This window comes from Lagenorhynchus albirostris, chromosome 4 (assembly GCF_949774975.1).
Source record: "Lagenorhynchus albirostris chromosome 4, mLagAlb1.1, whole genome shotgun sequence".
Lineage (NCBI taxonomy): Eukaryota > Metazoa > Chordata > Mammalia > Artiodactyla > Delphinidae > Lagenorhynchus > Lagenorhynchus albirostris.
Genome location: NC_083098.1, coordinates 85,991,041 through 86,063,129, shown reverse-complemented (window position 1 = coordinate 86,063,129; position 72,089 = coordinate 85,991,041). Strand labels below are relative to the sequence as shown.

Here is a 72,089-nt window from a genome sequence, read left to right as displayed (position 1 = left end):
TTCCTTAGGGTATACTTCCAAAATAGAATTAGTGGGTTAAAGGGTATGAAGTTTTGTTGGGTTTTTTTTTCGGTACGCGGGCCTCTCACCGCTGTGGCCTCTCCCGCCGCGGAGCACAGGCTCCGGACGCGCAGGCTCAGCGGCCACGGCTCACGGGCCCAGCCGCTCCGCGGCATGTGGGATCCTCCCGGACCGGGGCACAAACCCGAGTCCTCTGCATCGGCAGGCGGACTCTCAACCACTGCGCCACCAGGGAAGCCCAAGGGTATGAAGTTTTTAAAGAGCTTGCTATATATTGGAAAATTATTCTCCAGAAGGATGTCCCTTCTGCAGTGAGAAAGCACATTCTGTTTTCCCATGATGACCGTGCAACCCTGACTCCATTGGTCATTATAATTTTTAATAATTTTTGCTACCTTATTTTATATTCCTTCTTTCTGTTGGCCCGTAGTCTCTTTCCATGAGACAGTGCACTATCTCTTGTACTGGATGATCTTTAATGGCTACTAAAGGAATTCTACCTGTTGACTTTTAATTATAGTCATATGCTTGCTATATTTGAATAGTAAAGCTTTTACCAGATGTCATCATTACATTTGTTTCCTCTATTCTACTAGTTTCTTTCAATATTCATTTTGATACATTGTGTATACACAAATTTTAGTTTGACCTCACAGATTTGATCATACACATTGCATCTCTGGTCATAGCCTACACTACTTAAGATTCAAAAATGTGTTTCTCCTCCACAGCTGGATTAAATTTGGCATTTCATTTTTCCAAGGATTTTTTTATTTAATAGATTGGTTTTAATATTTAATTCTTTGACCCATCTGAAGTTTACTGTGGTATATAATATGAAGTACAGATACAAGCTAATTTTTCTCCCTATTGTTCTGTTTGCCTGATAATATTCATTAAATGCTGATTTATACCTCACCCCCACCATCAGCATTTTTTAAACTCCTGACAATGATTTTCAATCCAATATTTTTCATTGTGTAGAGTAGTGACTTATTTTAAGAAGCTAGTGTAGATAATTCAGACCTGAAAACTCCCCTCTGAGAAGCTGGGATTTTTGGCTTCAAAAAACCACCTGAGGAGCACATGGAAACTTAGGGCTATGAGGAATTTTAGAACTATTTTGTCCAACCCCTTCCTCCTAATACAAATGAGGAAACAGAGACACCAATGAGTTAAATATGATACAAGGGGCTCTGCTAAGGACTGTGGGAAAATGTAGAAAATTAAGGCATGTAACTAGAAATTAAGAGATGAATTTAAGATGAAAATGCATATAAGCATTAAATAATAGCATTAATACAAATATACAGCTAATAATATACAAAAATACACAGGTAAGGAAATAATAATAAATATACAGCTAATAAAAATATACAACTAATAATAATGACAGCTACTATTAATTGATGATCTGTTGTGTTCCAAGCACTGTGCATCTCTTTTAAGCCCCATGACAACCCTATAGGGTATGTATTATTATTCCCATTTAGATACCTAGTAATTTCCCCAAAGTCTGCCACCAAGTGGGGAGAGCCAGCTCCCAGCTCTCTCTCTGACTTGAAAGCTTTTTCCCCCTACACAACACTGCCTCCCAACTACCCAGAGAGAGAAGACTAGGCATATCAAATGACCACTAAAGAAACTATTGCATTAAGATAAAAACCTTTTACTGGGGTGGGAGGGAGGCTCAAGAGGGAGGAGATGGGGGATATATGTATACATATAGCTGATTCACTTTGTTGTACAGCAGAAACTAACAACATTGTAAAGCAGTTATACTCTAATAAAGATGTATAAAAAAAAAAAAGAAGAGATTAGGACACAGACAGACACAGAGGGACCATACAAAGACACAGAAAAAACAGTCACCTACAAACCAAAGAGAGAGGCCTCAGAAGAAATCAACTCTGCAGACACCTTGATCTTGGATGTTGAGCTTCCAGAATTGAAAATAAATATCTGTTGTTTAAGCCAAAAAAAAAGAAAAAGAAAATATGGTACATATATACAATGGAGTACTACTCAGCCATAAAAAAGAATGAAATAATGCCATTTGCAGCAACACAGATGCAACTAGAGATTATCATACTAAGTGAAGTAAATCAGAAAGAGAAAGACAAATACCATATGATATCACTTATATGTGGAATCTAAAATATGGCACAAATGAACCTATGTATGAAACAGAAACAGACAGACATAGAGACCAGACTTGTGGTTGCCAAGGGGGAGCCGGGTTGGGGGAGGGATGGACTGGGAGTTTGGGGTTAGTAGATGCAAACGATTACATATAGAATGACTAAGCAACAAGGTCCTACTGTATAGCGCAGGGAACTATATTCAATATCCTGGGATAAGCCATAATGGCAAAGAGTTTAGAAAAGAATGTATATATGTGCATAACTGAATCACTTTGCTGTACAGCAGAAAGTAACACAACACTGTAAATCAACTATACTTCAATAAAAATAAATTTTAAAAACTAAAAAAAAAACAACCTTTTACTTAAGTTCATTTGCAACTGATTAAAAGAGTTGTTTCAATTACTAAAATTGTATGATTTGGGAAAAATCAAGTGACCACTTTAGAACTCAGTTTACTCAGCCCTCAGTGGACAGCAACAGACAAGATGATCTCTAAAATCTTTTCCAGTTTTAAAATTCTAGAATTCTAATCTCTGCTGTCCACTTTTCATTCTTCCATACAAATTAAAATGATACAATTTTTTTTAAAGAAATACAACCCATTTTTTACTCAACATGTTTTTCTCTAAAACAGTTTTAGGGCCAATAAAGCCTTTAATAGAAATTAAGTTTTGATAACCATGAAAGAAAAGGAAAATAAAAAATTAACAAATATTTTGTAATGTTTTAAAAACTAACAACTAAAAAAAGGAATTCTTTTGAAACTTTATTTTTAATACAATGATGGTATAAGATAATCTGGGAGAATAAATACTATGTTTAATGTTACAATAATAATAATATTTAATAAGTACCTGTTTAGTGAGTTAACAAAGGAACAAATTTTATTTAACTACATTGCAATGCCTGGGCCAAAAGAACAGATTTATTAATTCCACTGTATTTTTACCAATTGCTGAGTAAATGGTAATTTTTGTATAAATCATTTTCATAGACTGTACTATAATATACACATTAAATGAAGGCTTATGTTGAACATTTGGGTAAACCACAAGGTCTTAGATCTGGATAGAGTTTTTCTCTTTGAATAGAAATAGAATTCTGAAATACTTGCAAGAATATGTAAGTTATTGCCAATAACAAGAAACTAAGCCTTTCCCACCTATAGGTGTTAACACAGGGAGGCATCCCACGATAAGCATTTCTGTAATTGTACCTTAAACCTTCCAAGGAAGGAGTCAAAGGGATTTTATATATTGGTAATAAATAGAAATTAGGAAAGAAACAGGGATTTTTTTTTTTAACTAAGATAAGTCATTATTCAATTAAAATAGCAAAAATGCTTCCCTGGAGACTTCCAAAAATAAAATACTTTGTACTGGTTAAGGTTAGACATAAAACACCTCGCAAAGTGCCTCTTGGTCCTGTGATTCAATGAGGTGTTTTTTGTTTTGTTTTGTTTTGCGGTACGCGGGCCCCTCACTGTTGTGGCCCCTCCCGTTGCGGACAGAGCACAGGCTCCGGACGCGCTGGCTCAGCGGCCATGGCTCACGGGCCTAGCCGCTCCGCGGCATGTGGGACCTTCCCAGACCGGGGCACGAACTCGTGTCCCCTGCATCGGCAGGCGGACTCTCAACCACTGCGCCACCAGGGAAGCCCTGGTATAAATTTTTTATAAGCCCATATTTTCTATTTAAAATCTTTAACGACTTTGGACATATTGCCTGAAGAGGGCGCCCTTTCCTATAAAACTAAGATTCATTTGCTAAATCCCTAATATGTAAACAAATCTGTGAAATAAAGCACTATACCAACTTCAAATTTTCAGTAGCGATCCTTTTTAAAAATTAGTAAAATATACATTTATAAGTGTATATTATTTGTATATACACCTTAGGAAAAGGTACTCCTACACGCCCAGCATGGAAATTTAGGAAATGGGAAAATTCCAGTAACTTGGAAGCCCCGTTATGCTTCTCCCAATGTATCTCCATCTCTTCTCATTCCTAAGGGAAACATTTTCTTGGATTATGTGTTTATAATTTCCTTGCCTTTCTTTACAGTTTTATCACCTCTGTACTGTTTAATTCTGCTCTTTTTTTACCTTTATTATAACTGTTATGAATTCATACTGTATGAATTCTGTGACTTGCTTTTTTGATCAATATTAAGTGTTTGGAATCCATTCACACTGATGCATGTAACTGTAGCTCATGCATTTTCTGTGCTGTGCAGTGTTCCACCCTATGAGTATATCACAAACTATTACTTACTGTCTATGCTTTGGCAGTAGACTTTTTATTTTGTTGCAATTAAGAGTTACACTGCTGGTGTGCAACAGTTCCTCTAGGACAATCTGCTGCTTGTTTTTGTATGGCCCACTAACTGGGAATGATTTGTATATCTGAAATGGTTGAAGAAAAGAAAAAGAATATCTGTCACATGAGAATATTATATGAAATTCAAATTTCAGTGTCTACAAATAAAGTGTTATTGGAACATAAACACACCCGTTGAGTTCCATGTTGCCTATGCCTGCTTTCCAAGCACAGCAGCAAAGCTGAGGAGCTGTGCCAAAGATCTTCTGGCCCACAAAACCCCAAGTATTTACTATCTGGCCCTTTACAGAAAAATTTTACAGCTCAATCTTATACACCTGAGAGGGAAATGCTGAAGCTTAGAGTGTGTACATTTACTATTTCACTTGTTTTCCAAGGTGGCTCTACCCATACACACTCCCATCACCAGTGTGTGAGCATTCTCAAAGTCCTCATGAGAAATAGACGTGCTATAGAACTGCAAAATCTACCTTTGTGGGTACATGTGAGTTGTGGTGGTAATTTGCAACACTTTTGCTACAATTGTGATAAGCCAGTAATACTAATTTCATCTGTACCTTATATAACCTTCCCCAGGTTTAAGCTTGTCAGTAGACAAGGTCTTGGACCATTGATATTTTCTAAAATAAGTCTAGACCACATCCTCCCATGGTGGGAGGACCATGACCAAGACCATGCCCTGGAGTTCCCAGCTCCTCCACCTAGAGGGAGTTCATCTGGTTAAGACCATTCATGGGCCTCCTACAAAGCCAGGATGGAACAATGTGAACTGTATGCAATTGACATAACTGCCACATGCTCCTGGGTTTAATCCTGCAGCCTTCTGCTTCTGAGGTGTGTCTTCATGTAGCAAGGATGTTAACAGGTGGTCGCTGAGCACTTGGAATGAGGCTAGTCCGAATTGAAATGTAATGTCAGTGTACTAGACCCATCAGATTTCAAAGACTTATTATGATAAAAAGAATGTAAAATGTGTGTTGTTTTTAGCTACTCAACTCAGGTAATTTGTTATCCAGCAATAGAAAACGAATACAGTAGAAAAAAGAAGAAAATGTGATATTTCAAGATACTCATAAGTTATTTTATTAACATTCTCTTAATATTTATATTAATTTTATTAGTTTGGCCAACACTTAATTTTTTAGTAGATATTAAGCATGTAAAACTATCTTCAGACATTTAGAAAAGAGCTGTTTTAGTTCTGGAGATGGTGTACTGGTAGCCCAACAATGTGAATGTACTTAACACCACAGAACTGTGCACTTGAAAATGATTAAGGTGGCAAATAATGTTGTATATATTTTTAAAAAGAAGCTGTTTTTAAATAGTTATTTTTACTTTCAGAGAAGAGAATAGTATTACCAGGTTGCCTAATAGAAATAAATAACCATTAATACAAGAAAAATTATTACTTATTTTTACTGTTTCAGGAAGTCATTATGGATTAAAAGATGGCTGCAGGATTAATAACTGAATCAGAAATTTTACTGTTTGCTAAGTTGTTCTTTTCAAAAGCCATTGAAAGAGAAGTTTTGCTTGCTTGTCTCAATACCCATCTAATGCTGTTATTAAGAAGAAACAGTCTTCAATGTCTGAATGACAAGTGGGATAATGCATAAGAATAGACATTACGTGTTATAATATGAAACTCTAGAAGAAAAATCACAATCGAGGCACAGTCCATTTACTTTCTTTAAGGCAAAATGAATATATTAAAACAGAATGCTCAAAGCCTTGCTAGATATGAAGCCAGTATGAACGCAAGCTTCAATATGTGAATTATTGTTGAGGACAAAATATGTGACGTTACGCAAGCTTCAATATGTGAATTATTGTTGAGGACAAAATATGTGACGTTTGAGAAGGGGCAGGAATCGTAGGCGTGGACAATGCCCAGCTATCAGCTCCTGTTTTGGATAAAGTCTAGCCAGCCTAGCATTCCCCAACTCTTGCTGACCATCAGAATCAGAACTGTAATGTCTTGAGATGCAAATTCCAGGTCCCGCCCCATAAAACCCAATGATCTAACTCTAGCTCAGTTTTGAGCCGGTGTGTGTGTGTGCATGTGTGTGAAGGTATATGTATGTGAATGAGAGAGCTTTGTTTTAAGGGCTTCAGGTAATTTTGATTTGGGAATCACTAAACTAGGAGGCTAATGGCTTCTTTCTGAAGGCTGGAAATCTCAAGCAAATACCTGGCATTTGTGTAATCTTTATTCCAGTGATCATTTCTGAGTTTTCTTCTCAGCAGCATTTGAGAAAGCTGACCATTCCTCCTTGAAACACTTGCCTCACTGGCCTCCAGGACCTCCCATGCCCTGGGTCTCCTGCAACAGTTCTGGCTGTGCCTTCTCAGGTGTCCCTGAAGATTGGGGTGCCCCAGAGCTCAGTCCTTGAAAAGAAACCAGGTCAGCCCAATTTATGCTCAGCTGTTTGGCTTCACCTCAAAGCCTCTTTTTCCATACAGATTTTTTTTGTTTAATTTATTTTATATCTATCAAAGTTATACATGTTTATAGTTTTAAAGAGTTACATAATTCTACAAAGCTCGTTATGAAAAACAGCAGCCTCTGTAACCACCACCGTTTCACAGTAATGCAACTTCATTTAACTCTTTTAACTGGTTTTGTCTTTCCCTCTATAGTTCCAAATAACATGCTTATATAGATACACCTTGATTTTTTTTTTACTTTTAAACATAAGTTATTGATTTCTCACCACAGAAGATGATGGTTTACATTTTTTTAACCCACAGGCAGACAGACAGACACACACACACACACACACACACATACACATTCCTCTCAATATCCCACCCTCCCAATATGTTGTAAGTTTGGTGAGATCAATATTTAGAGTTTCCGTTTATGGCCATGTAGAACATAAACTCTGTTGACAGCCAATTTATGTCATATTAATTTTTTTTCCTGTACAATTTATTTCCCTAGAGCTTATAATTACCTTTCTTTAAATTTGCTTACATTCCTAAGAATTTGTCACTAATTTATTCCCAACTCTTCCTCCAGTTGAGTAAGTCTTCTTTCAGTACAATACATCAGGAGTTTTATCACTTTCAACTTTTTGAAGCCGTCTCTCCTGGTGCCTTCTGACCTGCTCTGGTCTGGATGGATTAATACCTGGGCCAGCTGCACAGAGGGCATTGGGATGGCTCCCTCGGTGTCATCCTAGCGATAACGTTCATCTTTCTCTTATGGGTCACCTGCTTCTTGGGTCCCATGTCTTCTTCTAAATGGATTCACTCCCTCATTTGGAGAGAACCTGCTGAAATTTCACTATGATGTGAAATGTGGGTCTTTTTAGATGTATTTTATTAGGAACTCAGTGGGCCCTTTCAATCTGGAAATTCATGTCTGGAAAATTGTCTTAAATTATTTCTTCAATGATTTCTTTCCCTCCATTTTCTTTTCTCTCCTTTCCTGGAATCCCTAAAATACTTTTTAATTTCTCACTTAATATTTTTTCCTCCTCTTTGTTTTTTTTCTACTTTTTGGGAGATTTCCTTAAGTTTTTCTTCCAACCATACTTTAGGATGTTTTTTCTCCTATTGTGTTTTTAATTTCCATATTTTCTGGTCTATAAATCTCTTTTTCTTAATAATCCTGTTATTACTTCATAAATGCATTTTTCCTTATTTTTATCAAGATATTAATCTCTGTTTTGTATAGTCTTTTTGGTTTGTTTTTTCTTGTTTACTTTGGCCTCTGTCTTTCATATTGGAGGATTGCTCAAAATCTGGTGATTCTGGGCTGACTTCTTATATTTAAGAGTAGGGCACGAATAACTAACTGGACGTTCTATGTGCTGCATGAGCTTCATCATAATGCCACTTAGCTACCGATTTCATTGGGGGAAACTCTCAATATCACTAGCTCTTATTCTTTCTTCTTGGGCTGGTTGTATTCTCCAGTAAGACTCTCACCATTCTGGAAAGACAGATTGGCAAGATGCCTGGGTCAATATCAATATTCAGTAAATAATTTTTTAAGTTGAGGTATAGTTGATTTACAACAGTGTGTTACTTTCACATGTACAGCAAAGTGATTCAGTTATATATATTTTCTCAGATTCTTTTCCAGTATAGGTTATTACAAGATACTGAATATAGTTCCCTGTGCTACACAGTAAATTCTTGTTGTTTATCTATTTTACATACAGTAGTGTGCATTTGTTAATCCCATACTCCTAATTTATTCCTCCCCCTCCTCTTTCCACTTTGGTAACCATAAGTTTGTTTTCTATGGCTGTGAGTCTGTTTCTGTTTTGTAAATAAATTCATTTGTATAATTTTTTTAGATTCCACATATAGGTGATATCATATAATATATATCTGTCTTTCTCTGTCTGACTTCATTTAGCATGATATTGTCTAGGTCCATCCATGTTGCTGCAAATGGCAATAATTCATCCTTTTTTATGGCTGGGTAATATTCCATTGTGTGTGTGTGTGTGTGTGTGTGTGTGTGTGTGTGTGTGTGTACCACATCTTCTTTTATCCACTCATCTGTTGATGGACACTTAGTTTGTTTTCATGTCTTGGCTATTGTAAATAGTGCTGCTATGAACATTGGGGTGCACATATCTTTTTGAATTGAGATGGAGCAGGACCCTAAGGTCCTTCCCCCCAGGTCCTCCACCTGCCTTTTGTCTGTGGAAAAACTTTAACCAAAGTAAGTGGAATCAGAGAAGTGAGAAAATGCAGAAGCAAAGGAAAACTGTCAAACAAGACCAAATAATAATAGTTTAGTCATTAAGCAAAGTCAAGGACCTTTAGTTCCTCCTCAAGGGCTATAGATAATATTCTGCATTCTAAATGCAGAAGCAAAGGAAAACTGTCAAACAAGACCAAATAATAATAGTTTAGTCATTAAGCAAAGTCAAGGACCTTTAGTTCCTCCTCAAGGGCTATAGATAATATTCTGCATTCTAAATGCAGAAGCAAAGGAAAACTGTCAAACAAGACCAAATAATAATAGTTTAGTCATTAAGCAAAGTCAAGGACCTTTAGTTCCTCCTCAAGGGCTATAGATAATATTCCGTATCCTGTGAGCTGTCTTGTAGGTACTGAAACCGCCACCAGGTGGAAGAAGTTAACTACATGATGACCAGGCTGTAACCACAACATAAGCTGCCACAATTCCAAGAACTCACCTCAAAGAAATGGGAACCAACTGCTCCGGAACTGAAGACTAACTGTAACTGTACTTAAAACAAGCAAGACAGTGCTGATCAGACCACTGCATGACCAATCTCAAGATGACTGTCAGAGCTGACTATGCTGTTTCTGCATGTAGCCCCCTCCCTCTGCCTATAAAAGCTCTTGCCCACTGACTGTCAGTGGTGGGGAGCTGGCCTTTGGACATGAGTCCACCCTCCCCCACGATTGCCGGCCTCTGAAGTAAAGCAAACTTTCCTTTCCACCAACCTTGCCTCTTTATTGGCTTTCGAGTGGTGAGCAGCCAGACCCCAACTTTTGGTATCAGAATTAGAGTTTTAGTCTTTTCCAGATATAGGGCCAGGAGTGGGATTGCTGGGTCATATGGTAGCTCTATTTTTAGTTGTTTAAGGAACCTCCATACTGTTTTGCATAGTGGCTGCACCAATTTACATTCCCACCAACAGTGTAGGAGGGTTCAATTTTCTCTACACCCTCTCCAGCATTTATTATTTGTAGACTTTTTGATGATGGCCATTCTGAGCAGTGTGAGGTGATACCTCATTGTAGTTTTGATTTGCATTTCTCTAATAATTAGTAATGTCGAGCATCTTGTCATGTGCCTGTTGGCCATCTGTAAATCTTCTTTGGAGCAATGTCTATTTAGGTCTTCTGCCTATTTATTGATTGGGTTTTTTGTTTTTTGACACTGAGTTACATGAGTTGTTTGTATATTTTGGAAATTAACCCCTTGTCGGTCTCATTGTTTGCAAATATTTTCTCCCAGTCTGTAGGTTGTCTTTTCATCTTGTTGCTGGTTTCCTTTGCTGTGCAAAAGCTTTTAAGTTTGACTAGGTTCCATTTGTTTAGTTTTGCTTTTATTTCTTTTTCCTTGGGAGACTGATCTAAGAAACTATTGCTACAATTTATGTCAGAGGATGTTTTGCCTACGTTCTCTTCTAGGAGTTTTATGGTGTCATGTCTTATGTTTATGTCTTTAAACCATTTTGAGTTTATTTTTGTATATGGTATGAGGGAATGTTCTAATTTCATTGATTTACATGAGGCTGTCCAGTAAGTAACTTTTTACTATTCGGCCTACCTTCACATTGGTATCCTGATCTTAACCCGTATCTGGGTTCCTCAGTCAAGAGACTTTAAACACCAGAAAATAAACCTTCAGCCCTCTGCTAGTATATGTGGCAAAGGGGCAACTGTCATTGGCATGGAGGGCAAGAAGTGTAAAGATCTAACTGCTTCTTAAACAGATTTTCAGCCAGTCTTCTCTGGTTTTAGCCCCATGTTTATTTTTACCTATAGAATTGTCTGGGTCTACCAATTCCCAAGTCTTTAGGGTTCTGCGTATGAACTGGATTATTCCTGGCTTTCTACACTAGTTTAGGACTCCTGTCCCTCCAGGCTGCTACATCAGCCATATTCTTCTACCTGCTTTCCAGCATCCAACCTGTGTTGCTGTTTCCCACCCCTCTTGATTCTCTTTGTCCTGGTAGATTTATATCCTCCTAAAGTGTCCCTTTATTTCTACCTTACTGTGGTTTTAGAAGGGGTGAAAGAAAAGTATGTGGCCAACCTGCTATTCTTGATGCAAAGCCTCAATCTAGGTCTTACCATTAACAAAACTAATGTTTTAATGTTTATCTGTCAGATTGAGTCTGTGATCTGAAGTTGTTTAGTTACCTTTCTGAGGCTTCTTTATTTTATTTTTCTTTTTCATTATAACATCCCCAGCATCTAGCTTTCCGTGTATTAGACATATTTCATCAATTTTCACTTCTTTAGCACTTCTTGTGAAAATTTCTTTCTCCATTACTAAAGTAAAATACATACATACATACACAGAAATGTAAATGAACATTAAGACATAAAACCAAGCAATGGGACATTTGATATACAGAAATGATAACATTCACTGAAAACCTTTAATTATTTAGATGTCCAGCTATATAATTATCTAGCCTTTAATTTGAAAAGGAGCCTGTCTAGAGCAAATTATAGTTGTCAAACCACATTTTAATGATTTCATCAAGTCAGACTATGACGCAATGTTTTTCAGAATGTGATAATTACCAGTATTCAAGAACTGTGGAAATTTTTTCCTTTGTACTTTTTGCAGAAGTATTTTTATCTTTCTGCTAGTCTGAGGGCATTTGAAAAGCAAAACATGAAAAATTTAATAGTCAAAATGTTTCAATTATTCAGGGTACATAGTGCTTGGAGTTTGTTGAGAAACATTGTGGTTTTGTTTTGTTTTGTTTTGTTTACCAGTAAGAGGAGGCTAAAAACCCTGACTGTCCCTCATCAAGCTGGTGACTTGGGGGAGATGTCAAATTGATTAGGGAACTTTCTCTGAATACTTTTATCATCATATGGTATGGGAAAAATTAGAAGGGCTAACTTTTAAAATCCAAACATTCTCTTATTCCAACCATCCTCAAAGCAGGTAAATCCACTCCAGGGTGGATTAGTCAGCTTTGCTGCAGTAGCAAATGACCCCGCAAATCCCAGTGGTTTGCAAATATTTATGTCTTGACCACATCACGTGTCAGGTGATGGGACAGGTGCTGCAACTCGCTGCTTGTGGCTTCTCATCCCCAGATGCAAACCAACAGAGCAGCACCACTTGGGACATCTGTTCAGTGGCAGAGGGAAAGAGAACTGTCTGAAAAATACGGTGCCTATTCAAATTTTTGTTCAGATTCGACCTATGTCTCATCTCCTCACAAAGCAGGTCACACGGCCACGCCCCACATTGATGGGGAGGGGAAGTTACTCCTCAAACAGGAAGTCCCTGCAGGTTGCAAAGTAAAGGGTGGATGTATGATCTTCCTATAAGGAAGGGGAGGCATGAGTCATCGAAAATGATAATCTAATCTCTACAGGTAGAAAAGGAGTGGGGCTAAAGTCATTGAAGAAAGAAAATGGGATTAGATCAAAACTGAGCAGTGATTAGAATGGGAAAGTTTACAAATTTAAAATCTTTTTTGTTCTGGAGTTAAACACAATAGTACTTTAAGTAATTTAAGGCTGGATTGCCCACCTTAAACTATGGTTTGTGTGTTATCTCTGCAATATAATTTTACTGGGGGCAAGTACTTTATTTTTAATTAATTAATTTTATTTTATTTATTTTTGGCTGTTTTGGGTCTTCGTTGCTGTGCAGGGGCTTTCTCTAGTTGCAGAGAAAGGTGAGCAAGGGCTACTCTTCGTTGTGGTGAGCAGGCTTCTCATTGCGGTGGCTTCTCTTGTTGCAGAGCACAGGCTCTAGGCTCACGGCTGCAGTAGTTGTGGCACATGGGCTCTGTAGCTGTGGCGCACGGGCTGTAGAGCGCAGGCTCAGTAGTTGTGGTGCACCGGCTTAGTTGCTCTGCGGCATGTGGGATCTTCCCAGACCAGGGCTCGAACCCCTGTCCCCGGCATTGGCAGGCGGATTCTTAACTACTGCGCCACCAGGGAAGCCCCAGAAAAGTACTTCTTTTAGCAATATACTCTTGGTCTCCTTTCTAATATCGTTTGCTTCAAGAAGTACAAACTAAATTCCATATTAATTCAGGGAGAATTAGAAATGACTGAGGTGAGAAGGCAGTAGATAAAAATAATCTTGATGAAAAAGGAAAATGCAGTGTATCTGCAGCTTCCTTTGGAGCACAGTAACTTACCTAGTGGCTACCCAAACAGAAACTGTGGCTTCTCTGGGTTCTGACTTAAAAAGGCTGAATAATTCAGTTGCCAAAGCGGTGGTGTTTCAGAAACATCAGGAATTACAGGATGCACGGGAGAAAAAACAACTTCTCCTTCCTCCTGAGTCTCTTAAATTCAACGCTTCCAAGAGATGCAGTTTTTAGTATAAGGCTTGGTCCTAAGTGGAATGAGTAAACTAACAGTTTAGAGGACAATGAAGTTTTCAAACAAGAATCTCTTAGGAGGATTTATCCTCACACACTCTGATGATGTGGTCAGGTGTCTCTTTCTCTGACTGAGGCAGAAACCAAGGCACATAGCACTTCAATGACGGTGCTTTCCTAAGTTCACCAGCTCATTAGTGCCTGGTCAAACATCCAAACACCTGAGGCAGAAGGACACAATGATGCTGAACTAGTCACCAAGCATCTAATGAAAATAATGACTCGTCCCGGAGATCTGGTTGTGACAAGTCAGGGGTGTGCAAGATGTGCTAGACAACTGGGCACCATGAAGAGGAAAAAGAGAAGTGGAAAGAGGATGCTGGGCTTCCTCTCTTAGGGAACACTAACCAGCCCTGGCGTTAAATGTTTAATGATCAGAGGCCTAGTGGGAGTTCAAGTGCAAAGAATCATTAAAATGAGTTATGGGGGCTTCCCTGGTGGCGCAGTGGTTGAGAGTCCGCCTGCCGACGCAGGGGACACGGGTTCGTGCCCCGGTCCGGGAAGATCCCACGTGCCGCGGAGCGGCTGGGCCCGTGAGCCATGGCCGCTGAGCCTGCGCGTCCGGAGCCTGTGCTCCGCAACGCAAGAGGCCACAACAGTGAGAGGCCCGCGTACCGCAAAAAAAAAAAAAAAAAAGAGTTATGGGAGGAATTTATTTAATGAAAATAGGCATAAATAAGAGATATTTTCATTTTTTCACTGAGAAAGACAAACTCCATCTGGTCTGCAGAAATGTTTGCTGTTGGTGTACTTTGGGTTTATGGCTAGTAATGAGTATACTGATAAAGTCTATTGGCACATGCCTGCTTTTCTCATCAGCCTTGAAATCGGGGTGCTAGAGAACAGTGGCAAGCAGTTCACTTTTCTTGGTTAAATTCAGAAACGTTAGTTTGTTTTAGAGAAAAAGTTTGTGTAGGTGCTATATCTGTATCTTATAATATTACTATACCCATCTTTCCTTTTTCTTCATAAGTGTAGGGAGACCCAGTGATTTATTCTTCAACAAACACTGAACATCTCTTATGACGTTCTAGGTGCTGGGGACTCAGTCGGAAAAAAAGAATTTACATTATAACACGGTCGACAGACACTGTTAAAAATCAAATTTATAATATCATGGCAGGTAGTGATAAACACTTTGGAGAATAATAAAGTAAGATGAGAGAGGGGTGCAGATCCCATTTTAGGAGAAGAAAGGTATGTCTTTGACAGCTTATACTGGTTCATGAGAGCTGACTAGCAAATTTTTAGGAATTTTGCTAGCCAGATGTTAAACACAGCCATTGTTAAAATTTAAATTTTATACACTTCCAGGTAAATACATTATAATTAAAAGAACGTAATAAATACTCAAAACTCACCATTTTCTATTTATTTTACTACTTGTTACTACTATCTATGCTCTTTAAGTTATTTATGCCTATTCTATCTGTGCACTGGAAACATTACATAATGATGTGCAACTCCACATCTCCTCTCAACTCTTTGTTCAGTGACATCATGTTGGTAGCTTGGAAACGGCCATGGTGAGCGTAATTACACAACAGAAATTGGCAAATACTACAAACCAGGGCTTTTTATCCCGGAAAGCTAGTTGTTAAACATTTACCAGCACTTTACAGAAGAGAGTTTCTAGTGAGGTGATAATTGAGCAGAAACCTGAATGAAATGTGGATATTTGTCATTGGGGAATCTGGGGGAAAGCAGTGCAGGCATAGGCTCGAGGTCAGCTCTTGTTTGACACGTTTTCAAGATCAGCACAGAGAACGGCATGGCTGATAGAAGTGAGTGAGAAAAGTGGCAGGAGATCAAGGCAGGGGGATAGATTACGTAGAGCTTGGAAGCCCCTGGTAAAAGATACAGTTTTAATTCTAAGTACATTATGAAGCTATGGGAGGATTGAAAACAGGAGAGGGATGTCATCTGATTCCTATTACAAAGAAAACTCACTCTACTGTATGGAGGAGAACAGACTGTTTTAGCAGGTGGCGGTTCTAAATTTCAACTGAGTAATAGCTAAGAATCACTCCTTGCTTGTTAGAAATACATCAGAATCATTGATATTTGCAACCGTCCTAACATTTAATCACAGGTAACACCGAGTGTGTGGTAGTGCCCACGAGCGTTCCTCCCTGTCCAACTTTCTCCTCGTTTCTGGGCACGTAGATAGTCTACACTTCCCAGTACTCCGGCACTTCAGTGGGTACATATGAGTTCTAGCTAATAACGTATGAGTAGGAGTGATACGTACCACTCCCAGGCAGAAGCATTTCAGAGCCACGAGTGATTCTCACACTAGTCCATGGTGACTGTGGAGGCCACATCTTGGGATGGAGGAGCCACAGGATGGAAACATTCTGATCCCTGAGTGACTATGTGGGGTATAGCGTCCCCTGACTCACCCTAAACATGAGCATGACCAAGAAACAAAAAGCTTTGTTTCACTAAGTCCTGAGGTTTAGGGATTCATTTATTACTTCTGTTTAGCCTAGGCTATCCTGACTGATGTAGATTGTCGAGCTAGTAAAATTTTCATGATAACAGCTAGCGTTTATTGAGTGCTTACTTCATGCCAGACACTAGGCTAAGCATTTTACCTGTAGTTCCTCACGTAAGCCCCACATCACCCCTATGAGCTGGATACTACGATTGCGTCCATTTTAGAAATAAGGAGACTGAGGCCAAGAGAGGTTAAGTGACTTGCCCAGGGCCCCCAGAGAACAAAGGGTAGAGCCAAGAGCCAGTCCCGACTCTAGAGCCTCCCCTTTTCCTTCATGAGCGAGGAATAAACAGCCTCCTGACTTCAGTCATTTCTTCACGCATTTACTGGGCACTTACAGTGCTAGGCTCTGGGCAGGCTAAGATAAACAAAACACCATTCCTGTCCTCAAGGAGACTAGTGAGGGAGAGACTATGAAGAGAAAATTATAATGTGATGCATTTACAAGCAATACAAGAGACAGAGGAACGTGTTAACAGACACCACAGAAACACAATCGGCAAAACCCAGACTGTTGGGAAACCCTATGGGACAAACAATCCAGTTTCTTCAACAAATAAATTACAAGGAAATTTAGTCAGAACCTATAGATTAAAGGAGATCTACAAGGTTTATTAACCAATAGCAAGATTATTTGGCTACTGATTCAAGCAAGCTATTAAAAAAAATTAAGACACTAGATGGTTGAAAATTTGAACACTCAATGGATATTTAGTTGTAGTAAGGAATTTTTAACTTTAAAATTTTTAGGTGAGATAATGATTTTGTGGTTATTTTTAATGTATCCTGATCTTCTAGAGACATACACTAAAAAATTTATAGTTGAAATTATATGATGTCTGGAATCTTCCTCAAAATATACAGGAGAGAGAAGTGGGTACACGAAACAAGATTGGCATGGGTGATCATAGTTGACCTGGGTGATATTTACATGGGGATCAATTTTAGTAAATATTTAAAGCTTCCCAAAGTAAAAAGTTTTAGAACTTTCTTTTATCCTGGGCTGGATACAAAAGAACTGGTAGAATTGCTGACAAGGTGTCTGGGGAAGTTGGGAAGGTTTCCAAGGAAAAATGGGGCATCCATGTGTGAAACAGTTCTCAGGCGGCAGGAGAGCATGCACAAACAAATTAAATTATTTTAAGCATCACCTAATGTTATCAATGCCAGAAATGGTTAATATTTGTTTTTCATCAAGACCCAGCCGCTATCAAATGGAAACAGGTTCCCAGAGTTCATGGAACTTCCTTCTATAGAAATGTGTAGAAATGGGCTGAGTGGAGCTGGGGATTGATTGAACACTGGATTAGAAAATCAGGAGAGCAGGCACAAGAATCCTGGCTTTGCCCGTGACCAGCTGTGTGTCTCGAAGAGGGGCTTGGAAATTTTCTGTCTCTGTTCCCTCATCTATTAAACGAGGTCCAAATTGTTCCCCAAGAACTCTTTCTGCTCCAACATTCTATTATTCTACATGGGCTTCTTCAGACATGAAATGTTAATTTGGGGATCATGTGTGAGAATCAACTGATTCAGGTCACTGTAGCATCATTGTGAGAACCGAAAAGACCTCCAGTTCAGGCATCTTAGTTACAGGAGACCCTGGGAAAGTCTCCTGGACATAGAGACCCCATGACACAACCTCAGAGGACTTTTTCTGCTTCCCACGGGAAGCAGAAGGGAGTAACAGAGTAAGGCCATTGTGCATTGTTTTTAGCACAGTACCTGAGCTCTTGGCGACCTTCATAAGTTAAGGGAGGAGGATTTACTTACAACTTCTCAACTTCCTTGTGAAAAGTTCTTCTAGGCTTGAAAAATCCTACCTGCTGGGCTTCCCTGGTGGCGCAGTGGTTAAGAATCCGCCTGCCAATGCAGGGGACAAGGGTTCGAGCCCGGGTCCAGGAAGATTCCCACATGCCACGGAGCAACTAAGCCCGTGTGTCACAACTACTGAGCCTGCGCTCTAGAGCCCACGTGCCACAACTACTGCAGCCATGAGCCTAGAGCCCGTGCTCTGCAACAAGAGAAGCCACCGCAATGAGAAGCCTGCACACCACAATGAAGAGTAGCCCCCGCTCGCCGCAACTAGAGAAAGCCCGCGTGCAGCAATGAAGACCCAATGCAGCCAAAAAAAAAAAAAAAAAAAATCCTACCTGCTTTCTTTCCTTGAATATTGAACACTGAGAAACCTGCCCCTTGGTGTCCCAAAAGGAAGTTAAATAGTTCTGACAGGATGTCTCCATGGGCCCATAATCTCTGTGCTGACGAATGTAATGAAAAGTGTCAGAAGATCCTCTGGCCTCCCCATTCCCCACAACTTTGGAACTGCAGCAGAGACTCAGCTGCAACCACCCCCACGGTGGAGGGCGTGATTGGAGCTCTGAGGCCGAGGACCCCCTCCCTCCCTCCCCCACCCCGCCCTACCGCCCTACCGTGGCAGAAGGCTGCAAGCTGCACAGCCCCACCTGGGAGAGCTCTGGTAGTTGGGAGGGAAGCAAGTGCAAGTGAGACCTGTGTGGAAAGGAAACGTTGCCTGCCATTCCAGTAAACAACAAATGTTGCCCACCATCAAGCCATTAGCCGTTGTCTCCCCCCAATCCCCCCGAAAGTGCACCCTGAGGGGCATGCAGAATGGAGAAAACCTGGAAACCCTCTGTGCTTTGAATACTGGCCCTAGATAGTTAAGATGCATATCTAAGGGATAATTTCAATGAGCTCAGACTTTTGCATCTTCCCACACAAGCGTTAAAATCATTACCTTGAGATGTCTGTTTTTTGTGATTAGCAGTAATCTTTTGACGTTCAACTACATGTTTTTTTTTCCAGCAAACTCCTACATATCCTGGTTCCCCCCCATTATCTAGTCGGAGCAGTTCCTCAGAGCTCTCTCAGAGTCTGTCTCCGGGCTACAGTCCTCAGTAAGGTCCCTGAATAAAACTTAACTCACAACTTTAGGTTGTGCGTTTTTCTTCAGTCGACACCTGTCTGGTCTCAGACTCTTTGTGTCCACAATTTCTGTCCTAGGATGTTGAAAAGAAGGTTGGTCTGGTGCAGAGAAAGGAGACAGCCCAAGTGTGGCAGACCTACAACAAGCTGAGAGATGGGGAGACTGAGGCTGCCTATCCTTCTTCTCTTCTACTTCCCTGTGCTCTGGTTTCTTGTAGCTTTCATTTGGGGGAAGCACCACATTTAGAGGGTCTCTATCTGGAAAGCATTTTCCAGGCTGCCTCCCCCCAACATTAACTGCATCCTTGCATCCTGTCTCCTCACAAGCTTCAAGTGCTGAGGGAAGCTTCCCCCACCAGGACAGCCCACTAACATGCACCCTCATGGAATCTCCTTGCTTTCCTTCCAGCATTCTTATCAGTTTGTAATTACATATTAACTGAAATGATTACATATTAACTCATGTGATTATATGATCATATTGTATGATATGCCTCTCATTAGACTTAGCTCTCATAGATCCTGGATACATACTGGTTTCTTTTTAAAACTGAAAGAGAATAAATAAATGAATATGAAAAAGAAAGAAATAGAATACAAAGAAAATGCACAGTTCATAGGTGCAGCCCAGTGAATTATTACAAAGTGAACACACCTGAGCAACTACTGCCCAGGTCAAGAAAAAGGATGGGCCCAGGAGGCACCCTCTTCCTGCCCAAAGTAACCATTCTCCTGATGCCCATAGATTAGTTTTGCCTCCTTTAAAAGTTTTAACTCTTAAGACTTCAAAACTAATTTTAAATTTACCCTTTAGCATGTACGGTTCTATGAGGCTTGATAAATGTGTATTGTGTTTATCATAATCTCAGCCAAGACACAGAACAGTTCCATCTTTCCCCAAATTCCCTTGTGCCCTTTGCAGGCAACCCTTGTCCCCACCCACAGTTCTTAGAAACCATTGATCTGCTTTCTTTCCTTATATTTTTACCTATTCTAGAATTTCACATATATGGAATGAGCCAATATGTCGCTCATTCAACATAATGTTTGTGAGGCTCATCTATGATGTGTACAGTAGTTCATTTTCACAGCTGTATGAATACACCACAATTTTTCTACATCATTGTATGAATATAATATAATGTATTTATCCACTGTATTGTTGATGTACATTTGGGTTGTTTCCAGTTTGGGGCTATTACAAATAATGCTGCTAGAGACATTCTTACGCATACCTTTTCATGCTCACTGCATGCATCTCCTTTATGGCTTAGTGGTCCTAAGGTCATGAAGATGAACTCCTTAGTTTCTAGAAGTTTCATTGCACCTTTCACACTTATCTACAATTAGCCTGGAATGCATATTTATATGAGGTGTGATGTGAGGTAGGGGCTCAAGTTTCTTTTTTCTTCTTCTTACATAGATATCCAGTTGACCTAGCACCATTAATTGAAAGTAAGTCCTTTCCACTCGCTCTGCGGCGCCACCATTGAAATAAATGAACTGTCCATATACGTGTAGATTAGTTTCTGGACTCTCCATTCTGTTTTATCATCTATTTGTCTTAATCCTCCCACTTTTTCTTCTTTTTCAAGATTTTTCTCGGTTATTCTTGACTCTCAGAATTTCTACATAACTTTTAGGCTCCTTTCTGGGCTTACCCGTGCTTGGATCCCAGCTCCTGACCCGGTGCCTGGCGCACAGTAGGAACTGAATGAATAGCTGTTGTATGAATGGGAGTGACCTCGGGATCTTTCAGCACGCCCACTTCCACCCCACGCTTCTATCCCGCTGCCCCCAGAGGCGCAACTGTACACTGCAAGGAGGCTGCTCCCCGGCGGAGCACGTCATTTTCCTCCCGACACGGGTGGATCCCGAGCCGGTTCTCTCCGCCCCGCCCGCGCCCCGCCCCGCCCCGCCCCGCCGGAAGGACGATCTCGCCACCTCTTGAACTTGGTGGTGGCAGCGCAGGGATGGCGGCGGGGATGGGGGCTCCGGGACGCGGCGGCCCCGGCATGGACGCCCGGCTGGACCAGGAGACGGCCCGGTGGCTGCGATGGGACAAGGTGAAGGGCGCTGGGGGGCCGGGAGCGCCCGGAGGAGGTGCAGGACCCCCTGCCCGCTCCTCGGGCGCCGCGCCGCCTTTCCTGCGGCGAGTGCCGGTGCAGGCGCTTCCTTCCTTCCCTCCCTTCCGCCCCGCGGGGCCGCGCTGGTCCTGCCGGAAGACCGAGGAGGAGGACGTGGCGGCGGCAAGGCCTCGTCGGTGTGGCTGGTTTGTGGCACATTTGAAGTTTGTCCAGGAAAGGTTGTCCCGGGACAAAATCAGCCATCCGGCGGGCGGGGACTGCAAGTTCGGGAGCGGGGCAGCGAGCGGGGTTGGTCTGAATGCGGCGGGGCTCAGGGGTCTTGTCTAATTGAGGCGAGCGCGCGTTCCTGCCACTCAGACCGCGGGCTCGTCCGCTGCAGTCCGCAGTGCGTCCGCCACCGACCCCTATTTGTCCCCGCCTGTTCCTCAAACTCCCGGGTACTTGGCGGAGCAACATTCCCAGGCGCTGGGTTGCAAACGTGGATCCTTTCGGTTGGACCCGCTTGGCTTCAGGCGTTTTTCTCAGGTCTCAGACTTTGCTGAGAAGAAGAAGGGGGAACCCCTTGGACACAGCACCCTAGCTTTTCACTCTCTTAGGTGTTGGAGCAAACAGAGAAGCAGGGACCGAGCTCCGGACATCACTCCCTGTCTCCTTTCTAACCTGAGTCTCTCGTTTCCTACTTGTTACGTCGTGCACGCTGTTTGTATTCCCGGAAAGTTCCTCTCAGCTCTCTTCTGCTGAACTTGTTTCTCATGTCGTTACTTATGTTTCAGGTCTGAACTTAAATGTGGCTTATGCAGAGAGGGCTTCCCTGGCTTCCAAGGGTAAATTATTTCTCTCTAATACTCTCACTAAACAGACTGTTCTTTTTCCTCATAGCTCTTAGCGATTGGCCAAAAACAAAAACAAAAACACTTGCTTGTGGGTTTATTTGTTACTGGGCCCCAGCAAATCATATAGCTGGTGCTGCGCACTCATTCACGAAATTCCATGGTCCATAGTCCTGCACAGTGCATTACTGTGCACTGAAATAGTAGAGACCTGAAATATTTGAGTCAGTGAGGAAGACTACAAGCCCTTTCTGCAGGGGCCAGGCCTTCCTCTTCACCCTCGGGGCCCCCCACTTCACGTGAAATGCCAGCACATCGTGTTTCTGATGCTACTGGCAACTCCTTGGGTGGTTTTTCTTTGTAATTCTTGTGAATTCTTTAGCGGAGGAAAAGGTCTCCATTTCTGATAACTCACTACCTGGCAGTGAGTAGAAATCTTTTGAATCCACAGTTGGTAATGAATTAGTTTCATAAAACTTTCCCTTTGAAGAAATAAAAACCCAGTTTCCACAAAATGTTGTATCTTTGTATACAGAGAGAGTACCTCACTGGATAGAGGTGAGGGGGTGTTGTCCTTTTCATCTTTTTGCTACCACTCCTCTTGTTCTTTCCTCTCTCAATTTTTCCTTTGGCTTGAAACAGGCACCCAGAGGGAACTTCCTGCCAGCTAAAAGCATTGCAGCCCTGTAGTCTGATTGCCCCAAGGGTGACGGGGCACCAGCAGGTACCCTCTGAGCATTTCCACTGTGCCTCCATTCCTGTTCCTCTGGGTGCTGACAAATGTGTCACTGCCACGTATGACTCTGATCGCTGCTGACCTCTTGATTTTTTTATGCTTACCTTTCTGCCTCCTTTGGTTTCTCTCAAGCTATTAGGTCTTTTATAGATATCAAAGGCCAGTTAGGATTTTCCAAATCTACACTGTGAATGAAAGAATCACTGGATATTGGGTGTGACCTTGAAGTCTCTGTTTTCTCATTCACTCAGCAAGTATTTATTGAACCTCTTTTACATTGCAGATCTGAGCCCTAACTTGCAGGCACCTAACAATCTGATAGGTCAGATTGTGCTCTGTGGTCAGTGGCTATTGCTTTTAACCAAAAAGGTGGGCTTTTACTTGTTTCCTTTTGAATCTGGAACAATCTGAAAATGTGGGCTTAATTCCAAAAGGCAGCATTTTATTGCAGTAGCATTTCAAAGTTTAATTATGTGGCCATGTTTTGCCTGCATGGTCATCCACTGAGGTGATTACTGTAAGATAGAATATAAAGTACTTACTTTTTTTTACCCTGAATCCTTAATTTAAAAATTTGTTATGGAATTAATGTAATTGTCGTTTTTCTCCATGCTTAACATTTTATGCAACTATTGCACAAAAAAAGGGCAATTTAAAATGAACTTAAATGGTTCATGTGAGTGTCTGTTTGAAGCAGTTAATGTAATATGAAAGGTACTAAGTTAATGCTTACATATACAGTTTAAGCAGGACACTTAATCTCTGAGGCTTCCCCATCTATGAAATGGGGTTTTTGTTATTTGCCTGCCTCTTATAGTCATTGCAAGATTCAAATTTGACCAGGTATGTGAAAGTATTTTACAACTTATAGGGCTTCCCTGGTGGCGCAGTGGTTGAGAGTCCGCCTGCCAATGCAGGGGACACGGGTTCGTGCCCCGGTCCGGGAAGATCCCACATGCCGCGGAGCGGCTGGGCCCGTGAGCCATGGCCGCTGAGCCTGCGCGTCCGGAGCCTGTTGCTCCGCAACGGGAGAGGCCACAACAGTGAGAGGCCCGCGTACTGCAAAAAAAAAAAAAAAACAACAACTTATAAAACACTACCAAAGTAAGGTGTTGATTTAAATTATATACGCTATCACTCTGGGAAAATTTGAAGACATTAGGGAAGAAAATGAACATTTGATTATTACTAGGTGCCAGATAGAAAAGGGTGTTTTACATGAATTTAATGTAAACCACCTTGTAAGGAAGGTTATAGATTGTTCCCATTTTAGAGATGAGGAAACTGAGAATTCAAGAAGCTAAATAATCTGCCCAACAGTATAGAGTTGGTGAGTGGTGGTGTTGCTGGGATTCTATTCTGAGTGTTAGATCCCAGAACCTGTATGTTCATTCCATTTCTCCAAAAGTGCTTACCTTTGTAGGAAAGAAAATAATACTTACATTATAAAGGAAAAACTATTTCCTTTTACTCACAATACTTCTGATACCAAATGTGTGAGTTTTTCACACCGTGCTAGTTTCCATTTCTCTGTGAACACCAACTGGGTGTCCAACAATTTAACTCAGTACAGAGTTAGCACAGACCCTCCAGCTTCAGGGCTTAGTCCCACAATATTGTCCCCACTTCAGATACCTGCAAAAGTCCCAGGTTGTCACCTCTCCTTCTGACCAACCAGTGATAAACCAGGGGTCTCGTGACCCCCTTCTTGGGTTTGGTAGTTGGAGGACAGCTCACAGAACTCAGGAAGGCACTTTACTTACTATTACCAATTTTATTATGAAGGACACAACTCAAGAACAGCCAGTTGGAAGAGATCCATAGGGCAAAGTATGGTGGGAAGGAGTGCAGAGCTTCAGTGCTCCTACATAGGCATGATTGATTAAATGATCAGTGATTGAACTTAATCTCCAGCACCTCCCCTTCTTGGAAGTCAGGGGGTGGGGCTGAAAGTTCCAACCATCTAATCACTTGGTTGGTTCCCAAGAGTCACATCAGTAGAATAAACTCAGGTATGGATGAAACGGGTTCGTTATGAATAACAAAAGATGCTCCTTTCATCCTAATCATTCAGGAAATTTCAAGGGTTTTATGACCTCTTTGCCAGGAACTAGGAACAAAAACTAAATAAAAACGTTATATCACAATATCATGCATTATAATTTTTAAAGGACCAACTTCATATTTCAGATTTTAAAAGCATCAGAAAATTGAAAAGCCTCTACGTGTATATGTATGCATGTATATATGCTTTTCAAATACATACATATACATATATTATAATATATATATATTTTTTCTCCTATAGGTTAGAGTTATCGTGAGGTTTTTCTTATATTTCTGATTTTTCGTTACGTTATTCACCTGGTATGTACATTTCTGTTTTGCAGAATCCCTTAACTTTGGAGTCAGTGAAACAACTAATTGCAGAAGGTAATAAAGAAGAACTGCAGAAATGTTTTGGGGCTCGAATGGAGTTTGGGACAGCTGGCCTCCGAGGTGCTATGGGAGCAGGAATTTCTTGTATGAATGACTTGACCATCATCCAGACTACACAGGTGCCACATTTTTATATTTCTTAGTTATTCTTAACATAGTCCCAGTGCTAAAAGATAAACTGAAGCGTATTAAAAAGTTTAAGAGTTTATTTGAGCAAAAATCTACTTGAATCAGGCAATTCCAAACTGGTTAGGAGCTGCTGGGGAGAAAAAATTTTTCCTTTACGCTTACAGATTCTTTGGCTGGTATTAATTAAAGTGGCATAAGACAGATTAACAGGAGAAAACAAATTTAATTACATACATATGGGAGCCTCATAAAGACAATGAGACACAAGGGCAGATTTAGCAGTTGAGGCTTCAAAGTGGAGAATGACAATAGAAGGACTTTTCAAATATATATGTATATTTATATATACAGACATATATGCATATGTGTGTGTGTATATATAGGATTTTTTTGGTTTTTTTCTTTTTTTTTGAGGTACACGGGCCTCTCACCGTTGTGGCCTCTCCCATTGCAGAGCACAGGCTCCGGATGCGCAGGCTCAGTGGCCACGGCCCACAGGCCTAGCCGCTACGCGGCATGTGGGATCCCCCCGGACCGGGGCGCGAACCCGTGTCCCCTGCATCGGCAGGTGGACTCTCAACCACTGCGCCACCAGGGAAGGCCTATATATGTTTTTATAGCTATATTTTTCACAGGGCAGTAGAAGAGCAGATGTTTGATAGTTAATGTTTACCTGCCATACAGATAGCTCTTTCAGATTAAAAGTTATCTCTGATAATAGTTACCTTTCGGACTTCCCTGGTGGCACAGTGGTTAAGAATCAGCCTGCCAATGCAGGGGACATGGGTTCAACCCCTGGCCCGGGAAGATCCCACATGCCGCAGAGCAACCAAGCCCGTGCACCGCAACTACTGAGCCTGTACTCTAGAGCCTGTGAGCCACAACTATGGAGCCTTCATGCCACAACTACTGAAGCCCGCATGCCCTAGAGCCTGCACGCCTCAACTACTGAGCCCTTGTGCTGCAACTACTGAAGCTTGTGTGCTCTAGGAACCGTGTGCCACAACTACTGAGCCTGCGTGCTGCAACTACTGAAGCCCACGTGCCTAGAGCCTGTGCTCTGCAACAAGAGGAGCCACCACAATGAGAAGCCCGCACACCGCAGCAAAGAGTAGCCCCTGCTTGCCACAACTAGAGAAAGCCCATGTGCAGCAACGAAGACCCAACACAGCCAAAAATAAAAATTAACTTTAAAAAAAAAAAGTTCCCTTTCTGGGTCAGGCTCCATATCTAAATTCTTCTAGGTAGTTAAGGAAGAGGTGAAAGTTTTTCTTCAGTCTGTTGGGTCTTGATTGGCCTCATTTCAAAATGATCCACATGCCAGAGTGACATGTTTTGGGGTCACATATTCTGCTCCCCCTCAGAGCGCTCCACTAACAAGAACTGGGGGAAAGACTTATAGAGAAGAGGCAGAAGCAAAGCAAGGAAATTAATAGATTGGCTACAGCTCAAGTGGGTGCCGTATTTGGGAAAGCCTTGCTGGCTGTTCGTGATTGGCTGTCCTTAAGCTGCGATTTCTTAACCTTGAGGTTTTTACAGGCTTAGGTTTTGGCTTGCTTAGTAGGCTGCTAAGGCATTAAAGCCATCTCAGTCCACTGGCCTCCTTGTTTAATTAATTTGACTCCAGGCTCCTTTTGTATTTGACAGACCTAATTTGTTTTAATTATGGATGAGTCTTGTGGGTTTGCCTAGGCACAGGGAATCACACGTTTACTCCATAAAGTTAGGCTTGCACAGTCAGCTGAAGCAGTACCTTTTCAAACTCATGCAGCAGTTCATTCATTCGTTCATTTATTCATTCAACAGAGCTTTATTGGGTGCCAGGCATCAGGGATATAATAATGACTGAAAGAGACAGATTTCCTCATGGAGCTTTCATTCCAGTGCCAATCCACCAACTAAGCTGACCGACTCTTGTGTTCTTGTAATGTTTGTTATGGTTGTACAGATGCAAGCATTGAAAAGCTTTTCTAACTGCCAGAATAACCAAGAGTTATTAGTTCTATTTAGTTTTAATTTACAGCATAGGTGGAAATTATTGCCGAGTTCCCTTGCCTTCATTTGTGAATTTTACACTTAGAGTCCAGACCCAACTTTTAGGAATAAGGATGAAGCCTTTGATAAAACAGCTGATGCCGAGTGTCGAGAGTTCTGTTTATGAGGGAAATGAAGTGGAACAGATTGTTCTGTTTCTTCAACTGCTTAGACTTGTTAAAATTGAAGGTCACTTTAGTTCCAGGAAAGAAGACGTTGGGAAAATTGACTACTGGTGATTACGTGTACTTTCCGTGTACCTCCCAACGTAAAGGCAGAGTTGGGCATGTTCTGGCAAAACCCTAAGAAGGAACTCTTGCATAAGGGTACAGAGTTGCCATGGGAACACACTACTGTTAAGCAGTAGGGCTCCCTAGGTCTTTTTGGAGGGAAGGCTTAGAATAAAGTGAGCCTGGGAATCCTGTTCTGGTTTATGGATAACATGGGATCATGATGATGGATAAGGCTGCCCTCTGCTCTGGTCACTAGGGCATACAACAGATCACGCAAAACATAGTAGTCTTAAACAACAACATTTATTTTGCTCACAGATCTGTAATGTGGGTGGAGCTCAGTGGGGACAGCTCATCTCTGCTGCATTTGGCATCACGGGGGCCAGCTTGGAGCCTGGAGTCATCTGAAAACTCCGTGCTTGCTGGTCTCTGGTGCGAACTCTCATCCTATTGGTGCCCCCAAATTCACCTGGTTGTATTTAAGAAGTAGGTGCATGTGAGTCAAGAACAACCCACTAGGAAACAGGATAGAGACTAGAGGGAAATTTTTGTATTGTTTGCCTCATTGACAGAGGTTATAGTTTCCGTTTAGGTTACTTAACTGAGCCATTACACATCAGTGATAGAGAACTCATTAGCCATTCTGTCTTTGGATCGTTCTCATTAAAGAATGGTTTCTTTATTTTGAGCCAAATCTATCTTTCTGTAGCTTTTACATATTGGTCATAGTTTGACCTTTTGAAGGTATATAAAGTTTGTTTCTTACGCTCTATGGTAATATTTCCATCCCTCAGTGAGTCTCTTCTCAGGAAAAAGCATGCCCCCTTCCCTTAGCCATGCTCTCAGGTCCTCAGCCTCAGCAGGCCCCAGAGTTTTTTAGAGCAATTTGGAGATGATAGGGATTTTACACTAAGGCTGAAAGTTTTTATGCCCCCCTTGAACACTAGGGCCACACACAGGGGTCAACCTGGGCCAGGGAGAGAGCACTGTCACTGTTGTAAGCCTTAGAGTGTGAGCATCTGCGTACCATCAGGGGACCCCACAAAACCAGTACACGTGTTCTTATTACCTCATATCCCTCAACCTCAGAAGATATGCCCAATGCAGTATTCTTGCACAAGAAAAACTGAAGGATTTCTAAATTGGCATCACTCTGGCAACAAAGCTGTGAAGTATTGCCCTACCAAAAATTAGAGTTACAATTACTTTTTATAAGACTTCCTTCAATCAAAGTGAAATAAGTAGTATGAACCATCATTATAACCCAATCAACCAGAGTTCTTTTTGTTCTGTAATAAAACCTATTTTGTCGAGTAATCTAAACCTCTTGAATTCAAAGTTCACTGTTTTCTAATCTTCTGTATTTCAGACTGATGTGATGTTATTGCACCCACTAAGATGCAGGAATTGTGTGTTCCACCATTTCTAGGCAGGTGGGAATAGCCCATACTCTGCACAATTTTAATTTGTATAATGGTGGACTGATAGAGCCTCCTTAAGACCTCCCTGCTTGAAAACAATATCACAAGCAGAACAAGTTTAGATCAGTTAACTGTCGAAATCTTAACTGTTGAAATCTTAACTGTCGAATTTCTTTTACCTACTGATGTACAGGGCAGGTAGAAATGTCTGAAACACTTCCCTGTCCTCAGACATTTTAGGCTAGTGTAAAATGAATACAGGCTTTGAAGAAAAATGACAGTAAAAATGATGCTCATAACAGCAAACACACAGTGCTTCCTTGGTGTCGGATTCTCAGCACTTGGCATGTTTTAACTCATTTAGCCCTTTGAAGTAGGTACTATTGTTATTCCCTCTTCCCAGAAGAGGAAACTGAGGCACTGAGAGATTAAGGAACTTGTCATTTGCTTGTAGGTGGGGGTAGAGTACAAGCCCACAGAGTCTGTGTGCTTTTAACCCAGCACTGAACCACCTCTAACCAGACGCAGGCACAAATCTAGGCTCTGCTATTCGTGTGTCTGAAACTGGGCAAGTCACCGAGCCTCTCCGAGTTCTAGCTTTTCCATCTGTAAAATGAGGTTTCTTGGCCAAGCTGATCTGGGATTAGTGATAATAAATACTAAGTGTCCAACACATTACCTGATACATACAGATAGAAAATAAATACAGCTGTTATTTTCCTATTGTTCAGTATATATATAATATATATATAGTGTGTGTGTTAAAACATATAGTGTACTCTTTGAATCCATGGGGTATTTTTTAGGGATTTTGTAGATACCTGGAAAAGCAATTCAGTGACCTTAAGCAAAGAGGTGTTGTGATCAGCTATGATGCTCGAGCCCATCCGGCAAGTGGAGGCAGCAGCAGAAGGTATGTAAAGATATTTCGGAAACTTTTTTTGTAGTGTATTTTGTAGTTTTAGGTGTAATCACCATTTCAATATGTTGACTTTAAATATGTTTTTCAGCTACATGGCTTAACTATGAAACTGATGGGTAGATTCTTTTGTAACTTTTAAGAATTCTGGCTTTATGTTTGGGTTAAGAAGATAAAATTATTTAGACAATGTAGAACTTAGTACCTATCTGAGGTAATTGTTTTAACTGGCAATGTTATTTCTCCCTCTCACTTTCTTCCTTTTATGTAAATTCTTTTCTTCCGCTATTTATAAGCCTCATGAGCTCCTTCCCATTCCTAAATGCCCCCTGCAAGCTGCATTCTTGTAACATTCCCAGACCAATGAGACTGTCTTATGGAGCTGTAGGCAGGTGATGATGGTGATGGTGGGGATGGTGGTGGTGGTGGTGGTGGTGGTGGTGGAGGAGGTGGTGGTGATGTGGTGGAGGAGGTGGTTGTGATGTGGTGGTGATGGTGGTGGTGGTGGTGATGGTTGTGGTGGGGGGGAGGTGGTGATGGAGGAGGTGGTGGTGATGGAGGAGGTGGTGGTGATGGAGGAGGTGGTGGCGGTGGTGGTGATGGTTGTGGTGGTGGTGGTGGTGGAGGAGGTGATGGTGATGGTGGTGGAGGAGGTGGTTGTGATGTGGTGGTGATGGTGGTGGTGGTGGTGATGGTTGTGGTGGGGGGGAGGTGGTGATGGAGGAGGTGGTGGTGGCGGTGGTGGTGATGGTTGTGGTGGGGGGAGGTGGTGGTGGAGGAGGTGGTGGTGGCGGTGGTGGTGGTGGTTGTGGTGGTGGCGGTGGTGGTGGTGGTGGTGGTGGTGGTGGTGGAGGAGGTGGTGGGGGAGGAGGTGGTGGTGATGGTTGTGGTGGTGGGGGAGGTGGTGGTGGTGGTGGAGGAGGTGTTGGTGGTGGTGGTGGTGGTGGAGGAGGTGGTGGTGGAAGAGGTGGTGGTGGTGGTGGTGATGGTGGTGGTGGAGGAGGTGGTGGTTGGGAGGTGGTAGTGGTGGAGGAGGTGGTGGTGGTGGTCGTGGTGGTGGTCGTGGTGGAGGAGGTGGTGGTGGTGGTTGTGGAGGAGCTGGTGGTGATGGTGATGGCGGTGCTGGTGGTGGAGGAGGTGGTGGTTGGGAGGTGGTAGTGGTGGAGGAGGTGGTGGTGGTGGTCGTGGTGGTGGTCGTGGTGGAGGAGGTGGTGGTGGTGGTTGTGGAGGAGCTGGTGGTGATGGTGATGGCGGTGCTGGTGGTGGAGGAGGTGGTAGTGGAGGTGGTGATGGTGGTAGAATCATTTGAGTGCTGAATTTGAGTTAGGCACCTAGGTACTCACTCGTTTGGCCCTCACCAAACCTGTAAAGTATGTACTTTTATCTCTTTGCTCTAATATCATAAAGTGAGAGAAGGCAACACAATTTAAACATAAAGAGGCTGACACCAGGGGTTAGCAAACTGTTTCTCTAAAGGGCAAATAGTAAATATCTTATACACCGTGGGCTGCACAGTCTCTGTCACAACCATTCAACTCTGCCATGTAGCATAAAAACAGCCATGAACAATTCATGACTGAATGGGCATGGCAGTGTTCCAGTAGAACTTTATTTACAAAATGGGCTGGAGTTTGCCAATCACTGCTCTTAATCACATTATATGACCCTCTTTTTTACTTGAACACTTCCTCTATTATGTTGAAGTTTTTTAATATTTCCAAAATATAAGTATTAGTAGTTTCTTAGATTGGAAGAACATACCAATGTTTAATATTAATGAAAAGTCTCATAACTTTACAGTGCTGGATGAATTCATAGAGTCCTAATCTTTGCTTCTCAGTAGCTTCTAGTCTAAGAGAGAAACATTAATGGGAACAAATGTGTGGCTGTGAGGAAGGGAGCATGGCCAGGGCAAAATACCAGACGACATCAGCTCCTAGGTTGAACTCAGGGTGATATAAAATATTGGGTCTTCAGCTGCAGGCTCAAAAATGTGATTTTTGTCAATAAAGCAAGAGAGAAGCTGTATCTTTCAAGGACTGATGCTTATGAACTATATTCACAAGAGAGTAGTGTAGAATAAACCTCAGAATATCAGTTTGTCAATTTCAGTTAGTGAATTTACAGTGAGAATTACATCATAAGCATGCTTTACCAGCAGGTCAGACCCTCCGGTCAAAGCATGCACAGTGCATATATGTGGCTAACTGCCTGTTTAGCTTCTCAGATTTCTTCTCCTTAGGCTGACTACCCTGCTTCAGGTTGACACATCTTTCATATATGTTAACATTGTCAATTAAGGTGCAGCTGTTTCTTGCTCTGGCCTTGGGGCCATATCAGTTCCTTAAAGTGACCGATGTTACTGATTCTGTTTGTTTATGGTTCAAGTCTCAGAGTTTGATAGAATGGGATGGAGTGGAGCTCAGGGTCGCTGTCTGTCACCTACAGCAAGCAAGATATTTACAGGTTGTAACAATTACTAACCAGTATATAGTAAAACACTCATGATGAGGAAATGGACATTTTCTTTTTTTTTTTAATTTACTTATTTATTTTATTTATCTTTGGCTGCAGTGGGTCTTCATTGCTGTGCACAGACTTTCTCTAGTTGTGGTGAGCGGGGGCTACTCTTCGTTGCGGGTTGTGGGCTTCTCGTTGCGGTGGCTTCTCTTGTTGCGCAGCATGGGCTCTAGGCACATGGGCTTCCGTAGTTGTGGCTCACGGACTCTAGAGCACAGGCTCAGTAGTTGTGTGGCTCGCGGGCCCTAGAGCACAGGCTCAGTAGTTGTGGCGCACAGGCTTAGTTGCTCTGTGGCTTGTGGGATCTTCCCGGACCAGGGCTCGAACCCGTGTCCCCTGCATTGACAGGCAGATTCTTAACCACTGCGCCACCAGGGAAGCCCGACATTTTCTTAAAGAGTCGGAAACTATTGCAGTCTCAGAATTTTACCTAAGGAAATGTTGATTAGTTCTTTAATCTTACAGTTTTAAATATCTGGTGGGAAACATAAGCAATAACTGTTAAGTATATGCAAAGAACACACTGAATCTTTTTTCGTGCACATTTGTAACTTAATTCATATATATCATGTATATATCGTAGGTATGTTGAGTGTCTCCTTTGCCAGCTTTAAGAAAGCGCCTTTAAAGTCAGCCTGAAAACATGCTACACATTTCATGAGGGTAAAAGTGACTCAGTACCTTCCAGTGAATACAATGTGGATTTAATTCAGATTGTTAGTTAAGTTGTTTTTGCTAAATTTTGTTATTTTTATGACTTTCCCCTATGTAGAGGTATTTTTTTTAATTGTCAAAATCATTTTCGTATTACTCTTGATCCTAGGAATTTTGACGCTTGAGTTGTTAAATAGCTCTTTTTGCCCCAGCCAGCTCCCGAAATAGTGTTCCATGAAGTCAGTGCTCAAGAACTGTTTGGGAGAATGATCAAATATTTTGTTTGTTTAATCCTGTAATAGTGTGGTGTTGTTCTTTGGTAGTAAATTGCTCAATTGTTGTGATGAAGTACTTTAGTCCATGCATGAAGAAAGACCCAGTGCCATGTTCTATGTCCTGCCCTAAGTCAGGTGCTGTGGAAGTTGAGAACTATGTCAAAGAGTCAAAGATTTAAGTCTTCTTCTAAGGGCTGAATGGAGCCAAGATGTATATATGTCATATACATGTCAGATGCATATATGTGTTACACATATATCACATACACACACATGCCAATGTGCCGTATGTTTTGTAGAGGACAACATCGAATCAAATACGAGTCTTCATGGCATATACTGGATAGTGACAGCTTTAGACTCAGGTTTCTCTTGCCAAGTGACTTGGTACTGGGCCAGATAACTCTCTATTGTGGGCACTGCCCTGTGCATTGTGGGATGATTTACAGCATCCCTGGCCTCCGTCCACTAGCTGCCACTAGCGCTCTACCCTGATGACAACCAAAAATGTCTCCAGACGATTCAAATGTCCCGTGGGGGCAGCATCGGCCTCCGCTGAGACCCCCTGAGAGGGAAGAGAGCTGAGAGACTCGGGTGCAGGCCTGGGTCAGCCGCTGAGTGGCTCGTGGACATGGGACAAGTCATATGTCCTTTCTTGGCTTTAGTCCCATTTCTGTAAAACAAAGGGGTGGAGTGAGATGACTCCCAAGGTTCCTCCAGCCTTAATGTTCTCTGCCAGCAGAAGTAAAATAAACGTTTTCTTCGACCTGGCTGCCGTTCTCAGCCTAAAGAAATGGTTGGACCTTCATTTCCTTCTTTATTGTCACCCACGGTCCTGACAGCTCTACTTTCCTTTTCTCCTCCATCACTCTGCATTTCCAGATTCGCCCGACTTGCTGCCACTACGTTTATCACCCAGGGGATTCCTGTGTACCTCTTTTCTGATATAACCCCAACCCCCTTTGTGGTAAGTAACTCTTTCCTCTTGTAATTTCCTGTCATGGAATCAGAGATGGGACATGGCCGAGTTTTACAGTCTTCAGTGCTCTTGGGATTCAGGTGTTTGAAAGATAGAAGGGCTCCTTGCCTTTTATCAGGAATTCTCCCTCCTCTCCAGGACTGTTCCTCCCACATCCTAGTAATATTCTCTGGTATTCAACTTTTGATTCATCCAAATTGATTTTTTTTTTTCTTGCGGTACGCAGGCCTCTCACTGTTGTGGCCTCTCCTGTTGCGCAGCACAGGCTCCGGACGCGCAGGCCCAGCGGCCATGGCTCACGGGCCCAGCCGCTCCGCGGCATGTAGGATCCTCCCGCACCGGGACCTGTGTCCCCTGCATCGGCAGGTGGACTCTCAACCACTGCGCCACCAGGGAAGCCCCAAATTGATTTTTTTAATGCAATTTTTCTTTTACTTGCATTCGAAGGATATTTTAGCTAGTTAGCAAAATGTCTTTTGTTTGTCTGTTTGCTTTTTAATTTGGTTTGTATTCTTTTTTCCCAGCTATCACAGTTAGGAAACTTCTTGGGTCTAAATCTGAATTCAACTCAAACCATGTCTTATCATGAAAATTTTTGACAAGTTGGTGTGCCAACTTTTTATACAAATGTTTCATTCTAAATCCTATTCATGGCCAGTATAAGAAGCATACTTGGCATGTTTTAGTAAGATTTTTATCAAATTCTTATTGTAGCAGAATCTAAAGAAAAGGACAATAGGGACTGTGACAGCTATTGCTTTTAAGTAGATAGAGCACAGTTCTTGAGCACTAACTTCATGTTAAGAGTGGAGCCAGGGGCTTCCCTGGTGGCGCAGTGGTTGAGAGTCCGCCTGCCGATGCAGGGGACACGGGTTCGTGCCCCGGTCTGGGAAGATCCCACATGCCGCGGAGCAGCTGGGCCCGTGAGCCATGGCCGCTGAACCTGCGTGTCCGGAGCCTGTGCTCCACAACGGGAGAGGCCACAACAGTGAGAGGCCCGCGTACTGCAAAAAAAAAAAAAAAAAAAAAGAATGGAGCCAGATGCTAAGCATAAATGTTTTTAGATACTAAACCAAAAACATGGTTTGAATGCACTTAGTTCCATCAAGTAGAAATGAGAGTGTGTAAATAAAAAAGTAAGCTCCACTAGCTTTGTGTTTACTGTCTCTAGTGCACTGACAGGTAGGTGCAACACCTCCTAGATTGTAAATATCCCAGTAGGCACTCAATGTCACATCCAGATGTGGTTCAAGTTTTATTGTTTGATGGAAAAATTGCAATGTGTTCAAGCATCATTGGTCTTCTGTACTATATAAGTGTTGATAGCTATTACTTTTATATCAGACATGAATTAAATGAGTGTCTCATGGTCATTTGCCCACATAGTGGAGTGATTCTCCCTTTTTCTTTGCTCCAGGAAACCTGGGGAATGTGAGATAACTCCTAGGGGGGACAAGTGACCACAGTGATTCTTGGTGGGAGGGCGGAAGCGGACAGGCAGGTAGAATCTCAGGATGCCTGTGTAGAGTAAATCTCATGTGCAGCCACGGGGCGCATAAGCCTACCCTCTCCGCATTTGGGGAAGTAGTCTTGTAAAGATGCGAGCTAAGTAGAGATGCAAGAGAGGGATAATCAGACCTGGAGTGGGAGATAAATGACAAGCTGTGAGAGCTCTCTCCATTTCTCCCACATTTTCCTCAACCTTTTCCTTAAAAGCAAATCAGGGGAAGAAGAGCAGAGGAAGCAGTTGGAGGGAATAAACTGAATCCATAAGCTGCTGTCCCAAGCAGAAGGCTTACAAGAATGTGCAGTGGAGAATCAGACCATCATATTGTTTGGAGAGTTTTCTAGCTCTACCAAGGAGAAGACAGAATAAGAAGACACCTAGGAAAATACTCACCTTCCTTATTTGAATTTTGAGCAGTGAGTTATTTCTAAAGGTAGTCAGAGTGTACTGCTTGGATGTGGCACAAAAATATTGTATGACACAATATGATGTTTATATATGATGTTTATTAAAAGGGAACACGGTACAATATATGATAGACCTTTTAAGTATATCTAATTTTTTATTTAAAACTGTTCTCCTTTCCTACTGTATTACAGCCCTACACAGTATCACATTTGAAACTTTGTGCTGGAATCATGATAACTGCCTCTCACAATCCAAAGCAGGATAATGGTTACAAGGTATTTTTATTTTTCTCTCCACACTTACGTCCTTCTATATGAATCCTATGCCTTTATGGTTTGGGAGCATGGGGAATGGATGAACTGTAAACCATCTGGATATGTTCCTGCATTCTCCAGGTCTACTGGGATAACGGGGCTCAGATCATCTCTCCTCATGATAAAGGGATTTCCCAGGCTATTGAAGAAAATCTAGAGCCATGGCCTCAAGCTTGGGACGATTCTGTAATCAATGGCAGTCCACTCTTTCATGACCCAAGTGCTTCCATCAATAAGGACTACTTTGAAGACCTTAAAAAATACTGTTTTCACAGGTAAATGGATTTAGCCAAATTCTGTTTTCATTAAATTTTCTTCTCCGTTGGTACATATACTGTAGCTGCATCTGACTTTAGAGGCTATAGGTGAGGGGCTGGCAGCTTTTCTTAGAAAGACAGATAGCGAATATTTTGTGCTTTGTGAGCCACTGTGTTACAACTACCCAACTCTGCTTTTGTAGGAAAGCAGCCATAGATCATACAGAAATGAACACATACAAACATAGCTGTGTTCCAAAAAATGTTATTTACAAAAGTAGGTGGCTGGCCCACAGGCCACGGCTGCTAACCTCTGTTGTAGATTCATGTATATGTATATGTGTATATACATATATATGCATATATTTGTGTGTGTGTGTGTGTGTGCACAAGTGTATTCATAAGATACATTGCAGGCATCAGAATTATATATGCATTTACACAGAAACGTTACACTAGCTGAGATTCCCACCAACAGTATATGATAATAGTGTATGACCCACACATTCTTACCTATACCAAGTATTAAATTTCTCCTCTTTCCCAATTTGCTGCATGAAAGTAATACCTAACTTTATTTGCATTCTTTAATTATGAATATTTTTAATATTTATTTAACCTATATCTTTCTATGTATTTGTAAAACCTCTTTGCTTGTACAGAAAACTAGACTTCATTTATTTCAAATATTGTTTTCCCTTCTGTTGTTACTTTTGGACTTTTTCATTGAAACTTTCAATTTCTGATTCCTGGGTTTTGTGTCACTATAGATTTCACTATACCAAGATTATTTTTTAAAAAAAGCACAACTCTTGTTTTGCGTTGGCTTTCATGTTGACATTTTGCTATGTTTAAATCTTTTGATTTGTTGGTGACTTTTAATTTTGTATGAAGCATAAAGTAGGAAAGCAGATTAGGTTCTTTCTAAAAAGTTGCAATTGTAACAACATATTAAACTAAAGAATCTCTTTTTCTTTGACTGATTGGAAATATCACCTTTAATCTAACAATTTCTAACATGATATATGAATGCTTATTATGTATCAGATAACTGCTACAGTCCCTTCACTTGTACTAATTAATTTAACCTCATTTTAATCATCACGGTAATGCTGACGGTAGGTTCTGGTGTATTGCCATCTTATAGATGAGAAAACTGTAACACAGAGAGGTTAAGAAAATAACCAATAGTCACACAGCTTATAAGTGGCAGAGCTCCAAGATTTAAATTTAGAGTCTGTCTCTAAATCATGTTAACCACTAAGCCTTACTGCTTCTCATATATATTTCCCGTTTCAAATTGGATCAACTTCTGGACTCTATTCTGTTCCTTTATTCTGCCTTTATATATGTAGGCCTAAACTGTTCTAATTGTGATAGCTTTATAATTCACTTTAATATCTAAGAGTGTTTTTCCAGATTTGTTCTTACTGATCTTGCATATTTATTTTTCTAGATGCATTTTATTTTCAAGGGTATGTTTGTTTTAAACTACTACTGTCTTAAGGAAGACCTTGTTCATTTATTCATTGCCAAAAGAAGTGGACAGTAACCTAAGAATCTAGCAGTCAGATCATTGGAATTTTTTAACATCTTGTGCTTACCTTTCTATAACTTCTGCTGTTAATTTTTTTCTTTTTTTTTAAGGTATGTTAATATTTTATTCATCTTCAGATTGGTTATAAATCATGCATCCTTGTCCAACACCTCCTATGGCTATGGTGTTGCTGCCCTTTCCCCTACAAATTAAGGCTTTTGTCCTTTAGGGGTGATGGGGGAGAAACATCTAGGTGGAGTTTTGTGTCCCTCCCAAGGTGGTGGATGTTCACTTCCACGCAGCCTGGATCACAAGAGATGCTTTCTTAAAGATTCTCCCCAAGCTTGGGGTCCGGAGAGAAATCTGCTGTGAATTTTGATGTACATTTTTATTCTACAGTCTCTAGATCAGGGTACTCTGCCAAACAGGATTGTTACTTGACAAAGAAAATGTTTTATTTTTTATGCATCCATGTATGGGATGTTCCATCACATTGTGTTAAAAGGGACACTTTGAAACGTGTGAAGCTAGTAAAGAGTATTTACTGGCACTGCCATGGGTGGGTACTGCCACTGGGCCAGCTGTGAAAGCTGTAGCATGAAATAAAATCCAAAAGTAAGCAGATTTGTGGAACATAACTACAGAGTAAAATTTAAAACTTGAATGTGTTGGGGGAGGGTGTATGTTTGAAAGAAAGTGAATAAGTTTTCTTTTTTTAATGGAATTAGAAAGATACTCAGTTGTCTTACACATTCTTATTACTTTGATACCTTACATTCTTAGGAATCTGGTTCCTTGATATTTTGCAGTCCTTCCAGTTTTGAGAGCCGTATTTGTATATTTTGTCATTCTCCATGTGTCTGATTCCAGGGCTGTGAACAGGGAGACCAAGGTGAAGTTTGTGCACACCTCCGTCCATGGCGTGGGTCACAGCTTCGTGCAGTCGGCTTTCAAGGCTTTTGACTTTGTTCCTCCCGAGGCTGTTCCCGAACAGAAGGATCCCGATCCTGAGTTCCCAACAGTGAGATACCCAAATCCTGAAGAGGGTAAAGGTGTCTTGGTAACCTGATTTTTTTTTAATTATAAAATTTACCTTGAATGTAGTTCAAAACTATTACTCTGGAGTAAAATGTTTTTATGCATTTTCATTATGCTGAGCAAAAAAGTAATTTCATCATTGGAAATATTTATTAGTCATCCATTTCTTAAATTCTCTTTTTTTTTTAACTTTATTTTTGGCTGCAGTGGGTTTTCATTGCTACGCGAGGGCTTTCTCTAGTTGCGGCGAGCGGGGGCTACTCTTCATTGCGGTGCACGGGCTTCTCATTGCGGTGGCTTCTCGTGTTGCAGAGCACAGGCTCTAGGCACATGGGCTCAGTAGTTGTGACTCGTGGGCTCTAGAGCACAGGCTCAGTAGTTGTGGCGCACGGGCTTAGTTGCTCCACAGCATGTGTGATCTTCCCAGATCAGGGCTTGAACCTGTGTCCCCTGCATTGGCAGGTGGATTCTTAACCACTGCGCCACCAGGGAAGCCCAGTCATCCATTTCTTAAAGGAACTTTCAAATCAGATGTCTTAGCATCAGGATGTGAGAGCTGAAATTGCTCACAAACTTAAAACAATACTTTACATTCAATTTAATCAATTTAATTTTAAGTTAATTTACTGTTCTTCTTAATGCCAAAAAGAAACAGTAATAGAATGGAGATTTATCACGTGATTTTTATTCCTCAATTGATATTTTTCTGATACGAAGAAGTGCCATTTAAATTATGGTTCCTTTTAGTCTTTTTAAAGGTTCGGGTAACAGTGATATCCAGAGAGTCGGTTTATTTTGGGTTGTCTGTTAGGTTGACCACAGGCCCAGGCCTGGAAATACCAGTCCAGCCACACACACTATCAGATGTGGGGCGAATCCCATGGGCGCATGTGGGTCATGTGTTGATGCTCTCATTATCTGACCTTTGACTCAAAAAGTAATATGTGACCAGCCAAGAACAGCTCCAGAAATAAAATTCAGCCTCGGTTTGGGGAAAGACCTCTTTTAGTTCTTAAAGAACTGAACATTTTTAAAGACTGAAATGTGCTCAATTCTTTTTTCTTTTTTTTTAAGCATTTTTTAAAAAATTTTATTTATTTATTTATTTATTTGGTTGTGTTGGGTCTTTGTTGCTGCACGTGGGCTTTCTCTAGTTGTGGTGAGCGGGGGCTGCTCTTGGTTGTGGTACGTGGGCTTCTCATTGCGGTGGCTTCTCTTGTTGCAGAGCACAGGCTCTAGGCACACGGGCTTCAGTAGTTGTGGCACGCAGGCTCAGTAGTTGTGGCACACAGGCTTAGTTGCTCTGCGGCATATGGGATCTTCCCGGACCAGGGCTTGAACCCGTGTCCCCTGCATTGGCAGGCGGATTCTTAACCACTGCACCACCAGAGAAGCCCTGTGCTCAATTCTTGATTGTAATGATCTTTTCTCTTATTCTTTTTCAGACTTTGTCTTTTGCTTTGGCTGACAAAACCACGGCCAAAATTGTTTTAGCAAACGACCCAGATGCTGACAGACTTGCTGTGGCAGAAAAGCAAGACAGGTACAATTAATTGTGATTACCTACATAATGGAAAATATAAAAGGTGACATCTTTGGCAGTAAAATGTTTCTGGAGAGACCAGACCTATTTGGAAATATTTCCCATTTATTTTGCAAACGATCATCTCACTTAACCTCAGTCAGATCCTTTAACATGGAGCAAGTACTGATTCGGGGGCCACACGATCAGCAAGCACATTGCAGAGTAAACCAGCCCAGTATGTATTTGGAATTGAAATTACTATTTGTTATCGTCCCCCATTTTATCATTGCTTTTATTATAATTAATGACTCAGTGCCTAATGAGGGCAAAGTACTTGATCTCTGGCTTTACAGTTCAGCGTTTGGTAAAAGGTTTGATGAGGAGTTGGACCTTCAAAGCAATGTTGAATTCAGGTTGAACAGACCAGGAAAGATGCCTGTGGGGCGCTGACAATGCTTAAGACAAGTGCGACTGTAGCGTTTGTATAGAGCAGTGGTAGGTAAGGGGGGGGAAAGTGAAAGCAGTTTTGGGTGTCAAACAGCCTATGTGATGTTTGGGAGACGGTGGGGTGCTGTCAAAGGGTTAGGATTTTCGATTATAGCAAAACAGATTCAATTCTATATCAGGTTTTAGAAATTTAAGCTAAGGTGCTACATGCTGAAATGTGAGGTGTACTTGTAGCCACCTACAGACAGGAACATAAGCTGCAAGCCTGTTCTCTGGTGTCCTGACTGTGTGAATACTGCGCTGGATCTTAAGGAATGCTAAGCAGTCTCTCTCTCTCAGAATCAGCAAAGCTGAGCGGAAAATTGAGATATGCAAACTATTATACTTGGGGGGCATCTTTTTTAAAAAAAATATATTTATTTATTTATTTTTGGCTGCACTGGGTCTTCGTTGCTGCGCACGGGCCTTTCTCTAGTTGCTGAGAGCGGGGGCTACTCTTTGTTGCAGTGCGTGGTCTTCTCATTGCAGTGGCTTCTCTTGTTGTGGAGCACAGGCTCAGTAGTTGTGGTGCACAGGCTTAGTTGCTCCACGGCATGTGGTATCTTCCCAGACCAGGGCTCGAACCTATGTCCCCTGCATTGGCAGGTGGATTCTTAACCACTGCAACACCAGGGAAGTCCTTAGGGGGCATCTTGCTAGCATGTTTCTGTTATGTTTAAAACCAAAGCCTTTGCCAAAGACTGAGATAAAAGCATTTGTGTGTCATCGCTGATGTACTTATTTTGTACGCTCTTCAAAGACAGGATGTTTGTCTAGGCGAACAGGCTGAGACACGGTAGCTGCTCTTATGTTTGTGGTGTGGCAGTCACGCTTCTGGCCTATTATTTAAACAAGAATAATAAGAACAGTCCTGCAGAGGCTACTTTGAACCTTGTTTGGCTTAATTGTTCTGTCCTTAATTGTTACTTACAATTAAGTGATCTCTCTTGAGATCACTGCTGTACATAGGTTGTTTTTTCTTACAGTGGTGAATGGAAAGTGTTTTCAGGCAACGAGTTGGGGGCCCTCTTGGGCTGGTGGCTCTTTACTTCTTGGAAAGAAAAGAACCAAGATCACAGCGCCCTCAAAGACACATATATGTTGTCCAGCACCGTCTCCTCCAAAATCCTGCAGGCCATTGCCTTAAAGGAGGGCTTTCACTTCGAGGTAAGGTGTTTGTGAGAGTTGCTCTTTTCCCTTTCTTTTGCTCTGTAGAAGGTCTAAGGCATTTCTTTCTCTCTTGGATTATCCTTTTAGGAAACATTAACTGGCTTTAAGTGGATGGGAAACCGAGCCAAACAGCTAATAGACCAGGGGAAAAATGTCTTATTTGCTTTTGAAGAAGCTATTGGTAAGAGTTGATCATGATGATCCTGGGATCAGTTAATTTATAGAATGCAAATAAATGGGCAAAGATGTGGATTTGGGTTTGGGTTCAAAAGATTAACTGTGAAACAGGAACACACAGTTTGTTTTTCTTCTGTGATGCTCGGCAAATGCTGAACTGTCCTACCCCAAAGTTGGCATCACAGATTTTTTTAGCTGAAAAGAATATCTCACAAATAACCAAGCCATTCATGTCAGGAAGTGAATCCTTTGCCCAGATAATTGTGAACAGTGATGTTCTGTACACGGCTGTAGCAGCTTCAGAATCCTCCTATCTGGGGAGTTACGATATTTCCTCCCTATGGTATTGATATACAGGCCAAATATAGTTCACTCCCCCTCATAGAGTGCTCTGCAGAGATCTGTCCAGAAGAAAGGAGGAGGCATGGTTTTGGGACTTTCATCAGAGTGACTGTCACCTGAAAGAACCAGCCAGGCTGATGGAAAAACACTTGTCTTAAATGATCACTATCAATGAGCAAAAGAGGAGAGCTAGCAATAGAAATGTGAAATGCAAATGTTTGGGCTGGGGATGTTTTAGCTCTTTGTTTAATAAAAGTTGTTGTACATCATGCTTACTATATAATACATACTCTTCTCGTTCATACATTCCCTGCAACATAGACACAGGCTCATCATTGAACTAATTCATTGAATGAAGTGTAAGAGCTCAACTTTTGCTCTTACGCTCTCAGAACTGCAATCCGGGCCTGACTATAGCTTTTTATTAAAAAAAAAAAAGATTTTCTTATATTTGTTTATCAAATATTTATTGCATATCACTGACTCTGAAAGAAATGGATGACACTGACCTTAGCCTACAGCAGTTTATATAGATCTAGTTAGAAACCACACAAAAGAGTATAGGCTAGGTGTCAAGATGAATCATATAACTGGGGATTCAGAGAAGACAGAATAAGCATTGACTAGAACAATTGGAAGCAGTTTTGTGTTTCAGCCAGAGGGATTTGGTCTACACCTGGAAAATGAGTACAGTTTGTCTAGGAGGGAGACTCTCCTTACAGGTTATTCAACAAATACTTTTTCTTTTTTTCTTTTCTTTTTTGAAATTAAAGCATAGTTGAATTACAATATTATATCAATTTCACGTGTACAACATAGTGATTCAATGTTTCTATAGATTATACTCCAGTTATAGTTATTATAAAGTATCGGCTACACTCCCTGCGTTGTCCAATACATCCTTGTATCTTAGTTATTTTATATATAGTAGTTTGTACCTCAGCAAATACTTCTTGAAGGCCTGCTATGTGCTAGGCGCTGGCCTAGATTCTTAAATGTAATGGTGATGAATGAGAAGCATTTACATACTGACAGCCTCTTATGCAATAGACCGGGAGCATATAGATGTGTGCACGCACAGTGTGTAAAGGGACCTACTCCTCAGGGTGTGTGTATGACACGTGTTTCTGCAGGATATATGTGCTGCCCTTTCGTTCTGGACAAAGATGGAGTCAGTGCCGCCGTCATAAGTGCAGAGTTGGCCAGCTTTCTAGCAACCAAGAATTTGTCTTTGTCTCAGCAGCTAAAGGCCATCTATGTTGAGTAAGTTTCTATTGACTGTTAAATTGAAGTAATGTTTTTTTCATTTCAGTTGTGCAACACAGTGATTCAATGTATATCTATATTGTGAAATGATCGCAACAAATACAGTTTACATGTTATCCCCACATGTAGTAATATTTTTTAATGTTTTACTCCGTTCTTATGCATGAGATACTGATATTCTTTCTGATGTCCTTACTTTGGCTATGAATTCTATTGCCTATAAAAACTAAATAAGGGATCACCTTTTCCTTTTGATATTTAACTACTTAATAGTAGTTACCATTCATGATGACATTGAGTCTTAACAAATGAGAACATTAGTTGCAGAAATGACTAAGGGAAGAATGTGATTTTTAAGTGTCCAATGTCAAAAAAGACACATGTGTTCACAAAACATGTTTAGTCTTTAAAGCAATTATTCACCAGTGTCTTTGTAGTGCAAAAGCAGCCAGACACAATACATAAGGTAATGGGCATGGCATGGCTACGTTCCAATAAAGAAACTTTTACTTAGAAATACAGGCTGAGGGCCACAGAGCAGTTCAGCGATCCCTGGGGTAGATTGTTGGACCTCTTTTATAAAATTGGACCTCTTTTTTTTTTTTTTTTTTTTTTTTGGCGGGGGGTACGTGGACCTCTCACTGTTGTGGCCTCTCCCGTTGCAGAGCACAGGCTCCAGACGCGCAGGCTCAGTGGCCATGGCTCACGGGCCCAGCTGCTCCGCGGCATGTGGGATCCTCCCAGACCGGGGCACGAACCCATGTCCCCTGCGTCGGCAGGCGGACTCTCAACCACTGTGCCACCAGGGAAGCCCTGAACCTCTTTTTTAATGCTGAATTATTCCTTTGAAATTAGTCGGGGTTATTTGTTTTAGAATATACTGGTTGATACATGTTCAGTGTACCCTGTGCAGAATTATTTGTTCCTCATTTTGCATGTAATTGTGTTTGTATTGATAGGTATGGCTACCATATCACCAAAGCTTCGTATTTTATCTGCCACGATCAAGGCACTATTAAAAAATTATTTGAAAACCTTAGAAACTACGATGGGAAGAATAATTATCCAAAAACTTGTGGCAAATTTGAAATTTCTGGTATTAGGGACCTTACAACTGGCTATGATGATAGCCAACCTGATAAAAAAGCTGTAAGTAATGTCTTTTATCAATTAACCTCGTCTCTATTTACTTTTTGACTATACTTTGAATAGCTCAACTTAATCATATAATTAATTGAAGCTGATTTTAGGCATTATTATAAATAAGCTATCAAAATATACAGAGAGTTAAAAATCATGAGCTGAAACTGAAGGGGTTCTCGCTAGTCATCTAAGCCAATGCTGTCATTTAATACAGCAGGAAATCGATACAGTCGTCCCTCATCATCTGAGGGTTTCACATCCGCGGATACCGAGGGTCGATTGTACTACACTATTTAATGGACTTGAGCATCCATGAATTCTGGTATCTGTGGGGGGCTCATGGAACCAAACCTCCACGGGTACCGAGGGATGACTGTACTCAGAAGTGTAAGACCTGCCTGTGGTCACACAGCTAACTGGTGATGCTAGGGATAGAATCTGGGTCTTCTGATTCCAAACGCAGCTTTTCCTCTCTTTCAGCAGTTGAACTTGAAAAAGCATCAGAATCACCTGGTGGCCAGGTTAAAACACTGAGTCCTGCAGCCCACCCCTTATTTGCCTTTCTAATAAGTTCCCTGCTGATGCTAATGCTACTGGTCCAACTTTGAGAACCACTGCTTGCTTCCTGCTTAGTTTTACCCTGTTCTCTGAATATATAGGAGTTGTTCGCTGTAAAGCATGAGTTTGCATTCTTCCTACCATGTAGATTCCCCCAGTGGAGTCAAAAGAAGGCTCAAATGTGGCAGAAGAGTATTGCTAACTATGGCAGGGGGGTAGAGGAAGGACAGTAAGAATATCCTTATGAGATATTGGACATTTGCCTTTTTTTTTTTGAATTTTTGAATTTTATTTATTTTTTTATACAGCAGGTTCTTATTAGTTATACCTTTTATACATATTAGTGTATATATTTCAATCCCAGTCTCCCATTTGCTTTGATACTCACCTTGTTATATTTTTTAATTTACATCTGCACACAATATGTTTTTAAAGGCAAATAGTATTAAAAGGGTTATGATTAGACATGGCAGTTCCAACTCCTGCCATCCCATTTCCATGTGCCAAGACAACCACCTTCCCTCTTAGTTGTTTCTCCTGGTATTTACCACCAGATTTCTAAACAGTGTGCTCATGTGGTAATACTATGACTTATCAGTGTTAGACTTTATTAATTTTCTATTATGGAGATAGGGATTTAGTTCTTACACTTCCAGCATTCACGACTCTTCTCCCCTGTCCTTACAGTACATTTATACCACAACTCTTGGTGACATCAGATTCCATGCTTGTATTATTATGACTGGTAACTATTGTTTTTTGCTTAGTTAAGTAGTGTACTATGATTAGGTTCCCCTTAATTTGTATAAAGAATTACTTTTCCTTTAATTGATAGCTGCTTTGTTCTTTCATTTGCATGGATTTATATGTAAGCCTCACCAGTTCTTCCCACATCCTTCAAATACCTCTCAGTAGGGTTTTTGACCTGGACTATTGGTTCCATCTTGTTTCCAATGGCCTCTCTCCTGGTCCCTTCCTCTGGGGAGAGCCTTCTGCTCTCTGGGTTGAACGCCCAGCTGTCATCCTGGGAATGCCCTTTCACCACTCTCTGGGGGTGGGTCCCTTGCTCCTGGACCCCATGATTTCCTCTTTTTATATTTATCTTCCTAAATCACATCCTCTAGTAGCTTCCTAAGAAGAAATGAATGACAGGTAAATTTTTGGAGGTGTTTAGGTCTGAAAATGTCTTACTCTACCCTCATGCTTTATTGACTCACAGTTTGGAAAGCATTGCTCTGTATTTGTAAAGCCGTTGAGCATCCATCATTCATTCACTCAGGAAATAGTTGGGACCTGCTGTGTGCTGCATTCAGGGATGAGAACACCATACTCATTCAGTCCTTTCCGTGCCATTTGTTTTTTTCTCCATGGGAAGACGTTAGGAACTTTCCGCTAAACTTGGGGTTCTAAAATTTCAGTGATATGCTTTTAGTATGGGCCTCTTTTCATTCATTTTTCTGGATACTTGGTTGGTCTTTGTTGATCTACGGAGTCATTTCTTTCAGTTCTGAGAAATTCTCTTGATTTTTATCAAAGAAGGACGCTGGATGGTTGTTTTTCAAGTAACCTCTTCCCTTGCATTTTCTGTTCTCACCTTCTTGACAAGTCCTTCTTGACAGGTTCTTAGATGCTGACTCTCCTGGAGTGATGTTCTACTTTCCGTGTTTCTTTTTTCCCACTGTCCATCTATATCCTTCTTTCCTACTTTTGGGGAGATTACCTCAACATTAACTTTCAGTGCTGCTTTGAACATTTCAGCTCTTTTTCTCTAATTTATTGAAAGTAACATCTTATTCTTGTTTCATGTGTATTATATCTTACCTCTCTTAAGGATATTAATTATAGCTTTTTTAAAATGTAGGTCTTGTTTCCTCTGTATTGTCTTTATTTCCCTCAAGGTCTCCTGGGGACGCCTCACTCTCACCCTAATCTCCTGCCTGAGGGTAATAAACTGGGATGCTGAGGCCCCAGAAGTGGTGGAAAGGTGCTGCGGACCTGGGAGGAGGGGTTTGAGCATTCAGTGTGCAGACTCTGACTTACTCTAAGTTTTCTCCATGCCCTGCCCTCCATGGTGCCCAGCGTCCCCAGCTTCTGAGCCCTTCTGGTTCAATTACCCCAGAGATTTAAACCGTCTCCTGATGAGGTGGTTGGTTGACCACGTGGGCAGAAGGTGGGGATTTGGGAGGATCTAATAGCTTCTTTGTCTCACGCCTGCCCTTTGCTGTACCAGGTGCCCTAGGTAGTGAGCTTTACTAGGGCCCTGCAGAACATGCTGACTCGGTTCTTATCTGCCTGCTACAGGGGCTCCGAGGACATTCTTCTGTGTTCCATCAGGTCGCCTCTGCCCTCCACCTGGTTTCTGACTGCCACGATTAGTTGGCAACCCCCTCAACTGCTGCTGCCTCTTTGCCCTTGTGTGTTTTTTGATTTTAATGCTTCAGTCATTTTAGTGGAGTTTGGAGAGCAATCAGCTAAGAATACATCTATCAGAAGCCCTTGAAAGTGAAATAAGCCTAGTGTTTTGTGGGGTTTTGGTAATGCATTATTAATCGGTTTAAAGCAATTTCTTGTGAAAATGATGTGTTTCAATTTTAGTAAAACTTTAGTAGCTGTAATAGAACCATGGAGGTAAAAAGTAATATACAAAGTTAATTTTCACAAATTGCCTTATTATTATTATTTATTTCATTTATACAGAGTACATTTTCTGATTTCCTCAAAAATGTTCTTTTCTTCTTTGTTTTGCATTTACTCTCTTGCTTATTCAGTGGAAAATGTTAGTTAGGTAAGAACAGCTGATGTTACTACTTAAATTTATAACGTGTAAATTAATTCCTAGGTTCTCCCTACTAGTAAAAGCAGTCAAATGATCACCTTTACCTTTGCTAATGGAGGTGTGGCCACCATTCGGACCAGTGGGACAGAGCCCAAAATCAAGTACTATTCTGAACTGTGCGCCCCCCCTGGAAATAGGTATGCTATGGATGGCAGCTGCTGTGATTTTTATTCCCTAAACTTCCTAAATTCTATTCAGACGCTAAGTAACATATTTTATCTTTCCAATATGTAGTTTAATTAGGAATGTTGTTTCAGAACCTGCAGCACTATTGTGACATTAACAGCCCCTTGAAGCATCTAGGGACAAGAGTGCTTACTTCCTACTTGGTTATTTCCTTCTACCCCAAATTTCCCTGTATGGGAAAATTTCATTCCTAATTTCAGTAATAATAATTAAATTTCCTTTTTCTAGTACTTTATATTTGAGGCTGACACCGATGACTTTTTCTCTTTTTTCTCCATGTCTCTGATACAGTAAATTAAAATGCATTACATGTCCATTCAACAAATATCTTTGAGCACCTATTGTGTGTAAGTCACGCTGGGTCTTGGGGCAGATGAAGAGCCACACAGAGAGTCCTTACCACCAAAGAGCCGATGGTCTGGTAGCTTCAGGGTCGTGCTTTGTGACCTTGGTAAAGGGTTTGAGTTGGTCACTTTCCAACACCTGTAACATTTTGAACTTTATCAGACGTGGTACATGTAGCTAGTACGTGTAAGTGTCATATTACACACCTATTTAACAGTCACTTAGCTATCATTTCTCTATTCAGAATACAGTTCAAAATCAGGAAATTTGGGACTTCCCTGGTGGCACAGTGGTTAAGAATCCTCCTGCCAATGCAGGGGACAGGAGTTCGAGCCCTGGTCAGGGAGGATCCCACATGCTGCGGAGCAACTAAGCCATGCACCACAACTACTGAGCCTGCGCTCTAGAGCCCGCAAGCCACAACTACTAGCCCACATGCCACAACTACTGAAGCCCGCGTGCCTAGAGCCTATGCTCCACAGCAAGAGAAGCCACCTCAGTGAGAAGCCCGCATACCGCAACGAAGAGTAGCCCCCGCTCACCACAACTAGAGAAAGCCCGTGTGCAGCAACAAAGACACAGCGCAGCCAAAAAATAAAAATAATTCTTTAAATATCAGGAAATTTTTTTTAAAGTGAATTAAGTCAGTGCTGTCCAACAGGAATAAAATGTGAGCCACATATGCAACTTGAAATTTTCTCCTAGACACAATTTTAAATAGTGAAAAGAAACATAATATATTTATTTAACTAAGTATTTTAAGTATTAATGTTGCAACATGTAATCACTATAAAAATTATTAATGAGGTATTTAAAAAAATTTTTTTCACACTAAGTCTTCAAAATCCATACAATATTTTACACTTACCACACATCTCAAATTCGAATACTATATTTTTCTGGAAATACTTAAAATGTTTTGGGTAATATTTATTTATTTGGCTGTGCAAGTTGCGGCTTGCGAGATCTTCATTGCGGCATGCAGGATCTTTTGTTGCAGCATGTGGGTTCTAGTTCCCCGACCAGGGATCAAACCCAGGCCCCTTGCATTGGGAGCGCGGAGTCTTAGCCACTGGACCACCAGGGAGGTCCTCTTAATCTGTATTTAGAGTTCCTAAAATTTACAGTTGAAAAAGTAGATTTTGACACCCAAGTTGTTGGAAACATACTTAAGTTTTCCAATAACTGAATCGAGTGCTAGTTTTCAAATTTGAATTTCAATTAATTAACTTAAATGAAATGAAAAATTCAGTTCCTCTGTTGAACTAACCGCATTTCAATTGCACCGTAGCCACGTGTGGCTAGTGGCTACTGTAGTAGACGGCACAGGCCTAGGTAGTAATGGCACATACACTCCAAAGTTTGTCCATAGCGTTTTTCTGGCTTGTGGACCAAATTTACATTATGTGGAAATAAGAGCAGAGGAAATTTTCTGAGCATCTTAAATCAGCGAGCTAATAGCAGATTAAATGTAGCAGATTAGAGGGGCAGGGAAGATTTGTTACAGTTGGATTTTCCTTAGGCATGAAGAAGTGAGGGCTGATAGCAATGCAAGAAATATTAAAACAAAACAAAACTATAAAACATGGATACAAGAACTCAGAATAGTCACCTGTTGGGGACTTTATCATAAAGGAAATAGCAAGCCACACCCAGATCAGCCCTGAATCTTCTTCTGAATAATTCTCATTCTCACTTAGTGTTTTCATATTTCTGTATCTCATTCTTTTGAAAACAAATGGACATAAGTCCAATTTAAAGATCTATTTTCTCTATATATTTTTTCCTTTTCATTATCCTGTGAAAATATGTGTAATATTTTAGAAAACTTTCTTTTATAATAACAATACAACTTACTGTTTAAGGATCTGTGGTATTTACGTTTTTCACATGGCTTATTGAGTGGACTTAAATTCAAATATTAGTTTCTAAATTGCTGAAAATACTTTGAAAATTTGTCCTTTTATTATAGTCATTGAAATGTTGCTCCCATTTATTAAATGAAACATTAAGCACTAGGTCAGCCCATAGATATGCTGTCAAGGCTCAAGCAAGGCATGAGCATAACTAACACACAACAGCAGTAAAGCCATGGCTAAGGTTTCCTTACTTTCTGTTAACGTTAAATATTATTAATATATTTTGTATCATGAATTTCATTCATTCATGGAATTCCATAACCCACTAACCCTTTTTTTTTTTTTTTTTTTTTTTTTTTTTGATGGTACGCGGGCCTCTCACTGCTGTGGCCTCTCCCGTTGCGGAGCACAGGCTCCGGACGTGCAGGCTCAGGGGCCATGGCTCACGGGCCCAGCCGCTCCGCGGCAAGTGGGATCTTCCCGGACCGGGGCACGAACCCGTGTCCCCTGCATCAGCAGGCGGACTCTCAACCACTGCGCCACCAGGGAAGCCCCCACTAACCCTTTTGAATAGAAAATCTTTTTCAAATATAAGTCCTGCTTTTAAAAACTATTTTTGTTGGGGTTGATGTCTTTAGTTGTTGTTTTTTGTTTGTTTTTTGTTTTGGGGTTTTCTTTTTGGCTGTGTCGCACAGCTTGTGGGATCTTAGTTCCCCAACCAGGGATCAAACCTGCGCCCTCGGCAGTGAAAGCACAGAGTCCTAACCACTGGACTGCCAGGGATCTCCCTTGATGTCTTTAGTTTTGTTCAACTTTTTATTGTGAAAATTTTCAAACCTATAGAAATGTAGAAATAATGTAGTGAATACCCACATACTCCTCACATAGACTAGGGGTTGACAAACTTTTTCTGTAAAGAGCCAAACTACCTATTTTAGGGATTACAGACCATATAGCCCTTGTTATAACCACTCAGCTCTGCTGTTGTAGCCGGAAAGCTGCCACAGACAAAAGAATAGGTGTGGCTGTGTTCCAATAAAACTTTATTTACACAAACAAGCTGCAAGCCATAGTTTGCCTACCCTAACCTAGTTTCAGCAGTTGCTAACATTTTGCAATATTTGCTCTCAGTCACCATACATATCAATATTATATATTTGGGCTGGTTTATTTGTTTTCTCAGCCATTTGAAAATAAGTTGCAGACTTCAATACTCAACTCCTAAGAACAAGGACACTCTCTTACTATCTCAAGATTTAGGTAATAGTCTCAAGCAAGGTTCTAACAGAGAAACAAAACCAGCAGGGGATATATAGTAAATTCATTGATGAGTTTTGTTTTATGTATATTGTTTTAAGAAAACCAGTAAGGGCTTCCCTGGTGGCGTAGTGGTTAAGAATCCGCCTGCCAATGCAGGGGACATGGGTTCGAGCCCTGGTCCGGGAAGATCCCACATGCTGCAGAGCAACTAAGCCCATGTGCCACAACTACTGAGCCTGCGCTCTAGAGCCCACATGCCACAACTACTGAAGCCCGCACGCCTAGAGCCCGTGCTCCACAACAAGAGAAGCCACCGCAATGAAAGGCCCGCGCACCGCAATGAAGAGTAGCCCCCTCTCGCCACAACTAGAGAAAGCCCGCGTGCAGCAACAAAGACCCAACTCAGCCAAAAATAAAGAAAGGAAGAAAGAAATTTATATTAAAAAAAACCCAGTAATTATTAGTCAGTATGCCTTCCTGAGAACTCTTATTTTCTTCAAAGCACATTTATGGAGAAGGAAAAGAAAAGACTTGTGTAATTCATATATATTTATGAAGCATAATTATGAAATATGTGACCATTGGGGGGGTAAAAGTAATTATAATGATAGCTACATTTATTGAGGTTTTTGGGCCAGGTTCTGTGCTAATTGCTTTCTATAATTTATCTCAATCTATACGACAACTCTCTTGAGAAAATAGTCTTTATCTCAGTTTTACAGATGAGGAATATGGGCCTTTGAAAGGTTGACTCACTTGCCCAAGGGCACACAGCTAGTAAGTAGTACAGCCAGAATTAATGTCTGTAATAAAATGGATTGTTTTAGTTGTACTGGTTAACTATTACAATGCAAAAATGATATTAACTAATTACAAAGATTGCCCTTTCCGTTAAAGTTAAGTTTGCATATATTAAAGGTGGTCAAGTATGAAGTATTAAAAGTTTAAATTGAAAGATTTTTGTTTTTCTATTGAGCTTTTTGGTTTTAAGTACTTACAGTAACTCGCCTCATGCTAGTAACCTGATATGTAAGGCTGCCACATAAATTAGACACCTGTCTAATTACAAGTCTGTTTTATCTGTTATCAACCTTCCAATTGTTTGCACATAAATGAGTGTTTTCCACATGCTTGAAAACTTGGTTTCCTTAAAGGGATCTAGTTCCTAGGATTTTTGTTTATACTTTAGTTGTGACCCTTTGGTTCCCAAAGTAGAATAAAAAGCAGCCGCGTAGCACAGGGAGACCAGCTCGGTGCTTTGTGTCCATCTAGAGGGGTGGGGTAGGGAGGGTGGGAGGGAGAAGCCAGAGGGAGGAGATATGGGGATATATGTATGTGTATAGCTGATTCACTTTGTTATACAGCAGAAACTAATACACCATTGTAAAGCAATTATACTCCAATAAAGATGTTAAAAAAACAATAATAAACAGGGGGTCTCAGGGTCTGAGTTCCGGGTGAGTGACCAGCAGGCCCACTAGGAGGCTCCCCATCTCTTCCATCCTGGGAAGGCCTGACACAGGAGGCTGTAGCCGAGCTCCCAATAGTTTGAAGACAAACAGGATCAAGAACGTTCATATCCTGGGAGACCAAAGACTTGCCAGCCATGTCATTTGTCAAAGTTCAGCAGGATTTAATGACAGCTGAAGTCATGAAAGTTTTCTCTGCACTGTTAGGTACAGACAGAACTTTTAAGGATGCTAGGCTACAAATTGTGTTTCTTAAAAATTCTTATGAGAAGTGCAAAGGGGTGCTTTGTTTATAGTAGAGACCTCAGGAAGGCCTTTGCGGAAAATATGAATATTGTCACATGAGTTCTTTGTCTACATCACAGATGTGTTCCCATGCTTAAGTAACTGGAGTTCTGTTTTGTCTGATTTAGCCCTCCGCTTAAGGGTAAATATCAATGTTAATTGATCTATGTGAAGAATCTTTAAAGTATGCTTTGGAATAATCCACTGACCTGGAATTTTTTTTCCCCTTTATTTTGCAGTGATCCCGACCAGCTGAAGAAAGAACTAAATGAACTAGTCAGTGCTATTGAAGAACATTTTTTCCAGCCACAAAAGTATAACCTGCAGCCAAAAGGAGAGTAAACTATCCCAGCCTTGGGCCTAATTACACTTCCCTACAATTAAGCTGAACTTGATTTCTTAAGCAATGTTTTTGTGGGCTAAATAATTTAAACTATTGCTACAAGTATTCATATTTTTTTAATAGACCTACATTCCTCCTTGTTTTATGTTTGAACTTTTAAGGGTAATAAAGAAAGATGGTCAAATCTAACAAACCAACATTCCTGTTAAAAGGTTGAGCATCATCTGAATTTAAAAAATGAAGATTTTGGGGCTTCCCTGGTGGCGCAGTGGTTGAGAGTCCGCCTGCCGATGCAGGGGACATGGGTTCATGCCCCGGTCCGGGAGGATCCCACATGCCACGGAGCGGCTGGGCCCGTGAACCATGGCCACTGAGCCTGTGCGTCTGGAGCCTGTGCTCCACAACGGGAGAGGCCACAACAGCGAGAGGCCCGCGTACCGCAAAAAAAACAAAACCATAAAAAATGAAGATTTTAAAAATAACTAACCTTCAAAAATATATTGTAATTAATATGCTTTCATTAGAATAAATACCAAATATGTTTCTTCTCTAAAATTCATTTTATGTGTAAGTAAAACAGCCAGAAAGCCTACACGTATTACTAAATTCTGGGCTGTCCTATGTAAAAGATAGCCACTTCTACATATATGTGTATTTACATTTCTGTCAATTGCTTATAAAGTAAAATAGATGAACAGATCAAATGTTGTGTTTAGGGAAAATACAATTCACAGGAACCTATAAAGTAGAGCAAAAGATACTTTAAAAAGATCGTTTTTTGATCTAAAACTTTAATTCTAATAATGCACCATTATACATTGTGTATGTGCTAGGAAAAAAGAGCTTAACCATCTTTGTTCACTGTGTTAACATTCACTTTATCTCTTTAAATCTTGAATGAAACAATTGGTTATTTGAAACTTGCAAAGTAGATTATTGTAGTTTTTTGCTTTAACACAATTCAGTGTAGTTTTGGTCCTAAAGCAGCAAGGACTCTAAAACAGTGACTACCTGACCTTGATTTTTTTTGCCTTGTTCTTAATGTGATCACAATCTAAAACTAGGCTTCTCCAGGTTCGTTACTTAATCTGCGCCTCCTCATAATTGATGGCCTTAAAACCTTCCAAAATGACTCCCATTGAGTACCCATGACTGAGGACCAAACTGTTCTTTATATACTTTATCTATTTTGTGTGATTTTTTATTTTTAAAGCAAATGATTGCCTATACTCTTACTAACTTAAATGGTTATTAACAGTTTCAGAACAATGAAAAATGACAGTACCATTGACAATCATGTTTCTAATGTAAAGGAAAGAATATTTGTATATCCGAGTGATACATAGTTTGTCCCCTACCAGATCTCTTAAATGTACAATATTCAATATATTCTATCAGCTGCTTCATTGTAAAAGCTATATTTATTTTTGTTTTCTAGCCTTAAAGTGTACTCTGGGAAAGAGAAACTTTAGATTTGTGTCCTCTCTACATTTTTGTGAGCACATAAATTGTACCCCATCACAGAGTTTGTTTCTGGAAATGCGAATGTAATTAAGATCCAGTCCTGCTTGATGGAGCTCAGGGTCTAATTGGAGGGCTGATAAGTAACTACAGTACTTAACACGTTCTATAATTGAGTTATCTGCAAAGTACTCAGAGTTGAGGATTGTGAGAGAGGGATTCATTCTGCCCAGAGGAAGCTTCACCTTCAGGGGCAAGTAGCAGCTGGAGATGGAGGAGGAAGTCTTCCAGGCACAGAGCACAGCATTAGCAAAAGCCTGGAGGCACTGGGGTGTGTGTGTGCAGTCCTGGACGGAGGTGGGGAGATGGTGAAAACAGAACCCAGATGTAAACTTCAGGACCTGCCCCACTTCCCTCATGTGAGTGGGTGATTCAGTTGGACCTAGAGGAGATCCTCCAGCAAGTATTTCTTGTTATTGAGGGATGCAGGGTAGCAACGTGTGGTGCATAAAGCTTGCACCATGAGGACCCTGCATTCTAGTCTTGGTCCACGGGGAGCCAGCTCTGTGACCTTAGTCAGGTCACTTAGCCTGTCAAAAGTCTCCATTTTGTTATTTTTTAAGACTTTGGGTTTTTTTAGGGCAGTGCTAGGTTCACAGCAAAATTGAAGGAAGGTACAAAGATATCCCGTACCCACCCTGCCCCCACCCCATGCACAGCCTCCCCATTATCGACACCCCACCAGAGGGGTGCATTTGTTACTATTGATGGACCTATAGTTAACACATCATTATCATCCAAACTGTGGAAACAAGAAAAAGGTCAATGAATTGCCAGGGGGCAAGGGGGAAGGAGAGATGAATAGGCAGAGCACAGAGGATTTTTATGGCAGTAAAAAACATTTTCTGCGTGATACTGTAATAGTGAATACATGTCGTTATACATTTGTCCTAATCCATAGAATATACAACACCAAGAGTGAATACTAATGTAAACTGTGGACTTTGGGTGATAATTTTGTCATTTTTAAAATAAACTTTACTAAATGGTCTCTGAGGTCATATCATGCTGCAGGTCTTTAAATTATATAAAAATCCATTAAGGGCACCATCAGCAATCATAAATCATTGGCAGTTCTCTTTGGCAGAATGCTTAACTAGCCCTCTTAAAAGACCTAACATCTGAGATGGGGGGAAAACGCTTTTTACCGAAGAGACAGGCAGCCGTGTGTTCCTATCCTGCCTTACCTTGCAGCCTGAAGGGAGGGGTGCTGAAATTGGGGATGAGGAAGACAGAACCACGTGACATGCAGACGCCAGGAAATGTTCTGCAGGGGAGGAAGGCAGTGGTGGGGACGGAGCGCCGTGTAGCAGCCCCCTCTGCCTTCTCATATCTAAACTGCTTGGGGAAGACTGTCCAGTTTGAGTGTAGAGGTGGCAGCCCATTTTCTCTTGGTGCCTAGAAAGAACAAATTCCAAATTAAGTCTGAGAGACTGACTTGCAGGAGGAAATGCAAGCCAACTGTTTTATTTATTTTTCCTCATGGTGTCTCTATGAAATAAACACCTTTATTCTTTCCTCTAAGAAACATTGGCAGTAGCTGTCATTAGCTCATCGGTTTAACTCAATCATCATGCTATTAAGGGACGGTATTGTTATTTCTTGACATTAGAAACATGGTTTTAAATTTTTTTAATTAATTTTTTTATTTTTGGCCGCGTTGGGTCTTCATTGCTGCACGCGGGCTTTCTCTTAGTTGTGGCGAGCGGGAGCTACTCTTCGTTGCGGGCTTCTCATTGCGGTGGCTTCTCTTGTTGTGGAGCATGGGCTCTAGGCACGCGGGCTTCAGTAGTTGTGGCACGTGGGCTCAGTAGTTGTGGCTTGCGGGCTCTAGAGCGCCGGCTCAGTAGTTGTGGCATACGGGCGCATTTGCTCCTTGGCATGTGGGATCTTCTCGGACCAGGGATCAAACCCATGTCCCCTGCATTGGCAGGCGGATTCCTAACCACTGCACCACCAGGGAAGTCCCTGGAGACATGGTTTTAAAAATAAATGCTTTAAGTGACGGAAAACGTGAATATGCCCTCCTTTTAAGGGATTTTGAAAGAATGGCATCTAAATCATATTTATAATTTCTACTTCCTAAAAGACTACATCCTGAGACTTATTTGTGCATTCGTTCATATGTCCACTGACTGAGTCATGCTTGAATTTTGCTATGAGTCAGGCACTTTTCTGGATACGGATAATAAACAGGATTTGTGACCTCAAACTTCGCCTAGCAGAGGAAATCACATGTACACATCAGATTGCTGCATTGCAATAGTAAAGCATTTGAAATATGGGCAAACCACTCTGTAATGTCCCCTTTTGGACTTGTCTTTTTCAAGAACACCAAGTTCAAACTCCTACCATTTTTGTTCAAAACAGTTTGACTCTGGGGGGCTGTTTGAATGCCATTTTCCTGCATCGTCCCTCTGTCCTGTTCTTGCTACCAACATACTTTGTGTAGAGTAACCCAACTATTGAAAGCAAGATGTCACACTCTTGGGCAGACGGGAAGCAAAGTTTAAAATAACGCCACTTTGATAGACTTCTCCATGTAAGCACAGTGCGGTAACTTCGACTCACTGGAGGAGAAAGACAGCTGCCTGGAGAGATGAGGTCCTCGGACATAAGCGCAGGGTGAGCAGGGTGGAGAGCACTGTTGGGGAATCTGGTTTCTGTTGCCTTGGCTTCCTTGTGTAGGTCCCTGAATTTAAAATTTTCGGAACAGCTAATTTTCGGAACAGTTCGCGCCCAGTGAAAGCCACTTTGGTGTTTGGTGCAAACCTAGTCCAGAATGGAGCTGGGCACACAGACCAAAGAGCCAGCTCCAGGTCAAATAAGCATTTGAAACCATTTCAAAATAGCATTGTGCAACTTCCAAAGGGAAGTTAGGGTTGCAGTTTACAGAGATGATGAGGCCTAACTGTGTTCTTAAAATACATTGTTCTGAACTATTTCACCTTAACTATTTTTTTTTACAAATCTCTAGGTGGCAACAGTGAAATGTAGCTCCATATCTGATAAAGGTTCCTAAATCAAAAGTAAATGTTATGCCCATCATCGGATGAATGGATAAAGATGTGGCACATATATACAATGGAATATTACTCAGCCATAAAAAGAAACTAAACTGAGCTATTTGTAATGAGGTGGATAGACCTAGAGTCTGTCATACAGAGTGAAGTAAGTCAGAAAGAAAAAGACAAATACCGTATGCTAACACATATATATGGAATCTAAGAAAAAAAAATGTCATGAAGAACCTAGGGGTAAGACAGGAATAAAGACACAGACCTACTAGAGAATGGACTTGAGGATATGGGGAGGGGGAAGGGTGAGCTGTGACAAAGCGAGAGAGTGGCATGGACATATACACACTCACAAACGTAAGGTAGATAGCTAGTGGGAAGCAGCCGCATGGCACAGGGATATCGGCTCGGTGCTTTGTGACCGCCTGGAGGGGTGGGATAGGGAGGGTGGGAGGGAGGGAGACGCAAGAGGGAAGAGATATGGGAACATATGTATATGTATAACTGATTCACTTTGTTATAAAGCAGAAACTAACACCATTGTAAAGCAATTATACCCCAATAAAGATGTTAAAAAAAAAAAAGTAAATTTTAGGTGGAGGCTTGAGCTAATTATCTCCTTTGCTGGTTCAGCAGGCTTCCTTATATTTTCCTTCTGAACGCTAAGTCGTTTCATTCCCCGAGGTGGAATCATCGATTCTCTACCCTCTGAAAGTGTCTTTATGCTCAAGGCTGTAATTGTCCTAAGTGTAGGATTACAGACTTCTCTCCCAAGTTCCAACCCTATGTTACCACCTGACTCCTTGGACTTTCCTACTCAGATGTCCTCAAATTGCGTTCAGCGTAACCCAGCCCCAAATCAGTTTTTTTATTCAGTTAGTTCCCCAGCTGCCCTTTCTCCAATTTATTCTACACCACCGCTTAAAAACACCTGCTCAGAACCTTCGGTGATTTCGATATTTGACTTGCACCTTTTCCTTTTTAAACTTACGGAAAATTTCAAACTTATACAAAGAATTGTACAATGGGCCTCGAAGTTCCCATCACCCAGCTATAGCAAATCCCCCATTCATGTCCAATCCCATTACATCGAAATCTTCCACAATCCCCATCCTTCTACAGGACAATTCTGAAGCAAATCCCAGACCTGTCATTGTATCTGTAAATATTTCAGTATGTATCTGTAAAAGATAAGGACATATTCTGTCTGTCTCTCTCTCTCTCTCACACACACACACACACACAACCACACTACTGTCACACATTTTTAAATGTTTACAATTCCTTAACATCATCAATTATCTAGTCAGTGTGCAAATCTCCCCATTTGTCTCCTACATGTTGTTTACTCTTTGCTTGAATCAGGATTCAAGTAGTATCCACTTACTGCATTTGGTTGATAGGTCTCTTAAAATCTCTTTTAATCTATAAAGTCTTCATCTCTTTTCTTTTCTTCTTCCTTTTTTAATTTATTCCAAACGACCAAATCGTTTGCCCTGTAGCGTTTCCCACATTTTGAATCTTGTTGATTGCCTCCTCATGATGTATTTAACATGTTTTTCTGTGCCTTACGTTTCCTGTAAAGTGACATGGAAGATGGAGAAGCATGATCTCATTCGGGTTTGATTTTTGGGCGATACTTGATAGGAGTGGGGGAGGGGCGGCACTCCCAGAGCGTCTAGCTGTTTTCCAAGTGCCATGTGCTGGTTATCACCAGTCAGTTTGCCCACTCCTGCTTTGCCCTGTACAATAAAAGGGGAATCAAGTAAAGGCAATGGGGTTCCATTAAAAAGAGATGTATCCATTGTTGTGCAGGCCTCCCCCAGAAGGGAGGCAAGAGGACCTGATGAGCTATTTCAGACAGAACGCATAGCTCATGTGTCAGCCTTGATGAAAGCGTACTTCTTGCTCTCAGAGAGCGCTCTTGGGCTCCAGTAGTTCAAAGAAAGGGATTTGTCACACCTTTAGGTTCTCAGTGATTGCTTTTTTTTTTTTTAACATCCTTATTGGAGTATAATTGCTTTACAATGTTGTGCTAGTTTCTGCTTTATAACAAAGTGAATCAGCTATACGTATACATATATCCCCATATCCCCTCCCTCTTGCATCTCCCTCCCACCCTCCCTATCCCACCCCTCTAGGTGGTCGCAAAGCACCGAGCTGATCTCCCTGTGCTATGCGGCTGCTTCCCACTTGCTATCTATTTTACATTTGGTAGTGTATATATGTCGAAGGGACAAAGTCAGTGATTCCTTTTAATTATGTGCCTGTTCTGGAACAAAATTGCATTTTTGTGTTGAGTTATGAAGACCAACAAACAAAGGGAGAGATATGAGCAAAGTACAAGAATCCACGGAGAGAGCTGTTGAAGGATTTGCTTGAGTGAACCAGCTGCGTGGTGGATGTAACCACAAGGCAGAGGAAATGAGACCATCTTCCTTTAGAAGGCATGTGCAACCCCAGAATGGGAACCAAGATCTTTGTTTGTTTTGTGTTAAACAATATAATTATTTTTTAATTTTTTTGGCCATGCCATGTGACTTGTGAGATCTTAGTTCCCCGACCAGGGATCAAACCTGGGGCCTTGGCAGGAAAGTGCAGAGTCCTAACCTCTGGACCGCCAGGGAATTCCCCCACCAAGATCTTTGCTGATAAGATCTCAAGAGATTTAAATAAGGTTGAGTTTGTGCTGCTGCTTGAGAAAGATGGGCTCATTTGAGATCTACATCCTCTGTTTGTTCAGAGAGTATCCATTTGGCTGGACAAGAAACTTAAATTGCGTGATGCCATGACATTTGCCCTGGAGTATGCATTTCTGTGGCAAGCAACAAAAACCAATTTCACATAGTGAGACAAAGAAAAAGATTCTGAAAGAAGCCTGGGAAGTCACCCAGAGTTCAGTCAGTGTTGTTCTCTGTCATTTATTCTCTGTCATCAGTATCATCTCGATCATCAATAACAAAAAGAAGATTTGAGGGTTCTGCTGCTTTGAGAATCAGCGGTTAGCAGCACAAGCCAGAAGCTGGCTGATGAGTGGAAACCTAAACTAATAGAGAACATGTAGTCACAGTTGAATGGACTGACCTTGTGGATGAAACAGACCCCGAGTTTGTGGCCAAGGTATATGTTTTATTTGGGAGAATCTTGACTATCGCAATGATGAAAGAAACATTGAGTAGGCCATTTTCTGAATTTAGAAAACTCAAAACGATGAAGAAGTTGAAATAGTCTATATTTGCTCACAAATGGTTGCACATTATATCCTTGGTTCTGCATCTGTTTTTCATCCCCTAGTTAGAAGGACATTTAAGTCGTTTCCAATTCTTTGCTAATATAACATAGCTATAAACAACACTCTGTGTGTGTGTATATATAATTTTCCCTCTCATGCTAGTATAAGATAATATTTTTAACAACTAAAATATCTCCTTGTTGAAAGAACGTCATGAGATTATCTAGATGAGAACACTTCATAAATTGTCATTTGAGTATTACTATCCTTGGATAAATGAACAAATTAGATTTATACACTATGTTTTCATATCACCCATTCAGTGTTTGCAGCTCTGTGTTAGAAAACCAGTATCATTTTGCTGCCTTCATTTCCCACATGGTACCAGTGATTTTAAAAAAGAAAAAAAAAATCTGTATCATTTCTAGGTTGTACCCACTACAACCCATTTGGGTTACAGTTATAGGCTCTATAGCCAAGCTATCTGAGTTTCAATTCCAACTTCATTACTTTTTAACTATGTGATGCTGGACAAGTTTCTTAAAATCTCTAAACCTCAATTTCCTTATTTGTAATGTGGTTGAAATCCAATCACTTGTTGCAAAATAATCGCTAACGACATTTCAATTGTCTTAGACCATAGAGGACACTAATCGGTGATTAGAGAGAAATTTAACATCATCAGCAGAAAAGTATTACCTATTGGAGAAAATGCACATGGGGGATTAGGCCCCATGGATGACATGCAGATATACCCATTATTGTTCCCGCCTATAAGGAGATAAAAGTTTGGGGAAATGAGACTCACATAGGACCTATGGGAACTATTGAAGAAAATATAGATTAATTATTTTGTAACCTTGGAATGTAATCTTTCTAACTACGACTCAAGTTACAAAGAAAGGATTGAAAATTTGCCTACAGTTAGTAAAATCTTCTGTCACAAACTGGGCAAAAATATTTGCAACTTGTATCACAAAGGGCTTATCTTCCTAATAAAGAGCCCCTAGATATCAATAACAAAAAAAGGTCAACAACACAATAGAAATAGAACAAATGATGTGGAAATATAGTTCACAGGAAAGGAAACACAAATGGTTCTTAAGTATGTTTTTTTAAAGTGCTTAAGATAATTTTTGTACCCCTCTTCCTGTGCTATTTTAGTTGTACATTAAATTTCTTTTTTTTTGTGGTTATAGTTATAGTAATCTTAGCATGTGTATTTTCTTTTTTCTTTAATTTATTCATTTATTTTTGGCTACATTGGGTCTTCATTGCTGTGGGTGGGCTTTCTCTAGTTGCGACAAGTGGAGGATACTCTTCGTTGCGGTGCGCGGGCTTCTCATTATTGCAGTGGCTTCTCTTGCTGTGGAACACCAGCTCTAGGTGCACGGGCTTCAGTAGTTGTGGCACGCAGCCTCAGTAGTTGTGGCACGCAGCCTCAGTAGTTGTGGCACGCGGGCTTAGTTCCTCTGCAGTATGTGGGATCTTCCCAAACCAGGGATCGAACCCGTGTCTCCTGCATTGGCAGGTGGATTTTCAACCACTGCACCACCAGGGAAGTCCTGCAGGTATATTTTTTAATCAGGTCTAAAGTTAATATCTCTAGCCTCCACCCAAACAATACAGAAAACTTAATTTTTGCTTAGACAGTACATTCAAATGGTGGAAATTTCAAAATGTACCAAAGGTATATAAAGAGTGAAATGTCTCTAGTCTACCACTATTCACTGCCACTCAGTTCGTATGCATCATCTTTGCCAATTTCAAGTGCATTCTTCCAGAGAACTTGTATATAAAACAATCATGTAGTGGATTCATTTGTTTTGATTTATTTTATCCAAATGGTAGGACACTGCACACACTGTTCTGCACTCTGCTTTTTTCACTTACCAATTGTGAAAGAGTGTTTTAATGTTTGCAATTATTCACTGTCTTCTTCTCCTTAGATGGAGCGTATGAGAAATTCATGTTCCTTGTTATAACCCACTGACGTGTTGTAGTTGTTAATGAAGAGAAATCTGACTCATAGAGAAATACATTTACTCTATATCACACTCAGAAATATAATTCAATGGCTGAATGTACAGTCCAATGTACAGATGTAATGCAATCTATTTAATTAGTTCCCCTATTAATGGATATTGAGGTTGTTTCTAATTAGTACTGTTTCAAACAATGCAGCAGTGAATAACCTTGTCACAGATCATTTCACATGAGCGTGTGTCTGCAAGATAATCCACCTAATTTTTAAAACCCTTCATTCCCTGGCGGTCCAGTGGTTAAGACTCCCTGCTTCCACTGCAGGGGGCATGGGTTCAATCCCTGGTCGGGGAACTAAGATCCTGCATGCCACACAGCACAGCCAAAAAATTAAAATAAAACCCTTAAGAATTATTTTAAATAATTTTTCCCATTTTATTGAAATATAATTGACATACAGTACTGTATAGGTTTAAGGTGTACAGCATGGTGGTTTGACTTACATACATCATGAAATGATTACAAGTTTAGTGAACATCCATCATCTCATCAAAATCATTATTTGTGAAAGTTAATGCTTATGTAGATTCACCCAGCGCTTTGCTATTTTGATTCAACCATCCTAACCCTTCTCGCTGAAGCACATATTTTAGAGGTTGTTTTAGTCTTGGCATGAAAATCTCATTAGTCATCCTCATTCATTGGTAATGGTTCTACCAGGTAAAGGGCTCTAATTTGATGTTTATTTCCCCTGGCACTTTGAAGTCACTGTTGAATTATATTCTGGTCTTTTTTTGTTTCTGACCAAAAGTGTGCTATTACTCTAGCTGTCATCCCTTTGTAGATAGTTTTTTTCTTCTTCTTCTTCTTTCTGATTGCTTTTTTAAGTCATGTTTTTATTAAGGTGTAAAATACATACAATAAAGTGCACAAAATCTTAAATGTACAGCTCAGTGACTTTTTAGATTTTAAATATCCACGAAACCATGGATGTAAAGATATAAAACATGTCCGTTATCTCAAAGGGTATCAAAGGGTACCCTCATGCCCTTTTCAGTTGGAACCCTTCCCTCAACCTCCAGAGATAACCACTATTTAACAGCTAATACCATGGATTCATTTTTCCCGTTCCTGAGCTTCTTGTAAGTACAGTTGTATCTTTTGCTCAATACTTGAATGCTTTTAAGACTTTTTTTCTTGCTCTTTGATATTTTTCCATTTCATTGTCATATTAGGTTACTATATTCATTGTTTTCTACTTCTTTATCTCTGCGTTGCCTTCTCATCTGGAACTGTCTTCCAGTTCACTGATGTCTCATTAGCTTTTCCTAATCTGCTATTCAATCCTTCTTTGGAATTTCAAATTTCAATGTTGTGGCTTTTAAAAAACTTTCTAAAAGTTCTATTTGATCCTTTTTCAAATCTTCCTTCTCTTTATTATTAATGTCCCATTCCATCTTCTTGGTTCCCGTTTTTGGTTTTTGAATAATTTTTAATATGCTTGCTTTAGTCTCTCTTTCACCTTGCTCTATAAAGTTCTTAAGATGCTATTTCTTCAGTTTGTTGTATGTATTGACTGTCCCACACAATGGATTGTTTCCTAGTGTTTGTGAATTTGCTTGTTTTATTTTCAGCAGAGGTTTTTTGTGGGTTCTTTTTCCTCTGTTTTTGTTTCTTTTAATTTGAGAGAGTTCCTTGTGCCCTATGTTGTAAAAATGTTATTACAAGGCAGTTTTATATTTACTTCTGCAAGGTCCCAGGGGTTTCACTGTTATGTTGCTGTCATTGGGTTTTTTAAACTATTTTTTTGTTTGTGTTGTAATCGTTCTTTAAACTGTTCATTGCTTTGCATGCCTGTAATTACAGTTATTATAATATACTATTTATACATGGTTGTAAAGAATGCATTTCAAAAAGATTTGTATAAATTTATATCTGGTAACATAGTGCTACCCAAAACAACTATACAAATTAATTTTAAAATTCATATGGAAGAATAAAGGTATTACCGAGTACAAGCTGGTACTGCTCACCACACAACAGGCAACAAGAGATGAGTTGTTGGGGCAAGGAATGGCTACTTTATTCGGAAAGACAGCAGACCAAGGAAATGGTGGACTAAGTGTCCTAAAGAACCATCTTACCCAAGTTAGAATTCAGGCTTCTTTTACTAAAAGGCTGTGGCTGGTTGTTGCACAGCTTTTCAGTGTTGGGATCCTTTGTTCTTTCAGCTGTCCACATGGATAGGTCAGGTCAGGATGTTCCTGTAAACCTCCAACAAGACAAAAGTTATTTTCTGTTCTGCAACTTTTTATCTCTATATGAATGGAAAAGTGTTCTACTTTTAAAGGTCAGAGCCTTGAGAATGGGCTATTCTGTATATTTCAGGCTATAGACAACATTCTTAACCTGTTGCAAAAGCAGTAGAGTACAAAGGTTAAAGTAAAAGAAACAGACCTTATATGAAGTCAGATTTTTTTCTTCCCTATTACAAAGAGCCACAGTAAACAAAATAATACTGAAGAAGTAATGTTGGGAGACAACTCTCTATTGGTCTCTTGCATTTCTGCACGTCTCCTGAGCAGACACACTGACATTTTTTTCTGGACTATGTTTTCAAAGATGTTTATACAGCAAACAGCTTTGGAAGACAGAGATGGCGTCTCCCTCCAGGGCAGGGGGAAGATTTGTTTGATGTCCAGGATATTTAAGAAGTGTCTCCCTCTGGGGAAAAGGACAGGCAGGTTTGCTAGCATCTGTCTTTAAAGTTTGGGATTTCCTAAGCTCAGCTTCCTCATGGTGACATGTGCAGCCTTCATCTCAGCTCTTCCATGTCACACGTGGAACTTGGCGACAAGGGCAACTGAGGTGAACGTAAAGCTTATGCTGCCAGCTGTGCTGTGAGCACTGTGCTGTGAGCAATAAAGTCCTTTGCCTCTGACTCACCAGCCTCTCATGTCTTCTACTTGTATCCATGAATCAGTGACAGGCTAACTTCTTAGCTTGCAAATAGATAAATTCTCAGACTCTTCACAGTTTATAACAATAAGAAGAGGGAAATTATGCTCTTATTAGGATTTATTAGGATTCATTATAAAGATACTGTAAATAAATTTGGCAGAGAGATGAACAAATAAGCCAGTGGAAGGAAATAACAAATAAGCAAATGTATATAGAAGAAATTGGTATATGGCCAACATGGCATCATACATCTGTAAGGAAAGAACTACTGAGTAAAAAATTCTGGAACAATTAGCTGTCTAGATGGAAAAACTAAAATTAGATCCCTACCTCAAACCATATCCAAAACCATACGGAAAAGTAAACTGCAGTTGGATTCAAGATCTAAATGTGAACAGCACTTTGGAATTTTTAGAAGAAATTCACAGCATTGTAAATCAACTATACTTCAATTTAAAAAGTACTGGGCTTCCCTGGTGGCGCAAGTGGTTGAGAGTCCACCTGCCGATGCAGGGGACACGGGTTTGTGCCCCGGTCCGGGAAGATCCCGCATGCCACAGAGCGGCTGGGCCCGTCAGCCATGGCCGCTGAGCCTGCATTTCCGGAGCCCGTGCTCTGCAACGGGAGAGGCCACAACAGTGAGAGGCCCGCGTACCACACACAAAAAAACAACTTTTAAAAACTTTCTGTTGCAGACTTAAAAAAGAATTTTAGAAGAAATTAATTGTAGGAGGTTTTCTCTATGATATCATGGTAGAGAAGGATTTCTTTTTTTTTTTTTTTTTTTTTTTGCAACAGTGGGCCCCTCACTGTTGTGGCCTCTCCCGTTGCGGAGCACAGGCTCCGGACGCGCAGGCTCAGTGGCCATGGCTCACGGGCCCAGCCGCTCCGCGGCATGTGGGATCTTCCCAGACCGGGTCACGAACCCGTGTTCCCTGCATCGGCAGGCGGACTCTCAACCACTGCGCCACCCGGGAAGCCCGAGAAGGATTTCTTAAAAGAGACACCAAAAGCCCAAACCATAAAGCAAAAGAGTTGACCACATTTGTATAATAAAAGCCATTATAAATAGAATCAAAAGACAATCCACAATCTGGGAGAAGATATTTGTAACTCTTCTAACAAAGTTGGTAATGAGTTTTTTTGTTTTGTTTTTTGTTTTGCCTGTGTCAGGTCTTAGTTGTAGCATGCAGGCAGGATCTTCAATCTTCACTGCAGCATGTGGGATCTTTGGTTGCAGCATACAAATTCTTAGCTGCTGCATGTGAACTCTTAGTTGCAGCATGTGGGATCTAGCTCCCTGACCAGGGATCTAACCTGGGTCTCCTGCATTGGCAGTGTGGAGTCTTAGCCACTGGACCACTAGGGAAGTTCTGGTGATGAATTTTTATGTTACTTTTATTAGCTTTGACTCCTACACCAACTTGTAAGCATAAATCCACACTTCATACACGCATGTGACACAGGTTTGGAGTTCTGATTTCTGATCACGAACTCACTCTCCCCACCTCTGACCCCCAGCCCACCCCCTATCCCCATCCAGTGTCTCAAACAAACTACAAGCTTCCCAGATCCTGGACCAGCAAGTACATTTTTTTCTAGTTCCCTTCTCACAGAGGCACAGTCCTTTTCAGGTGTCTTGGACACTAAGGAATTAAGATAGGACACCATAAATAAGAACAAGAGACTTGAAAAAAGAATCCAATAGAAATTGTAGGGGAGAAAAAATTAAAAAAAACAAAGACAAGTGAGTCAGTTCCAACTCCCTGCCTCCTGTCAGCCTGGGGCCGTATTTCCAGGTGCCCACGCAGGGTGTGTGTATGTGTGTGAGAGAGAGAGAGAGACAGAGACAGAGAGAGACAGAGAGAGAGAGATGTTAAACCCCAGTCCTTGAGACCCACACTTGGTCTCATATCTTCCTGAGGCCATGGGGCTTCCAGCAGCTACTTTCTGCTCTTCTCAATTTACCGAGGAAAACTTTTTTTTAACACTTAGGATATTTTCTTTTCTTTGGAGTTCAACTGTCCATTTTAAAACATTTTGTTCTGTTTTACCTAGCACTAATGTCCATGGGAATTGTAAGCCTCCTCCACACCTGCACAGTCTACATGCTTCCAGAACTGGCCCAGCGCTGACTGCTTTCCTGCACACCCCACTAGTTCCCAGAAAAATCTCATTTTGGAAGAACAGGCCTTGAAGGAATTTTGAAAGACTTCCAAGTTGTTAAATTTTAACTTGAAAAATGTTACTGGCTTTGAAGAAGCTTTCCTGTCCTTGCTGGAAAAGCCTTGACCATTTAAAAGAGAAAAATGTCTCAGACCTTTTCTTTACAGCAATCATTACACTGCTTCTGAAGAAGCATAAATGCTGAATTCCTGGACTCTTAGTTACCAAAAAGATGGGAGTTATTTGAAATAACCTATTAGGTTAGTTTCCTGTTCTCCCTGCAAAGAGATGGAATAGGGGAGAAAGCTGTTAAGATCCAGAGAAGAAGGAAAAGGAGACAAATTGCAACACTGAAATATAGCAATAACGGCATCTCTACTACATGCCACATTTTAAGTATTTTACCTTTACTAACTCATTAATTCTATTGACAACATTGTAAGGTAATTACGGTTACTTTTATACCTATCTCATGGTTGGAGACACTGAGAACCAACAGAAGTCAGGTAAGTAATTTGCCTAAGTTTACAAAGCCTAGGCAGTGATCCATGGCCACCTGAGGCTGGTCAGTGTGACAGGAATGGGGTCTTTCTTCAAAAGAGCATTCAAACCTAAGGAGCTTCTGTGGTTATGGAACATCAAAGGGAAATTTTTAACACAGATTTGTGGAGTCTTGTCACTGGTTATAGGAAGAAATGACTTGTGATAATTGGTGGGTGACGTTGATATCCAAGTGTGATCTTGTAGCATGCCACATGTAACTGGATTTTTGAAGCCCAGGATGGGTAACCTGGCACTTAGAAAATACAACTCGAAAGAATCTCTCTGGGTACTAAGAATAGTTGTAGATGTTATCCTGACACACAGTGTGTTAATCTTGGAGAACTCATGGAATACGGGAAAATTGCCAGGAAACATAGAATTGGAAAATACATTACCCACCTGTATTAGTTAGCTTTTACTGCATAAGAAAACACCCCAAAAATGAGTGACTTAAGGCAACAGCCATTTAACTAGCCCATCTTGCCTCTTTCTTCAGTCTCTTCTTGCCCTTGCGTTTGGGAGCCATTTTGCAAACCAACATTGCCGAATCAATGCCCTTCAGTTCCGCTGTCTTCTCAGCTCTATTAAAATTGTTGCTCTCAAAGACGAGGACCTTCTAACTGCCCAATTTCCCCACATTCTCCTTGACTTCCTGGGAGCTCCTAACTTGAGATCAAAGTTTCTCCAACGATTCTGTGCATAGAATGCAAAGAGTCAGTGAACTTGGATGGAAAATAAAAACACTTTTTAAGTTACTTCTAGCAGTTCTAACCAACATTTAGAAATTCCTTCAATTATGAATACAGGCAACAAACCACAGAAGTATCATCAGGCCCTGCAACTTTGTCATCAATAGAAATCACCTATGTTCATGTCACATTTCAGCTGCCACAGGTATCTCAGACCACCATATATCCTCATCACCACAAAATCATGGTAGTTATTAGACCCTATTAGACCCGTGGCCAGATTTTGTTATTTAATATGTTGATAATGAAGCACATATTGACCCCTTATCTGATATGTGGTTTGCAAATGTTTTCCCCATTCCATAGGTTGCCTTTTCGATTTGTTGATGGTTTCCTTTGTTGTGCAGGAAATTTTTAGTTTGATGTAGTAATTCTTACATTTTTAAATGATTGAAAAACATTTTTTTACGACTAAGAGTTCCTGATATGCAAAAATTCATGAAATTCCGATGGTAGTATCCATGTTCACTAGGACACAACAATATTCATTTGCTTACTTGTTATGGCTACTTTTGCACTCTAATGGCAAAGCTGAAAGTTGGAACAGAGACGGAATGGCCTGCAAAGGCTAAAAGCCTTACTAAATAGGCCTTTAAGAAAAGTGTGTTGACCCTGAGTTAGAAAAGCTTAAAGTCCTGAAGACAGGGACGATGTCTCACATTTCTTTACATCACTTCAGTGTCTCGTCCAAGTCCATACAAAGAATCACTAATCAACAAATCTCTCTGCTGGTTGACTCTTCTAAGCCTTTTGTGGTACATACCTGCTAATCTGGGAATCTTGGTAAATTCTAACTCCATCTTAATTTTTTCTCTAAGCTTCAAATTTAAGGACTCAATTTCCTTTCCTTTGAATAATAGGAGAACTTCATCTTACATTTTATATTTAGCAACAGGAAAATGAGAAGAGGGCCGAATGTCTCTAGCTTGGCTTTACTATTAAAGGAAATGACTAAAGTAGTGAAGCAAACTCCCACTATAATGTTGTTGCACAATAAGAAGTACTAGGCAATAGAAAGAGTGATCAAAAGGAGACTACCCTGCAGCGCATTTCTTCAGTGTGCACTGATAAGGGGAACCTGGATTCAGTTCACTGGACATTCCCCCAAGCTAAAGCGGGGGAGGTCAGAGGAGCCCAGCAGAAGCTCCCATAGAACACCTTGCAACAGGAAGGTTATTCTGCAAGCCAGGGAAATAACCAGATTCTCTTTATGTCTTCTTAAAACAACAACAACTCTGTACACTACCACCCTGAAAAACGGTTCTTTTAAAAGCCAGGAATATGTTATAGAGGAAAAGAATTAGG

At 40.8% G+C, this 72,089-nt stretch overlaps 1 protein-coding gene across 3 annotated transcripts; it reads left to right on the top strand.

Annotated features, from left to right (window-relative positions):
• Positions 1 to 20,970: 20,970 nt before the first annotated feature.
• PGM2 (phosphoglucomutase 2) lies at positions 20,971 to 59,197 on the top strand. Of its 3 annotated transcripts, none has more exons than XM_060148367.1 (14): positions 20,971 to 21,111; positions 25,089 to 25,256; positions 29,761 to 29,867; positions 34,205 to 34,289; positions 36,408 to 36,491; positions 36,612 to 36,805; positions 39,195 to 39,384; positions 40,808 to 40,905; positions 42,360 to 42,540; positions 42,631 to 42,724; positions 44,196 to 44,325; positions 45,288 to 45,477; positions 48,869 to 49,002; positions 54,509 to 59,197. In XM_060148367.1, exons 1-14 carry the CDS (start codon positions 21,019 to 21,021, stop codon positions 54,609 to 54,611), a joined length of 1,851 nt encoding a protein of 616 aa, XP_060004350.1. In that variant the 5' UTR covers positions 20,971 to 21,018; the 3' UTR covers positions 54,612 to 59,197. The 3 variants fall into 3 exon arrangements, with proteins under 3 accessions (XP_060004350.1, XP_060004353.1, XP_060004352.1); XM_060148370.1 differs by lacking the exon at positions 20,971 to 21,111 and adding an exon at positions 21,260 to 21,317 and having other exon boundaries at positions 54,509 to 59,196; XM_060148369.1 differs by lacking the exon at positions 20,971 to 21,111 and adding an exon at positions 21,912 to 21,956.
• The last annotated feature ends 12,892 nt before the right edge of the window (positions 59,198 to 72,089 follow it).

Excerpts from the sequence above, each read along its gene's own strand:
- PGM2 (XM_060148367.1), top strand. The coding sequence starts at position 21,019 with ATGGCGGCGGGGATGGGGGCTCCGGGACGCGGCGGCCCCGGCATGGAC. Across the intron at positions 21,112-25,088 it reads GGTGGCTGCGATGGGACAAG|AATCCCTTAACTTTGGAGTC; the intron begins GTGAAGGGCGCT and ends TCTGTTTTGCAG. Across the intron at positions 39,385-40,807 it reads AAGAGGGTAAAGGTGTCTTG|ACTTTGTCTTTTGCTTTGGC; the intron begins GTAACCTGATTT and ends ATTCTTTTTCAG.